This window comes from Symphalangus syndactylus, chromosome 24 (genome assembly GCF_028878055.3).
Source record: "Symphalangus syndactylus isolate Jambi chromosome 24, NHGRI_mSymSyn1-v2.1_pri, whole genome shotgun sequence".
NCBI lineage: Eukaryota > Metazoa > Chordata > Mammalia > Primates > Hylobatidae > Symphalangus > Symphalangus syndactylus.
Window position 1 is genome coordinate 8,948,182 of NC_072446.2, and position 61,790 is coordinate 9,009,971.

General features: G+C 53.7%; 2 protein-coding genes and 1 long non-coding RNA gene across 15 annotated transcripts in view; 2 read left to right on the top strand and 1 right to left on the bottom strand.

The window, feature by feature from the left end:
• STMN3 (stathmin 3) overlaps positions 1–1,002 on the top strand; it is a 13,435-nt gene extending 12,433 nt beyond the window's left edge. The window contains exon 5 of the mRNA XM_055266095.2: positions 1–1,002. This exon is cut by the window's left edge and continues 708 nt beyond it. The gene's annotated coding sequence lies outside the window, so the exon portion shown is untranslated.
• Positions 1,003–3,441: 2,439 nt separating this feature from the next.
• On the bottom strand, positions 3,442–14,167 carry LOC129474618 (uncharacterized). Of its 4 annotated transcripts, none has more exons than XR_010119504.1 (4): positions 13,923–14,167; positions 12,904–13,081; positions 11,092–11,425; positions 3,442–3,848 (listed from the first exon to the last, which is right to left on the bottom strand). It is a non-coding gene; the product is annotated as an uncharacterized lncRNA (long non-coding RNA). The 4 variants fall into 4 exon arrangements; XR_010119503.1 differs by having other exon boundaries at positions 3,442–3,851; XR_008654589.2 differs by lacking the exon at positions 3,442–3,848 and having other exon boundaries at positions 10,652–11,425; positions 12,904–13,028; positions 13,923–14,117.
• A 22-nt stretch (positions 14,168–14,189) lies between these two features.
• GMEB2 (glucocorticoid modulatory element binding protein 2) lies at positions 14,190–57,762 on the top strand. 10 transcript variants are annotated; one of them, XM_063634095.1, is made up of 11 exons: positions 14,217–14,359; positions 20,959–21,008; positions 22,638–22,824; positions 39,651–39,748; positions 41,374–41,501; positions 47,136–47,239; positions 49,216–49,373; positions 52,243–52,314; positions 52,632–52,769; positions 53,045–53,167; positions 54,642–57,762. In XM_063634095.1, exons 3-11 carry the CDS (start codon positions 22,694–22,696, stop codon positions 55,280–55,282), a joined length of 1,593 nt encoding a protein of 530 aa, XP_063490165.1. In that variant the 5' UTR covers positions 14,217–14,359; positions 20,959–21,008; positions 22,638–22,693; the 3' UTR covers positions 55,283–57,762. The 10 variants fall into 10 exon arrangements, with proteins under 10 accessions (XP_055122055.1, XP_063490165.1, XP_063490166.1 ...); XM_063634096.1 differs by having other exon boundaries at positions 14,228–14,359; positions 20,886–21,008; XM_063634092.1 differs by having other exon boundaries at positions 14,243–14,359; positions 52,632–52,826.
• The last annotated feature ends 4,028 nt before the right edge of the window (positions 57,763–61,790 follow it).

Genomic DNA, 61,790 nt, shown 5'->3' on the forward strand with positions numbered 1-61,790 from the left:
TGGGGAGTGAGCATTCTCTGCCAGGGACCCATGAGCAGGCTGCCGTGGTCTAGAGGTTGTGGGCAGCGTGGACAGTCCCCCACTCAGAAGTGCATGAGTTCCAAAGAGCCTCTGGCCCAGGCGCCTCCGTGGGACAGCCCCACCGCCCCTCCCCACCAGGGCTTTGCAGATGTCCTTGAAAGACCCACCCTAGAGCCCTTTGGAGTGCTGGCCCCTCCTGTGCCCTCTGCCCTGGTGGAAGTGGCAGCCACAAGTCTTCCTCAGGGAGCCCCAAGGGGGATTTTGTGGGGCTGCTGCCCACAGATTCAGGTGTTGGAAGGGCAGTGGGTAAGGTTCCCAAGCCAGCCCCCACACCCTTCCCACTTGGCACCCAGAGGGGGCTGTGGGTCGAGGCCTGACTCCAGGCCTCTCCTGCCCACACCCTCTGGGCTGGGTTCCTTCTCTCCCTTGGATGCCCAGTGCTGGCCTTGGAGGACGGCCAACTGGAGGACGGCGGTGGGGGAGGCTGTCTTTGTACCACTGCAGCATCCCCCACTTCTCCACGGAAGCCCCATCCCAAAGCTGCTGCCCGGTCCCTTGCTGTAAAATGTGAAGGGGGCGGCTGAGTTCTCTTAGGACCCAGAGCCAGGGCCCTCAGCTTCCATCCTGCGGGAGGCCTTGGCCGGGCACTGCCAGTGTCTTCCAGAGCCACACCAGGGACCACGGGAGGATCCTGACCCCTGCAGGGCTCAGGGGTCAGCAGGGACCCACTGCCCCATCTCCCTCTCCCCACCAAGACGGCCCCAGAGGGAGCAGCCAGCTGGGATGGGAACCCAAGGCTGCCCACATGTGGCTTTTGTGGGACTCAGAAAGGGAAGCAGAACTGAGGGCTGGGATACTCCTCACGGTGGCAGCTCTCATAGCGAAAGCCTAGTGTAATATGCACCCATCTCATCCACGTAGTAAAGTGAACTTAAAAATTAAATCAAATGAACAATTAAATAAACACCTGTGTGTTTAAGACATGGTTGAACTGTGTGTGTCCTGCACCTGTGGGGTCGGGGACGGCTGTGGGCTCCCTGTCTGGGAGTGAAGATCTGCCCTGTGTGTATCTCCAGACTGAAGCTGGTTATAAATCTTATTTTATCATCATGATTATGAATTACTCTATTGACAATGGTGATTTTAAGATATAAGCATGTGAACTACACACAAGCCCACTTTCCTGTCTGGAATCCAAGGGGTGAGGCGTCAGGGTGGGGGGTGGCAGGGCCCGCTGCTGTGGGTGGGGCTGGTGGGGGCCCCCCTGCCCTCCCTCAGGGCGGAGCCCTCCTCAGGGGCCTCCTGTTGTTCAGGACTCTGCGGCCCGCGGCTCAGGAGGAAAGGGCAGGGCCTACGTATGCATCTGAGGCTGGAGCCTCTAGGCTGTGGGACTTCCTGACATGGGGGTGGGTGCTACGAGACCCCTAGGGCTGCACCCTACTGTTCTGTGGACTCGCCCCACTCACCCCATTCACCCCTGGACAGCCGGTTGTTCACGGTCACAGGTCTGGACCCAGGATGCGGGACGGAGTAATAGAAAGTAAGAAGACATTCTGGACCGGGCGTGGTGGCTCAGGCCCGTAATCCCAGCACTTTGGGAGGCTGAGGGAGGTGGATCACCTGAGGTCAGGAGTTCAAGACCAGCCTGACCAACATGGTGAAATCCTGTCTCTACTAAAAATACAAAATTGGCCGGGTGCGGTGGCTCACACCTGTAATCCCAGCACTTTGGGAGGCCAAGGCGGGCGGATCACGAGGTCAGGAGATCAAGACTATCCTGGCTAACATGGTGAAACCCCATCTCTACTAAAAATACAAAAAATTAGCCGGGCGTGGTGGCAGGCGCCTGTAGTCCCACCTACTCAGGAGGCTGAGGCAGGAGAATGGCGTGAACCCAGGAGGTGGAGCTTGCAGTGAGCGGAGATCACGCCACTGCACTCCAGCCTGGGCGACAGAGCGAGACTCCATCTCAAAAAAAAAAAAAAAAAAATTAGCCGGGCGTGGTGGCTCACGCCTGTAATCCCAGCTACGTGAGAGGCTGAGGCAGGAGAATCACTTGAACCTGGGAGGCGGAGGTTGTAGGGAGCTGAGATGGCGCCATTGCACTCCAGTGAAACTCTCTCAAAAAAACAAAACAAAACAAAAAACAAAAAAAAGATATTCTGACTGGTGGACATGCTTGTCCCACCAGACAGCCACCTGGTGTGCCCAGGGGCCCCCTGTTAGGAGGGAGATGTGTTTGTAGTGGATGTCTAGACTTTCTGTGCTGAGTCCATGTCCTAGAAGGGTGTCTGGTCCCCAAGAGACCCAGCTTCCTCCTCTCCTGGGGCAGCCCTGGTGGCATTCCTGGGCTTGAAGGAGCTCTTGCTATCACCCCTCCTCCAGTCCAGGGAGTGTGGGCAAGTCAGGACCTTGGACTCAGCTGGGGAAGATGTGGAGACACAAGAAATCTGCAAGGGAGAAGATGGCAGGAGAGAGAAAAGAAAGACATTGAAAGAGTTTGTAGGCCAGATGCAGTGGCTCATGCCTGTAATCCCAGCACTTTGGGAGGCCGAGGCGGGTGGATCACGAGGTCAGGAGATTGAGGCCATCCTGGCTAACACTGTGAAACCCCATCTCTACTAAAAACACAAAAAATTAGCCGGGTGTAGTGGTGCGTGCCTATAGTCCCAGCTACTCGGGAGGCTGAGGCAGAATGTTGTGAACCTGGGAGGTGGAGCTTGCAGTGAGCTGAGATCGTGCCACTGCACTCCAGCCTGGGCGACGGAGGGAGACTCCACCTCAAAAGAAAAAAAAAAAAGAGTTTGTAGGCCAGGCACGGTGGCTCACACCTGTAATCCCAGCACTTTGGGAGGCCTAGGCGGGCAGATCACGAGGTCAGGAGATCGAGACCATCCTGGCTAACACCGTGAAACCCCGTCTCTACTAAAAATACAAAAAATTAGCCGGGCGTGGTGGCGGGCACCTGTAGTTCCAGCTACTCGGGAGGCTGAGGCAGAAGAATGGCGTGAACCCAGGAGGCGGAGCTTGCAGTGAGCCGAGATAGTGCCACTGCAGTCCGGCCTGGGCCAAAGAGCAAGACTGTCTCAAAAAAAAAAAAAAAAAAGAGTTTGTATATGGCATCCCTGTATCCTGGGCACACAGACACACACATGCCACATACAACATTGAGAGCATTTGTATATGGCATCTCTGTATCCTGGGCATGCATGGGCACGCAGACACGCACGCCACACACAAACACACGTGGGCCGTGGCCTCCCACAAGACCAGGCTGATCGCAGGCCAGGGGCCTGGCAAGGCACTGAGGGCAGACGGAGTTTGTGACAGTCACCATGTGGAGCCTCTGGCATCAAGTGGGGGCGGAGACTCCTTCACAAACTGATCACATTTTTCCCATGAAGAAAAGGAAAGGCAGGCTCCTCCTGGGAGGCCAGACAGAGCTGTTTAGTGACCTATTGTGTGTGACAAGTCACCCCTTAATTAACAACGAACATTATCTGTCAGTTCCCGTAAGTCAGGAGTACAAAAGCTGGGGGTTTCTGGCTCGGGGTCTGTCATGATGTTGCAGTCAGGACGTTGGACGATGTCCTGGCCATCTGAAGGCTGGGCAGGGGGTGGGGCATCCTCTTCTGAGAAGGCTCCCTCCCGAGGCTGCAGGCAGGAGGCCTTCATTCCTCCCCACATGGACGATCCAGGGGCTGCCTGAGTGTCCTTGAAACATGGTGCCGGGCGCGGTGGCTCACGCTTGTAATCCCAGCACTTTGGGAGGCCGAGGCGGGCGGATCATGAGGTCAGGAGATCGAGACCATGGTGAAACCCCGTCTCTACTAAAAAATAGAAAAAATTAGCCGGGCGTGGTGGCGGGCGCCTGTAGTCCCAGCTACTCGGAGAGGCTGAGTCAGGAGAATGGCGTGAACCCGGGAGGGGGAGCTTGCAGTGAGCCGAGATCGCGCCACTGCACTCCAGCCTGGGCGACAGAGCAAGACTCCGTCTCACAAAAAAAAAAAAAAAAAAAAAGAAACATGGTTCTGGGGGACCCAGAGCCAGCGACCTGGGTGGGGGTCGCTGGGTGGGGGGATATTGGGAAGAACCCAATATCCTCTGGGTGTGGGGAGCCACGTAAGTTCTGCTGTTAGAAGTGAGTCACTGAGAAGACTCATGCTTAGGAGGGAGTTGGGTTCCAGCTTTTGAGGTGAGGAATGTCAAAGGATTTGTGAACATATTTTATTTTCTAATTTTATTTATTTATTTATTTAGAGGTGGAGTCTCGCTCTGTCGCCCAGGCTGGAGAGCAGCGGCGCGATCTTGGCTCACTGCAACCTCTGCCTCCTAGGTTCAAGCGATTCTCCTGTCTCAGCCTCCTGAGTAGCTGGGATTACAGGCACACACCACCATGCCTGGCTAATTTTTGTATTTTTAGTAGAGACGGGGTTTCCCCATGTTGGCCAGGCTGGTAGAGACGGGGTTTCATCACATTGGCCAGGCTGGTCTCGAACTCCTGACCTCGTGATCCGACTGCCTTGGCCTCCCAAAGTGCTGGGATTACAGGTGTGGGCCACCATGCCTGGCCTTATTTTATTTTTTTGAGACGGAGTTTCACTCTTGTTGCCCAAGCTAGAGTGTAGTGGTGTGATCTCAGCTCACTGCAACCTCCACTTCCCAGGTTATAAGCGATTCTCCTGCCTCAGTCTCTCAAGTAGCTGGTATTACAGGCGTGAGCCACCGTGCCTGGCCTTGTGAATGTATTTTATTTTATTTTATTTTTTGAGACAGAGTTTCGCTCTTGTTGCCCAGGCTGGAGTGCAATGGCATGATCTCGACTCACTGCAAACCCCACCTCCTGGGTTCAAGCAATTCTCCAGCCTCGGCCTCCCGAGTAGCTGGGATTACAGGCATGCACCACCACACCTGGCTAATTTTGTATTTTTAGTAGAGATGGGGTTTCACCATGTTGGTGAGGCTGGTCTTGAACTCCTGACCTCAGGTGATCCACCCACCTTGGCCTCCCAAACTGTTGGTATTACAGGCGTGAGCTACAGTGCCCAGCCAGTCTGTGAACGTATTTTAAAACAACATCAGACACTCTGCCTAGAGTGACTGCTATGATCTGAATGTGTCACCTCCGAAGTTCACGTGTTGGAAACTTGATCCGCAGTGCAGCAGTGTTCTGCTCTATTAAAAGGGCTCCTGGGAGCGGGCTCTCTCTGACCATGTGAGGACACGGTGGTCAAGGCGCCATCGTGGAAGCAGAGACCAGGCCCTGACCTGATGGCCCCTTACCCTTGGACTTCCCAGCCTCCAAAACTTTGAGGAAATAAATTTCTGTTCTGTATTAAATTACCCAGTCTGTGGCATTCTGTTACAGCAGCACAAAACAGGCCAAGACAGTGACTGTATGTTTTGGACACAGCTGGTGCTTGCTTGGTGTCTGGGGCAGCAGTGGGTGCCCCCAAAACAGGGGTGTCCAGCAAAGCAGGTGGGGACATGGCACAAGCAGAGGCCTGACTCAACCAGTTGCTCCCCCCCAGCCTGCTGTGCACTCATGTCGGGCAAAGGCGTGGCCGTGCAGAAGTGAGCATAGGAAAAGCTGGTGCCAACCACAAGTGCTTCTCCTTTTGCTGAAGAAAAACAATTTTGATGTTCTGCAGTTGCTTAGTTTCCTGGGACTGCTGTGAGAAGTACCACAAATGAAGTGGCTTAAAACAACAGAAACTCAGCCAGGTGCAGTGGCTCACACTTGTGATCCCACCACTTTGGGAGGCCGAGGCGGGAGCATTGCTTGAGCCCCGGAGTTTGAGACCAGTCTGGGCAACATGGTGAAACCCCATCTCTACGAAAAGTACAAATATTAGCCAGGCGTGGTGGTGCTCGCTTGCAGTCCCAGCTACTCTGGAGGCTGAGGTGGGAGGATCGCTTAAGCCCAGGAGTTCAAGACTGCAGTGAGCCATGATTGTGCCACCCAGCCTGGGAGACAGAGCAGGGCCCTGTCTCAACAAACAACAAACTTGTATTTCTAGTCACCAAAACGTTGTGTGTATAGCATAGTTTATTATTTTCAAAACACTTTCAAATTGTTTTAATCTTCATAAGGTCTACTCTGGGAAAAACAGGATAGGCATTGTTACCCTAACCTTTTTTTCTGGTTACAAATGTCAGACATGTTCATTACATCACTGCAAAACACAAGGACAAGAGGCCAGGTGCAGTGGCTCATGCCTGTAATCCCAGCAAGGCCTCCCACCTTTGGGAGGCCGAGCTGGGTGGGTCACCTGAAGTCACGAGTTTGAGACCAGTCTGGGCAACATGGTGAAACCCCGTCTCTACTAAAAATACAAAAATTATCTGGACGTGGTGGCGCACACCTGTAGTCCAGCGACTCAGGGCGTTGAGGCAGGAGAATTGCTCGAACCTGGGAGGTGGGGGTTGCAGTGAGCTGAGATTGCACCACTGCACTCCAGCCTGGGTGACAGAGCGAGACTCTGTCTCAAAAAAAAAAAAAAAAAAAAATTATTTGTTAATATCACCGTCAAGCTCATCAGAAAGTACTGGGAAGCGTTCGACCTCACAATGGCAAAAAATTTTTTTTTTCTTGGGCCGGGCACAATGGCAAAATTCTTATTCTTACTTCAAAGCTCAAATTTTATCACTGGTAACAAATGCTGTCAGTTGCTTTCCTTAAAGTGTATGGGTTTTTGTTTTTTCTTTCACTCCCCTGACATAAAATATTTGGTATTTTTCTTTTTTCTTTTTTTTTTTTTTTTGAGACGGAGTCTCGCTCTGTCACCCAGACTGGAGTGCAGTGGCGCGATCTCGGCTCACTGCAAGCTCCGCCTCCCGGGTTCACGCCATTCTCCTGCCTCAGCCTCTCCGAGTAGCTGGGACTACAGGCGCCCGCCACCACGCCCGGCTAATTTTTTTTTGTATTTTTAGTAGAGACGGGGTTTCACCGTGGTCTCGATCTCCTGACCTCGTGATCCGCCCGCCTCGGCCTCCCAAAGTGCTGGGATTACAAGCGTGAGCCACCGCGCCCGGCCGGTATTTTTCTATACCAGCAACCAATTCTCCAAAAGCTAACTGGGTGTCCAATATAATTCAGCTAAATTCTGACACTGCCTTCCTGGAGTCTGTGTCAGATCCTGCAAATTACAAGGGCTCAGTCCTAACCAACTGCCCACACTTCAGACCCCAGGAGCCAGTCCAGAGCCACTTATATTTATGACCACTGGGCTTTCTAAATCAGGGGTTCTCACAACCTGCTCTTCAGGTTAGATTTACTAGAATGTCTCACAGAACTCAAGAAAATTTGTATGTTTGTCAGTTTATTATAAAAGAGCAGCCAAGTGGAAGAGACATTCAGCCATCCCCGTTAAAGTGGAAGTAAGCCTGAGTAAACTTTTATCCAGTATTGGACAACATCCTCTAAGGCTTAACGCAATGAAAAGAATCAGACCCATAACAAAGAGTGTATCTTCTTTCGGGATCTAGGAGTGTTACAATTAAATAAAAAACAAGAGTATTTTTAAACAAAGATTAATTTTAATAAGAAAGAAAGCTGGGCCTGGTGGCTTATGCCTGAAATCCCAACACTTTGGGAGGCCGAGGTGGGTGGATCACCTGAGGTCTGGAGTTCAAGACCAGCCTGACCAGCTTGGTGAAACCCTGTCTCTACCAAAAATACAAAAATTAGTCAGGACTGGTGGTGGGCATGTGTAATCCCAGCTACTCAGAAGGCTGAGACAGGAAAATCACTTGAACCCAGGAGGCGGAGGTTGCAGTGAGCCAAGATCTCCCCACTGCACTCCAGCCTGGGTGACGAGAGTGAAACTCTGTCTCAAAGAAAAGCAAAAAAAGAGAAAAGGGTATAATGATCCCTTGCACAAGCCCATGTATTATAATACTGCAATCCTTCCCATAAGGAAACCAAATGGGAGGATCTGGCATTTTGTACAAGACCCCAGAGCTGTCAACAACATTGTGATTCCACAACATGGGTGCTACCAAAGCCTCCCACTCTGGCAGCCACCGTCCCTGCGGAAGCGAGGTATTGACTGTGGCTGATGCTTTCTCCAGTAGACACAGAGTTGGCTCTTGTTTTCTTTTACATGAGAGGACCAGCAGTATACCTCAACCATCACGCCCTAAAGATACACTGAGGGTCCCATCTATGTTTCTGTTTTTGCTTTGAGATGGAGTCTCACTCTGTCACCCTGGCTGGATGGAGTGTGGTGGCGTGATCTCAGCTCATTGCAACCTCCACCTCTCCGGCTGAAGAGATTCTCCTGCCTCAGCTTCCCGAGTAGCCGAGACTACATGTACATGCCCAGCTAATTTTTGTATTTTTAGTAGAGATGGGGTTTCACCACGTTGGCCAGGCTGTTCTTGCACTCCTGACCTCAGGTGATCCGCCCGTCTCGGCCTCCCAAAGTGTTGAGATTACAGGCAAGAGCCACCGTGCCCAGCCTGCAGGCAACACTTTCTCTTATTTAGTTGTTTATTTTTTGAGACAGAGTCTCACTCTGTTGCCCAGGCTAGAGTGACGTGGCACAATTTCAGCTCAGTGCAACCTCCTCCTACCAGGTTCAAGTAATCCTCCCACCTAGGCCTCCCAAGTAGCTGGGATTTCAGGTTGCACCACCATGCCCGGCTAATATTTGTATTTTTACTAGAGATGGGGTTTCACCATGTTGGCCAGGCTGGTCTCTAACTCCTGGCCTCAAATGATCCTTCCACCTTGGCCTCTCAAAAGGCTGAAATTATAGCCACTGTTCCTAGCTCAGCATTTTCCATCTGGTGAATGTCCAAGTTTCTGAAAAATAACTCAAGAACATGTTAAGCTGTTATCTTTTAGTTTCCACAGGGAAACAAAACACCTTGTGACTCTGACTTACTTGTTTTTTTTTTTTTTTTTAAAGACGGAGTCTTGCTCTGTTGCCCAGACTGGAGTGCAGTGGCGCAATCTCGGCTCACTGAAAGCTCTGCCTCCCGGGTTCACACCATTCTCCTGCCTCAGCTTCCTGAGTAGCTGGGACTACAGGCACCCGCCACCACGCCCAGCTAATTTTTTTGTATTTTTTTTTTAGTAGAGATGGGGGTTTCACGGTGTTAGCCAGGATGGTCTTGATCTCCTGACCTCCCAAAGTGCTGGGATTACAGGCGTGAGCCACTGCGCCCGGTCGGGAGACTATTGTTTAAGCCTTTTCTATCTTCTTCCTCATCAGATTGTTCCTTTGCCTGTCAAGGGTGGTGAGGTGCCTGGAATTTCCCTTGGAGGAACTCAGGACTCAAGATTCTTTTGTTTTGAGAAAGTCTTGCTCTGTCGCCCAGGCTGAAGTGCAGCGGCGTGATCTTGGCTTGCTGCAACCTCAGCCTCCTGGGTTTACATGATTCTCCTGCCTCAGTCTCCCAAGTAACTGAGATTACAGGCGCCCGTCACCATGCCCAGCTAATTTTTTTTGTATTTTTAGTAGAGATGGGGTTTCACCATTTAGCCAGGCTGGTTTTGAAGGGATCTGCCCGCCTTGGCCTCCCAAAGTGCTGAGATTACAGGTGTGAGCCACTGTGCCTGGACCTTTTTTTACCTTTGGAGACAGACTCTCGCTGTTGCCCAGGCTGACTGCAGTGGCACAATAACAGCTCGCTGCAACCTTGATCTCCTGGGCTCAAGTGATCCTCCCACCTCAGCCTCCTGAGTAGCTGGGACTACAGGCATGTGCCACCACACCTGGCTAACTTTTTAGCTTTTGCAGAGATGGGGTCTTGCTATGTTTTCCAGGCTGGTCTCAAACTCCTGGACTCAAGCAATCCTCTTGCCTTGGACTTCCAAAGTGCTGGGCTTACAGGCATAAGCCACCATACCCAGCCAACCCAGTTTCTCTACTTTAAAATTACCATCTTTCAGCCGGTTGCAGTGGCTCATGCCTATAATCCCAGCACTTTGGGAGGCCGAGGTGGGCAGATCACGAGGTCAGGAGTTTGAGATCAGCCTCACCAACATGGTGAAACCCCGTTTCTACTAAAAATACAAAAATTAGCCGGGCGTGGTAGGGTGCACCTGTAATCCCAGCTAGTTGGGAGGCTGAGGCAGGAGAATCACTTGAACCTGGGAGGCAGAGGTTGCAGTGAGCCAAGATCAGGCTATTGTACTCCAGCCTGGGTGACAGAGTGAGACTCCATCTCCAAAAAAAAAAAAATTATCATCTTTCCCTTTGTAGTTAATAAATATGGCCAGACACGGTGGCTCACGTCTGTAATCCCAGCACTTTGGGAGGCTGAGGTAGGTGGATTACCTGAGATCAAGAGTTTGAGACCAGTCGCCGGGCGCGGTGGCTCACGCTTGTAATCCCAGCACTTTGGGAGGCCGAGGCGGGCGGATCACGAGGTCAGGAGATCGAGACCACGGTGAAACCCCGTCTCTACCAAAAATACAAAAAATTAGCCGGGCGTGGTGGCGGGCGCCTGTAGTCCCAGCTACTCGGAGAGGCTGAGGCAGGAGAATGGCGTGAACCCGGGAGGCGGAGCTTGCAGTGAGCCGAGATCGCGCCACTGCACTCCAGCCTGGGTGACAGAGCAAGACTCCGTCTCAAAAAAAAAAAAAAAAAAAAAAAAAAAAAAAAAAAAAAAAAAGAGTTTGAGACCAGTCTGACCAACATGGTAAAACCCTGTCTCTACTAAAAATACAAAAAGTAGCTGGGCATGGTGGCGCGTACCTGTAATCTCAGCTACTTGGGAGGCTGAGGCAGGAGAATTGCTTGAACCCAGGAGGCAGATGTTGCAGTGAGCCGAGATCTGCCACTGCACTCCAGCCTGGGTGACAAAGTGAGACTCCATCTCAAAAACAAAACAAAACAAACAAAAACAAAAACAGGCCGGGCGCAGTGGCTCATGTCTGCCCAGAGGCAGAGGTTGCAGTGAGCGGAGATTGCACCATTGCATTCCAACCTGGGCGACAGAGCGAGACTCTGTCTCAAAAAAAACCAAACCAAAAAAATCCCCAAAACAAAAATGATAAACATTTTAGAAGGAAGACTAGCCCCCCCACAGCCCCGCCCAAGATATTCACATCCTAACCCCAGGGATCTGTGAACGTTGGTTCCAAGCAAAGGGGAATTACAGCGGCAGATGGAATGACAGGAGGTGCCCTGGGCGAGCTGGTGGCCCCATGTCATCACAAGGGGCCTTGACAGCAGATGAGGGATGCAGGAGAGTCAGTGTCGGGGCCAGCAGGGTGAGGACTCAACTGGCTTTGGCTGGCTTTCAGGTGTGGGATAGGCCATGAGACAAGGGGCTCAAGTGCTTCTAGAAACTGGAAAGGCAGGAACAGCTTCTCCCCTGGAGCTCCAAAAGCAATCGGCCCTGCAGACACCCTGATTTTGGCTGAGTGAGGCTGGGCTGGGCTTCCGACCTACAGAACAGTTAGAGAACACATTTGCATTTTTATTTATTTGTTTATTTATTTTTTGAGACGGAGTCTCGCTCTGTCACCCAGGCTGGAGTGCAGTGGCGCCATCTTGGCTCACTGCAAGCTCTGCTTCCTGGGTTCCCGCCATTCTCCTGCCTCAGCCTCCCGAGTACCTGGGACTACAGGCGCCCGCCACCACGCCCGGCTAATTTTGTTTTTGTATTTTTAGTAGAGATGGGGTTTCACAGTGTTAGCCAGGATGGTCTCAAGCTCCTGACCTCGTGATCCGCCCACCTTGGCCTCCCAAAGTGCTCTGGGATTATAGGCGTGAGCCACCGCGCCCGGACACATTTGCATTTTTAAAAAATAGAGATGGGTTCTCGCCATGTTGGTCTTGAACTCCTGGCCTCAAGCAATCCTCCTGCCTTGGCCTCCCAAAGTGCTAGGATTACGGACGTGAGCCTCCGAACTCAGCCTAAATTTGCATTTTTTTTTTTTTTTTTTTTTTGAGACGGAGTCTTGCTCTATCACCCAGGCTGGAGTGCAGTGGCCCGATCTCGGCTCACTGCAAGCTCCACCTCCCGGGTTCACGCCATTCTCCTGCCTCAGCCTCTCCGAGTAGCTGGGACTACAGGCGCCCGCCACCACGCCCGGCTAATTTTTTTTTGTATTTTTAGTAGAGACGGGGTTTCACTGTGGTCTCGATCTCCTGACCTCGTGATCCACCCGCCTCGGCCTCCCAAAGTGCTGGGATTACAAGCGTGAGCCACCGCGCCCGGCTAAATTTGCATTTTTAAGTGACTAAGTTTGAGATAATTTGTTCCGGCAGCAGTAGAAAGCTAAGTTATCTTGGAGGTGATTTTTTTTTTTTTTTAGATGGAGTTTCTCTCTTGGAGCCCCAGAGTGAAGGACGCAGAACAGGCCCTAGGGCTCACCCCAGGCAAACCTCGGTGGGCTTGTGCAACACACAGGCATGATGTGGCTGCCCTCCCATCCCCAGGTCCCCCTCAGTACTCCTCTTCGACTTTATTGACATTTATTCCCACAACGTGAGGATAGGCAAACTCAGATAAATGACATACATAGACCACGTGAACCCTCTCATATTTACCAGATAATAAAATAGTAGCACTGACAAAGGCTCAAAATTTTCTTAATTCTTCCCCAGAGACAGGCTCACTCTGTTGCCCAGGCTGGTCTTGAACTCCTGGCCACAGGTGATCCTCCCACCTTGGCCTCCCAAAGTGTTGAGGTAAAAGGCATGAGCCACCGCACTTGGTCAGTCTAATTTTTAAAAATACCTTTTCCTCACTGGCTTGAGCACGTTCTACTTTACTGGGAACTGAATGAAAGTGCAACTCTAATTACACAGCCCCTCCGAAGTGCAGTGGCTTGGGAACCTCCCATTCTGGGAGGCGGCCTGCAGAGTCCTCCTCCTAAAAGTGTGAGCACAGGGTCAGGGCACCATCCCAAACAAGCACCTGTTTCTTATTTTCCGACTAATTTCGGTCCCCTGATAGGGAATCCGGGATCCTGCAGACAGGCAGCGGGTGACAGCAAGCGCAAGGGTGTTCGATTACACCTGGAGAGGTCAGGAGAGCCAGCCCTGCGGTGCAGAGGAAGAAACCCAGCAGAGACCAACAGAGCCAGCTCCAGCCTCTGCCAATAAAACATATAAATGAGCCCTGGCGGCTGGAGGAGCGCCACAGGATCCAAGCTGGCTGCCGGATCCGAGTGGGATCGGGGTGCCGGCTATGGGACTCGGGCGGGATCGGGGTATCATCTATGGGATCGAGGTGCTGGCTATGGGACTGGGGTGGGATTGGGGTGCTGGCTATGGGACTGGGGTGGGATCGCGGTGTCAGCTATGCTATGCGATCGGGGTGAGTGCCGGCTGTGGGATCGGGGTGTCATCTATGGGATCGGGGTGCCGGCTGCGGGACTGGGGTGGGATCGGGGTGTCAGCTATGGGATCGGGCTGCCGGCTGTGGGACAGCGGTGGGACCGGGGTGTTAGCTATGGGATCGGGATGGGTGCCAGCTGTTGGGGTGGGGTGAGATCGGGGTGTCATCTATGGGATCTGGGTGCCAGCTGCGAGACTGGCGTAGGATCGGGGTGTCAGCTATGGGATCGGGGTGCCGGCGGTGGGACAGCGGGGGAACCGGGGTGTTAGCTATGGGATCGGGGTGGGTGCCGGCTGTTGGGCTGGGGTGGGATCGGGGTGTCGCCTGTGGAACTGCGATGGGATCGGGGTGCTGGTTGTGGGACTGGGGTGACAGCTTGAGGGGTGACCGAGCCCTCCCTCCTGGCCGCTCCCAGATGCCCCTCGCCCCCCACGCTGGGAGCGCCGTGGCTGGCTGAGCCTCCGGCATGTCCCGCGCGAGTCCGTGCACCCTACAGCGTCCTCCTCCACAGCCTCGTGTTCAGGCGTCCGCCCCGCAGGGGAGTCCCCTCAGCGCCCGTTCACCCACAGAAGCGTCCGGGCGACGGGTGCCCGTACCTGGAGGCCTGAAGGTGCCGCCCTGCCGCGCGTGGGCACTGCTCCCTGGCGCCGTCCGTCCACTGACCATCGTCCCTCTGCCCGGCCGCCCGCGCGGGGCACGCAACGCCCGACCCGGACCTTGGGGATCACGAGGAAACTGCGGCGTTAGGAGCGGATAGTGTTCGTCCGCGCACGCGCCCCGGGGGCCCATTGGGCCTTATTTCACGGCCCCGCCTTCCTCCTCCGCGAGCGCCAAATAAGTGTCCGGCCCTCCCAGCCCCGTGCGTGCGCGGCCCCGCGGCCTGCGTCACTAGGAAGCGCGCGCCCGCGCCGCCGCCGCCGCCGAATCCCCAACAAGGAGCGAAGCCCGCGGCCGCCGCCGCCGCCCGCCGCCGCCGCAGCTCCCGACGCCACCGCCCCCGCCGGGCGCCCGAGCAGGCCCGGCGCGGCCCCAGGTAAGCGGCGCCGGCGAGCCCGCGGCCCCCCCGCGGCGAGGCCTCTCGCTCCGCTCACGCGCCGCCGTCCAGTCAGGGGTCCCTGCGGAGCGTCAGGACGTTACGGCGGGGGGAGGGGAGGGCCGGGGGAGGGGCGGCCGCGCGGGCGGCGGCGTCAGGCGCGACGGCGGCGTCAGGCGGGCGGCGCGGGCGGTGGCGGGCGCGGGCGCGGGCGCGGGCGGTGGCGGCGCTTCCTGCCTCCATCTTGGCGCCGCGGGCTGGAGCGGGCTCGGCCTCCAGCGGCCTCCTCGGTGGACCCTGCTGGAGGGGACCACGCCGCAGGGGTCCGACCCGCAGGGACGCGACCCACAGGGACCACCCCGCAGGCACCCGACCCGCAGGGACGCGACCCACAGGGACCACCACGCGACTCGCAGGGGCCACCCCACAGGGACGTGACCCACAGGGACGCGACCCCACAGAGGCACCCGACCCGCAGGGACGCGACCCCCAGGGGCCACCCTGCAGGCACCCGACCCGCAGGGACGCGACCCACAGGGACCACCACGCGACTCGCAGGGGCCACCCCACAGGGACGTGACCCACAGGGACGCGACCCCACAGAGGCACCCGACCCGCAGGGACGCGACCCCCAGGGGCCACCCCGCAGGCACCCGACCCGCAGGGACGCGACCCCCAGGGGCCACCCCGCAGGCACCCGACCCGCAGGGACGCGACCCCCAGGGGCCACCCCGCAGGCACCCGACCCGCAGGGGCCACCCCACAGGGACGCGACCCACAGGAACCACCCCACTGGGACCCACCCTGAGGGACCCATCCCACAGGGACGCGACCCACAGGGATCACCCCACTGGGACCCACTCTCAGAGACCTGACCCGCAGGGACCACCCCACAGGGGCCCGAGTCACTGTAGAGCCACAGGCGGGACCTGGGTCTGTGTAGACCCATGGTGGTGTGGACCCTGTTGGTCGGAGCTGATTTGTTGTGGGCCCGTTGTCAGTCATGACATGTTATGTATTTGGTTACTGTATAATTCATGCATGACTGAAAAGTCGTGACTGACTTTTCTGTTGAACCAGAATTCTCTTTCTTTGCTAACACTTCAAATACAACAGTTTCAATTACATCACTGTTGACCGTGCCGGTCAAGAATACTAGTTTAAAAATATTTTCTTGGGCCAGGCGTGATGGCTCACGCCTGTAATCCCACCACTTTGGGAGCCCGACGTGGGCGGATCATGAGGTCAGGAGTTTGAGAGCAGCCTGGCTAACACGGTGAAATCCTGTCTCTACTAAAAATACAAAAGTTAGCCGGGCGTGGTGGTGTGCACATGTAATCCCAGCTACTTGGGAGGCCGAGGGAGGAAAATTGCTTGAACCCAGGAGGCAGAGGTTGCAGTGAGCGGAGATGGTGCCATTGCACTCCAGCCTGGGTGACAGAGCAAGGTTTCGTCTCAAAAAAAGAAAAAAGTAAGTAAAATATTTTCTCATATCTGATTTACCTAATAATTTGGAAACTCACTTCGCACTAGTGGGGAACCCAAGCCTTGGGATCAAAGCTGGGTGGGTCTTGGCTTCAACACAGAAGGGGCTGTGGAGAGGCCGGGTGTGGTGGCTCACACCTGTAATCCTGGCACTATGGGAGGTCAAGGTGGGAGGATCACTGGAGGTCAGTTCGAGACCAGCCTAGCCAACATGGTGAAACCCTGTCTCTACCAAAAATACAAAAATTAGCCAGGCGTGTCGGGCGCCTGTAGTCCCAGCTACTCGGGAGGCTGAGGCAGGAGAATCACTTCAACCCGGGAGGCAGAGCTTGCAGTGAGCCAAGATTTCGCCATTGCACTCCAGCCTGGGCGACAGAGTGAGACTCCATCTCAAAAAACAAGGGGCTGTGGAGAGAGGAGGGGGTGCTCGTCCTTGGGAAGGCAATGGGGTGAGATGCTCTGTAGTGCTGCTTCTGTGTCTAAAGAGCATTGTATCAAGGACTTGCACTATTTTCTGTGAGGTAACTTTTGTGCATACTGCTTTGAACCTTTAATATAGTTGCCATTGGAGGCTGGGTGCGGTGGCTCATGCCTGTAATCCCAGCACTTTGGGAGGCCAAGGCGGGCGGATCATGAGGTCAGGAGATCCAGATCATCCTGCCTAATACAGTGAAACCCCGTCTCTACTAAAAATATAAAAAATTAGCCGGGCGTGGTGGCGGGCGCCTGTAGTCCCAGCTACTCAGGAGGCTGAGGCTGGAGAATGGTGTGAACCCAGGAGGCGGAGCTTGCAGTGAGCCAAGATCATGCCACTGCACTCCAACCTGGGTTACAGAGCGAGACTCCGTCTCAAAAAAAAAAAAAAAAAAAAAAAAAAATATATATATATATATATATATATATATATATAGTTGCCATTGGAGAGGCTGGAATTCAGTTTTCTGCGTGTACATTGCGTAATCCTCTGCAAAGCCCTGAAGCTGTGACGAGGACCCCTGCCTGCAGTGAGGCTGTTGCCTCTTTGCAGCTCTCTGCTTAAATGACTTTAGTTGCCCCTTATGAAAGCAGCGTCTTCTCAGTGAGAGTTAAACCCCGAGAGGTCAGCACGGGAGATCAGTAGTATTTTAAGTGAAATTTTTAATTTTTTTTTTTTTTTTTTTTTGAGACGGAGTCTCGCTCTGTCGCCCAGGCTGGAGTGCAGTGTCGCGATCTCGGCTCACTGCAAGCTCCGCCTCCCGGGTTCGCGCCATTCTCCTGCCTCAGCCTCTCCAAGTAGCTGGGACTACAGGCGCCCGCCACCACGCCCGGCTAATTTTTTGTATTTTTAGTAGAGACGGGGTTTCACCGTGGTCTCGATCTCCTGACCTCATGATCCGCCCGCCTCGGCCTCCCAAAGTGCTGGGATTACAAGCATGAGCCACCGCACCCGGCCGAAATTTTTATTTTTTAATTTTAATTTTTTATTTTTTTGAGACAGAGTCTCGCTCTGTTGTCTAGGCTGGAGTGCAGTGGCGCAATCTCGGCTGGCTGCAACCTCTGCCTCCGGAGTTCAAGAGATTCTCCTGCCTCAGCCTCCCAAGTAGGTGGGATTACAAGTACCCGCAACCACGCCCGGCCAATTTTTTTTTTGTTTTGTATTTTTAGTAGAGACAGGGTTTCATCATGTCGGCCAGGCTGGTCTCGAATTCCTGACCTCAGGTGATCCGCCCGCCTCGGCCTTCCAAAGTGATGGGATTACAGGCGTGAGCCACCATGCCTGGCCAAATATTTGAATTTTTGAATTTTTTTTTTTCTGAGACAGGGTCTTGCTCTGTCACCCAGGCTGAAGTGTAGTGGCGCAATCTCGGCTCACTATAGCCTCTGCCTCCCGGGTTCAAGCAGTTCTCCCACTTCAGCCTCCTGAGTAGCTGGGATTACATGGGCACACCACCACGCCCAGCTAATTTTTGCATCTTTAGTAGAGATGAGGTTTTACCATATTGGCCAGTCTCTAACTCCTGGCCTCAGGTGATCTGCTCACGTTGGCCTCCCAAAGTGCTAGGATTATGGGCGTGAGTCACCACGCCTGGCCTAAGTAAAATTTTAAAGTGGCTTTTTTTTTTTTTTTTTTTTTAAGACAGTCTCACTCTTGAGTGCAGTGGCATGATCTTGGCTCACTGCAACCTCTGCTGCCCAGGTTCAGGTGATTCTCCTGCCTCAGCCTCCCAAGTAGCTGAGATTACAGGCACCTGCCACGGTGCCTGGCTAATTTTTGTATTTTTAGTGCAGACGGGGTTTCACCATATTGATCAGGCTGGTCTTGAACTCCTGACCTCATGATCCACCTGCCTTGGCCTCCCAAAGTGCTGGGATTACAGGTGTGAGCCACCGCACCCGGCCTAAAGTGGCTTTTTATTCATGTTTGTTTAAAGTTCTTTATTTTGAATCCTAAGTCTACAACAACAAAGTTATGGTAGTGAAAAAAAATTATATTTTAGAAATATGAAGTAAGTCTGTCAATGTAAACGAATTCATCATTGTAACTTTTCTGGCTAAAAGCATCTGAAGACAGTCTTCAGAGACCCTGATGCCCTAATGGGAAATGTGCCCACCAGCAGCTGGAGGGGTTCGCCTGTGAGCCCCCTTTCCCCTTAGGCGCTCTGTCCTAGATGGCTGCCATTTAAATTGAGTGACAGTAAACGGCTCATCATGTTCCAGGATGTTCTTAATTTGTAAAATTTTTTTTCCTCGTTTAAACAATACATTTTCCTTCCATCACTCATTTTCGATACCCTCCTGAAACAGGAAACGGGAAATATTTTCTTGTCTCTTGCACTTAGTCCTTAGTGCTTGTGTTTAGATGTGTTCCGTGAATACTTTGAGTAGCGTTCATGTGGAGCCCTAACTGGTGTTCTCTGGGCTCTGGGCACTGCCTCTTCTTACCCCAAACCTACCGCAGCCCTCCCCACCACTCACCGTCCGCCACACTCACTGCTCTCCCAGGCCAGGATGGCGTCAGTAACACGTGGGGTCTTTGCTGCGGGTGGTACCCAGCTCCCCACGGTTTCTTTTTGCTTCCTTTTCTTTGAGAATGGGTCTTTCCTTCATGATGTTTAACCACCATCCCCTCTGTTCAGATCACCTACATTTCTTGGTTCCTTGGATCTTTGGTCTAGGGTTACTCCAGAGACTGGCTGCCATTTGCGATTGGTGGCCCAGGAAGTCGTAGCTTTCTTTTCTCCCCTTTATCTTGGCTGTGTGGCCCTTTACCTTGGAGTTGTGTGGAGACCCATGCCCAGTTAGGAAGAAGTAGAGCCCCCCTGGTCCAGTGCATACCGAGACAAAAGGCAGCCTGTGGAATGGAGGAAAAGAAGCTAGGGTGGCTTGAGGACCTTTTGTTCTCCTGAAGACTTCCTTTCCCTAAGACATTCAGAAAAATGTTCACATGCTAGAAAATGTAGGTTGAGTAAGATTTAGCAATAACCTTGAGACCTGAAGGTACATTTTGTGATCGATTGTTCAGTTTAGGGGAGTTAGTTCTGGCATTGAAGGCATAATTGCAGAGGCCTGGCTGGGCTGTGAATGCCTCCCCTTAGTGAGTGCAGGGCCAGACTCTCTGCAGGGGACCACTGCGTGCCAGGTTGGGGTGGACCCACTCCTGTCCTTAGACACACTTGTTTGTTACAGTCCTAGGGGCAGGTGATATTATTTTTATATTAACGATGATTTTAAAAGTTCTGGAAAATTTTATTTTCTTTCTTTCTTTTTTTTCTTTTTCTTCTTTTTCTTTTTTTGTGACAGGGTCTTGGTCTGTTGCCCAGGCTGGAGCGCAGTGGCACAACCATGGCTCACTGCAGCCTTGACGTCCTGGGCTTAAGCGATCCTCCTGCCTCAGCCTCCAGAGTAGCTGCAACTACAGGCATGCACACCACCATGCCTGGCTATTTTTTATTATTTGTTTAGCAGAGATGGGGTGTTGCTGTGTTGCTCAGGCTGGTCTCAAACCCCTGAGCTCAAGCAGTCCTCTTGCCTTGGCCTCCCAAAGTCCTGGGATTACAGGTGTGAGACACCATGCCTGGCCATGAAAATTTTTCTTTCTTTTTTTTTTTTTTTTTTTTTTTTTTTTTTTTTTTTTTGAGACGGAGTCTCACTCTGTTGCCCAGGCTGGAGTGCAGTGGCACGATCTCGACTCACTGCAAGCTCCGGCTCCCGGGTTCACGCCATTCTCCTGCCTCAGCCTCCCGAGTAGCTGGGACTACAGGCGCCCGCCAACACACCCGGCTAATTTTTTGTATTTTTAGTAGAGACGGGGTTTCACCGTGTTAGCCAGGATGGTCTCGATCTCCTGACCTCGTGATCTGCCCGCCTCGGCCTCCCAAAGTGCTGGGATTACAGGCTTGAGCCACCGCGCCCGGCGAAAATTTTTCTTTCTTTAAAAAGTTTTTATATTCTGTACTTTCTAGTCTATATCTAATCCCAATGAGTCATTCTATTATAGTAGCATTACAACTTTTTTTATTACGGTAAAATATACATAACATAAAATTTACCATTTTAAGCTTTTTTTTTTTTTTTTTTTGAGACGGAGTTTCGCTCTTGTTGCCCAGTGGTGCAGTGGCGCGATCTCGGCTCACTGCAACCTCTGCCTCCTGGGTTCAAGCAGTTCTCCTGCCCCAGCCTCCCGAGTAGCTGGGACTACAAGTGCCTGCCACCACGCCTGGCTAATTTTTAGGATTTTTAGTCGAGACGGGGTTTCACCGTGTTGGCCAGGATGGTCTCAAACTCCTGACCTCAGGCCATCCCCTCCCCCCTCAGCCTCCCAAAGTGCTGGGATTACAGGCGTGAGCCACCGCGCCTGGCCCATTTTAACTGTTTTTAAATGTGTGGTTCAGCACCATTCAGAACAGCCACAGGGATTGTGCAGCCATCACCGCTGTCCATTTCCAGAGCTTTTCATCATCCCAAACAGAAATTCTGTACTCATTAAAGAACAACTCCCTGTACCCCCTCCCCCAGCCCCTGGTCACTTCTATTTTACTTTCTTTCTTTTTCGTTTTTTGAGAGAGTTCTCACTCTGCTGCCCAGACTGGAGTGCAGTGGTGTGATCATGGCTCACTGCAGCCTCAATCTCCTAGGCTCAAACGATCCTCCAGCCCCGCCTCCCGAGTAGCTGAGACTATCCCAGGTTTGTATATTTTCTTTTGGTTGTTGTAGTTTTTAATTTTCACATTTCCATTTGGTTGTAACTCCTGTTTCTATACCAAGATTTTCGTTCCACTTGGTTGAGAATTTTGCTTTGCTCTTGGAGCTGGTCCGACAGCACCTGAGAGTTTCTGGATTCTGTGTTCAGGAGCCAGCTTCTCTTGTGTGTTTGTTCCTTTGAGAATCAGACTACCCTTTGCCAGGTAGTTTGATCGTGTTCTGGATGCTTTGACTACTATGCTATGGACTCTGGGTCTTGTTTAAGTTTCACAGAGAATGTAGACTTTTTTTTTTTATAGCAAGAAATCGACCTGGTTAGGTTCAGGCTGCAAATTTTGCACCCCGTTCCTGTGTCTGTGTTGTTAGGCCAGTTTAGTTTAGAGACTTTCCAGTGCACTGTGGATCTGCCTCATGCGCCATTGGGGCCCATCTGAGACCTGGGCAGTGGTCTATCCTGTAGGTCAGTTTTCTTCCCTTTGCCCTTTAGGGTCAGGACCACGTAGAGACTGTCTTGGGATGACCCAGGCGCTCACACACAGCTGTGTGCCATCCTCTCTCCTCCCCTCTCCTCTCGTGGCCTCCCCCACACTCTGACTCCAGGCACCTTGCCCTCTGGCTGGAAACCAGGGGCTTTCGTGTTCCCTGTGCTAGGTAGGGGATGGAGAGTGAGAGGGTAACAGGGAGCCCCCACGCTCTTGGGCCACCATTCCTTTAGTCAGGAGGGAGATTCCCTTCTCTCCAAGCTTTTTGGGCCAGGACAGCCATTATCACGGGGTTTTTAGCAGGGGTTGGACTTGCTGAAGGCAAAGCCAGGAAAGACAAAATAATAATAATTTTAAAACCCAGGACAGGCCAGGCACGGTGGCTCACACCTGCAATCACAGCACTTTGGGAGGCCGAGGTGAGTGGATCACCTGAGGTCAGGAGTTTGAGACCAGCCTGGGCAACATGGTGAAACCTGTAATCCCAGCTATTGGAGAGGCTGAGGCAGGAGAATCGCTTGAACCCAGGAGGTGGAGCTTGCAGTCAGCCGAGATCACGCCATTGCATTCCAGCCTGGGCGACAGAGCGAGACTTTGTCTGAAAAAAACCCCCAAAAAACAAAAAGACCCCAAAAAACAAAAAAACCCAGGGCATTTCCCTCCTCTCTTTCTGTCTTGAATGAGTTTCCCTTCCCGTTCCGCAGACTAGAGAGGACTTCTTGGAGTGCTTTCTGCATCTGCAACTCAGTTCAGGGATTGGGGCTGGCTTTGAGTTCAGGCCAGGAGAGACGGAAGAACTGGCAAGCTGGGAGCCTGCGTCCAGGGAAGTTGCTTGGCATTCCAGGCCCCTCTTGTCCTGCTGCTCTGAGCCCCACGTGGAGGGAGTGGTTCTGTGCCTTCTGCCCAAGGGTTTCGGCTTATCCAGTGGGAAAAACGGGTGGAGTGCACTTACACCGCCCTCGGAACCAGAGCCTGGAATAGCCCTTCTGTTGCCGCTCGTTTTTGTCAGGAGGTAGCAGTCTGGGACTCAAGGGTGGGTCTTTGGAGCTGATTAGAGATGCCTTTGTGAGTGCTATGTTGTGTGGATGTGGAGATGACTCCATCCCTGTGCCCTGTCTTGCTTCCTCCAGGACTTGGGACCCTGGAGGACTGACGCTGCTGGCCTGGGCGTCCCCTTCCGCGAGCCATGGCGACTCCCGACGTGAGTGTGCACATGGAGGAGGTGGTGGTTGTGACAACTCCGGACACTGCGGTGGACGGCAGTGGTGTAGAGGGGGTGAAGACCGTGTTGGTGACGACCAACTTGGCCCCTCACGGGTAAGCTCAGGCCTCAGTGCCATTGGGGCTGATGGGAGCTTGGGTTGGGCTGTCCTTGGCACAGCTGGCATTAACGTAGTAAGGGACAAGTGTCAGGATTTTTCTAGTTCCAGTTCTTCTGAGACTGGACTCAAATGTGTGTGTAAGTAGAGAGCGAAGAAAAGCAGAAATGGCATGGGGACCAGAAGACCCAGCTGCAGCTGCGGGGAGGCCCCCCGTACCTGCACAGCCACGTGGCTCCACGTCCTGAAAGGCCGTGATTTCTCATGTAAGAGGGAGCGGTAGGGATGTCAGAGAGCTGGCCTTTCATAAATGAAGTGAAGAGCCAGCGATTTTCTTGACAATCTTCATGAAACTGTGAGTGTTTTCTCCTCCTCTCTGTACCAGATGTCCGATTCAAATGTTAGTTGGCGAAAACGCTAACATTTGCCCAAACTGCCAGCTTTGTTTTGCTGCCCGTAGGTGGAACTGCTAGGAGGTGGCAGAGCTGCTCCTGCTGTGAGCCAGTGTCACTCCTGCCTTTGCTGGGGGTGAAATAAAGGCAGAGTCAGCCCCGGGCAGTCCCGGGCTGCGATCCTCATTCTTCCTCCCCAGAGGGCTCTGGGGCTCTGGGCTGGGGCAGTCTTCCCGTTGGTCTCATCCTTGCTGTGTCTCATGTGTGGCATCTTCATGCTGACCTAGCATATCACTGAGCATGAGCTTTTGACTTTCTCACCGTTTGACAGAGGACGACTCTAGACTGCCAACCCCTGCGCGGTGCAGGTCAGACCTCCCATGGTGGACGGGTGTGCAGGCAGCTGCTGCCTGGGAGGACCTGGCCCTGAGTTCCTTCCCGCCTTTCTTCTCTTGCTATGGAGGCTGTTGTTGGACCTGAGGCTTTAACCTGCCTCTTGCATATCAGGGTGGTGGAGGCTGTTCTGCGATCACAGAGCAAGACATGGACCTGTGTGGGTTCCTGGTGTGAGGTACCCTGTCCTCTCCTGTCTCATCCACAGAGCTGGCGGCCATGTCTGGAAATGCAGGAGTCTCTGAGTTGGACCTCCCGCTGGATGTTCACACCTCCATTCTCCTTTTTCCTTTGTCAGCACCTTGGTGCACATCTTCCGTGTTTTCCGGGCATGTGTCCATGATGTTTCCAGACATCTCCCACCCCACACCTCCCCACTCTTGCCCAGAGGGGCAGTGCCCAAGTCCCTCCCTTGGGGCACCGTGGCCGCGGCTGCTGGGGTGGTGTCCACGTCTCCTCAGCCAAGCCCTGACATGGCCTGCAATGAGTAGTGTGGCAGCAGTGACCCTTGGTCAGAGAAGTCCATGTAGCTTTCTCATGGCGCCTAGGGCTACTGCGGGGAGCCCAGGGTCATTTCTGACCTGGGGAGAGGCCGCTCTGATCCCAACTGAGCCCAGCTTTCGTGTCACCTACCCAGGCGTCTGGGTGGAAGTGGCCTCGGGGTAGGCCCAGTCCCATATCCAACTCTCCTCACCTGAGCCCTGACACCGTGGCGGCGGCTGCCGGGGTGGTGTCCAAGTCACCTCACCTGAGCCCTGAGACCGTGGCGGCAGCTGCCGGGGTGGTGTCCAGGTCACCTCACCTGAGCCCTGACACCGTGGCGGCGGCTGCCGGGGTGGTGTCCAGGTCACCTCACCTGAGCCCTGACACCATGGTTGTGGCTGCTGGGGTGGTGTGGTCCAGCGCTGGGTTGGGACCTTCACTGTCCTCAGCTCTAGGCCTTTCTTCCTGATCTGGTCTGACTCCCCAGACGACATGTGTCTTAGTCTGCTCGGGCTGCCATAACAAAACGCCGTAGACTGGGTGGCCTGAACAGCAGAGAGTTATTTTCTTACAGTTCTGAAGGCCAAAGTCCAAGATCAGGGTCTGCCAGGTTCCACTTTTGGGAGGACTCCCTTTCTCACTTGCAGATGGCCAACTTCTTGCTGTGTCCTCATGATGGAGAGGGAGGGAGAGAGAAAGATCTTTCTCTTTCACTTCTTAGAAGGTCACAGTCGGCCAGGCGCGGTGGCTCATGCCTGTAATTCCAGCACTGTGGGAGGCCGAGGGAGACAGATCACTTGAGCCCAGTTCAGGACCAGCCTGGGCAACATGGCAAAACCCCATCTCTACAAAACACAACGCACCACCAGCTGGGCATGCTGGGAAGCACCTGTAGTCCCAGCTACTCAGGAGGCTGAGGTAGGAGGATCACCTGAGCCCGGGAGTTGGAGACAGCAGTGAGCCGTGACCGTGCCACTGCACTCCAACTTGAGTGATAAGAGACCCTGTCTCCAAAAAAACCCACCAGAAGGTCAAAGTCTTACTGGATGAGGGCCAATCTATATGACCTCATTTAAATTATCTCCTGAAGATCCCATCTTTAAATACAGTCACCCTGGGGGTGAGGCCTTCAACATAGGAATTTTACGGGGGACACAGTTCAGGACAGCGCCTTCCCCTAGCTCTCAGGGTCCTGTAGGCAGGGGCCTGCCTCTACCTCTCAGGGTCTTCTGCCAGGTGGGGCTGAGGATGGCATGTAGTGGGTGGGTGGGTGTGGGACATCTTTTGGTTGCCCTCCTTTCCCTCATTCCTGCTGGCAGAGGTAGTTGATGTGCTAGGCCTCTAGATGTAGGGATTTGGAGTATAAACTGAGCATCGGTAGTCTCCCCACGGCCAGCTCCGCCTCTCATCTGCGCCTTGCTGCTCTCTGCGTCTGCGCGCACCTCCTGCCCCTCGCTTCTGGGTTTACCCTTTGGAAGCTCTTCCCTCTGCATTGTTGTGATGACTTCCATGAGGAGCCCATTCACGTGTGTGTTATTTTTATTTTTTTGGGGATGGAGTCTCACTCTTGTTGCCTAGGCTGGAGTGCAGTGGCATGATCTCGGCTCACTACACCCTCCGCCTCCCGAGTTGAAGTAATTTTCCTGCCTCAGCTTCCCAAGTAGCTGGGACTACAGGCATGCGCCACCACGTCCAGCTCATTTTTGTATTTTTAGTAGAGACGGAGTTTCACCATGTTGGCCAGGCTGGTCTCAAACTCCTGACCTTAAGTGATCTGCCTGCCTCAGCCTCCGAAAGTGCTGGGATTACAGGCATGAGCCACTGTTCCTGGCCCACATGTGTGTGTCTAAGTTGCCATTTTATCAGGAAGTTTGTACAGCCTTTAAAAAATTAAATATAACCATTTTTATTACAAAATATATATGGTAGAAAATTATTTCATAGCTAGAATTATTTAGAAAGAAAAAGAAAATTAGAAAATACTGATAAGCAAAAATTACAGAAGGCCATATCACTACTACCTAGAGGTTCTTTTTTTTTTTTTTTTTTTTTTTTGACGGAGTCTCGCTCTGTCGCCCAGGCTGGAGTGCAGTGGCGTGATCTCGGCTCACTGCAAGCTCTACCTCCCGGGTTCACGCCATTCTCCTGCCTCAGCCTCCGGAGTAGCTGGGACTACAGGTGCCCGCCACTACGCCTGGCTAATTTTTTGTATTTTTAGTAGAGAGGAGGTTTCACCGTGTTAGCCAGGATGGTCTCGATCTCCTGACCTCGTGATCTGCCCACCTCGGCCTCCCAAAGTGCTGGGATTACAGGCGTGAGCCACCGCGCCCAGCCCTACCTAGAGATTACTACTGTCAACACCTTAGAATAGATCTTTCCAGATGTTCTGTTTATATCAAAACATATGAATTTTTCTTTCCTTAAACCTTTTTATTGTTAAACTCATGTACATGTTGGAAAGCACCCCAGGTGCTCATGTTCCGCTGAATGAACCCCCGCATAAGGAGCATGGGGCGTCGCCGCGCCATGGAGCCCTGCACACGCCCCTCGTGTTCCCACCGTGAGACCCCACTGTGCACACGGCTTTCATTCTGGTTTGGCTTTAGTTAATGATCTTTGTCTTTCCATGTTGATGAATTTTCATCTCTTCTAATATTCAATTCAAATTTAAATTTCTTCCTATGTTGGCCAGGCCTGGTGGCTCCTGCCTGTAATCCGAGCACTTTGGGAGGCGGAGGTGGGAGGGTTGCTTGAGCCCAGGAGTTGAGACCAGCCCCAGCAACAAAGTGAAACCTCGTCTCTACAAAAAATACAAAAATTATTTGGGTGTGGTGGCATGCACCTACGGTCCCAGCTGCATGGGAGGTTGAGGCGTGAGGATTGCTTGAGCCCGAGAGAGGTGGAGGCTGCAGTGAGCCAAGGTCATGCCACTGCACTCCAGCCTGGGTGACAGGGTGAGATCCTGTCTCAGAAAAAAGGAAAAGTTTCTTTCCCCCCAAAGTGGATTTTACTGTCGGTTTGTCCAAGCCGGAGACCATCCCATTTAGTCCTCGTATTGCCCATTAGCATGTCACTCAGAAAAGTCTCTTTTTCATGAACTGGCTCAATGAAGAGACTGGGCCAGATGTCCTGCAGGTGCCTTGCTGGGTTCAGGGGATCACAATTCGCTACAGCAGCTGAGTCGTGCCCAGGCTCCAGTCTACAAAGCCAGGGTGTAGGGACCAGCCCCACAGGGTTGGTGGGTTTTCTCCTCGTGTGTGGAGATGAGAGAGTGTAGAAATAAAGACACAAGACAAAGATAAAAGACAGCTGGGCCTGGGGGACCACTACCACCAAGACACGGAGACCGGTAGTGGTCCCAAATGCCAGGCTGCGCTGATATTTATTGGATACAAGACAAAGGGGCAGGGTAAGGAGTGTGAGCCATGTCCAATGATAGGTAAGGTCACGTAGGTGACGTGTCCACTGGACAGGGGACCCTTCCCTGCCTGGCAGCCGAGGCAGAGAGAGAGAGGGAGAGAGACAGCTTATGCCATTATTTTTGCTTATCAGAGACTTTCAGTACTTTCACTAATTTTGCTACTGTTATCTAAAAGGCAGAGCCAGGTGTATAGGATGGAACATGAAAGCGAACTAGGAGCGTGACCACTGAAGCACAGCATCACAGGGAGACGGTTAGGCCTCCAGATAACTGCGGGTGGGCCTGACTGATGTCAGACCCTCCACAAGAGGTGGAGGAGTAGAGTCTTCTCTAAACTCCCCCAGGGAAAGGGAGACTCCCTTTCCCAGTTTGCTAAGTAGCGGGTGTTTTTCCTTGACACTGACGCTTCTGCTAGACCACCGTCCGCTTGGCAATGGGTGTCTTCCCAGATGCTGGCGTTACCGCTAGACCAAGGAGCCCTCTGGTGGCCCTGTCAGGGCATAACAGAAGGCTCACACTCTTGTCTTCTGGTCACTTCTCACTGTATCCCTTCAGCTCCTATCTCTGTATGGCCTGGTTTTTTCCTAGGTTATGATTGTAGAGCAAGGATTATAATATTGGAATAAAGAGTAATTGCTACAAACTAATGATGAATGATACTCATATATAATCATATCTATGATCTATATCTAGTATAACTATTCTTATTTTATGTATTTTATTACACTGGAACAGCTCGTGCCCTCGGTCTCTTGCCTCGGCACCTGGGTGGCTTGCCGCCCACACCAGGGTCCATCTGATGGAGTGGGTGTTTCCCAGTCTGACACATGCAGGGCGGCCTTCACATCCTAGGGGCTCCCTTTACCCTGCCCTGCTCTGCACTCTTCCCTCCCCCTCCTGTCCAGACCACCCACATTCTAGACTCTCACACCCAAAAGAAGTCATGAACATGTCACAGGAGCATCAAGGACACTGGAGTTACCCATTTGAAATGTGGAGAGTTCAACATTAAGTAAATTTTTATTGATAAACAAAAACGGGCCAGGCGTAGTGGCTCACACCTGTAATCCCAGCACTTTGGGAGGCCAGGGTGGGTGGATCACTTGTCAGGAATTTGAGACCAGTCTGGCCAACATGGTGAAACCCCGTCTCTACTAAAAGTACAAAAATTAGCCAGGCGTGGTGGCGGGCGCCTGTAATCCAGCTACTTGGGAGGCTGCAGCAGGAGAATTGCTTGAACCGGGAAGATAGAGGTTACAGTGAGCCGACATTGTGCCACTGCACTCCAGCCTGGGTGACAGAGCGAGACTCAGTCTCAAAAAAAAAAAAAAAAGGAAAAATGTTGTAGTAATAAAATCCTGCACAGCTGTCTTCGTACACAGTTGTGGCTTAGAGCTGTTCTCTGTGGGTGTCTTGCCAGCTGGTGGCAGTGACGGACCAGGGCAGTCGCAGACACAGGCGCACGGCTGGCACAGTGCCCTGGAGGCTGGTGTCCCACTTGCTGCCTTGGTTTCCTGTGGTCACTGTGGAAGGCGGCTCCTGTGGGTTAGCTTTGCTTTATGAACACTGAGTAGCAGCTTTTTTTCTAGGGTGTTAAAAGAATTTGCTCACATCTTATGCTTAAGTTAACTCTTTTAAGAACAGTGAGAAGTAGACAGGAAATAATTGCCAAGTTCTCTTGCTTGCTCTGTTTATGATTGTGTCAGTTTTCTTTTGCTATTTAAGAAAACACCCAATGGCAGACACCTGTAGTCCCAGCTACTTGGGAGGCTGAGGCAGGGGAGTGCTGTGAACCCAGGGGGCAGAGCTTGCAGTGAGCCAAGATTGCGCCACTGCACTCCAGCCTGGGCAACAGAGTGAGACTCTGTCTCCAAAAAAAAAAAAAAGAAAGAAACCACTCAAAACTTAGTGGCTTAAGACAAGACATAGTTATTATTTCTTTTAATTCTGTTGGTTGGTTCGTGGTTCTGCTGGTCTCGGCCGGCCTCACCAACCCCTGTTGTCAGCTGACAGCTCGGCAAGGACCTGCTGGTCTGGGTGGCCTTGGCCACAGGGGTCTCTGGAGGCAGGCAGTCTGAGGCACAGATAGGCTCGGCTGGGTGTCTGTAATCTTCCACCTGGAGGCCTGGACTTCTTTGCCCGGTAAGTCCACAGTTGCAGAAGAAAGTGGGCCTCCTGCTCGCTCCTGTTGCCTTGATTGATGCAAGTGACATCGCCAAGCGCTGGTGCAAGGGCGGAGCTAAGACTGCCTCTTGGTAGGAAGTTACAAAACGTTGTGATCATTTCTGTGGCCACAGAATGACATTTTCATTCATCCGCCTCCCGCCTTTTCCTGGGCCTTCCCAGCTCACCCCTTACGGCCACATCGGGTCTGGGTGCGGCCGGGGCTTCCTAGTTATGGCACATCTTGATCCAGAGACAGGTGAACTAAAACCTCGTGACTTCCCTCCCCTACTGAGCATGCTGTGGTGGACAAGACAGGACCGGCTCCAGGGCACGTGGCCTGTTCGAAGGCACCTCACTGATCCAAGATGGGGCAGGGCGGCCCTTTGGCCAGATGCAGCCAGAAAGCTTTCTAAGATGTGAGGGAAGAATGACAACCGTAGCCCAGGTTGGTCTTTATTCTGAGACCATCTCTTTTTAAAATTTTCTATTTTTTATATTTTTTCCTTTCTTAGATTTCTGTGGGTCAGAACCATTTTTTACCTTGACAGAGTCTTTTGCCAGTGGAGAAACTGGAGACATGAAATGATTTTTTGTTTTTCGAAACAGAGTCTTGTTCTGTTTCACAGACTGGAGTGCAGTGGCACAGTCACGGCTCGTGGCAGCCGTGACCTACTGGGCTCAAGGAATCCTCCTGCCTCAGCCTCCTGAGTAGCTGGGGCTACAGGCATGTGCCACCATGCCCGGCCCCATGTAGATTTTTAGTACAGTGCTGGGGCTACAGGCATGTGCCACCACGCCCGGCCCCGTGTAGATTTTTAGTACAGTGCTGGGACTACAGGCATGTGCCACCACGCCTGGCTAATGGGGTCTCGCTATGTTGCCCAAGCTAGTCTTGAACTCCTGAACTCAAGCAGTCCTCCCACCTCAGCCTCCCAAAGCACTGGGGTTACAGGCTTGAGCCACCACGTCTGGCCGATGCAAAACAATTTGATCCCCTGGAGACTGCTTGTTTGGAGTAGAACCGTCCAGCTCTGCTGTGTCCAGAGTGTTCCTTGCAAGATCACACCAGTCAGATGTGTTTCCTTTTTTTTTTTGAGACCAAGTCTCACTCTGTCACACAGGCTGGAGTGCAGTGGCATGATCTCAGCTCACTGCAGCAGCCTCCACTTCCCTGGTTCAAGTAAATCTCTTGCCTCAGCCTCCTGAATAGCAGGGATTACAGGCACCCGCCACCACGCCTGGCTAAATTTTGTATTTTTCGTAGAGACAGGGTTTCACCATATTGGCCAGGCTGGTCTCGAACTCCTGACCTCAAGTGACCCACCACCTCGGCCTCCCAAAGTGCTGGGATTATCGGCATGAGCCACCACACCCAGACTGTTTCCTCTCTTTTAAATCGCTGTGGCGTAAGGTCCTGCCAAGGTTTCCTCTGCCTCATGGCACAGTGGCCCCTTCCACACACAAGAGCCGGGTCTGGGATGGCATTTGTGCCCTTAGCCTGTGCCCTCTCCCCATGCAGAGGCAGCGCCATGTGTCCTAGGCTGGGGACAGCAGTGCTTGTTTCTGGCACTTTCTGAATTAGCCACGCTTGCAGCCTAACAAACCACCACAGAGCTTGGTGGCTTAAAGCAGCAGACACTGGTCATTTCTTAAGGTTTTCGGGCCTGGGCTGGTGCTGCTGGGCCTTGCCAGGGGGTCCAGGCTGGGCTTACTTGCATATGCGGGCTTTGGTGGGCTGGCCGAGGCTCTGCATGTGGTCCTCATCTGCCAGGACACCTGCCTGAGTGTGCTTAGCAGGAGGAGAGCCAGAGTCCTTGTAGGGCCTCGTCATGGCCTCTTGGTCAAAGCTTGTCAAAGGTTGGCCCAAAGTCAAGTGGAGGGAGTAGGAAATAGCCCCCCGTCTTGATGGAGGGAGCCATGAAGGACCAGAGGGCATTTTTCAGTCTGCGGTTGCTTTGCCAGGACGCCAAGGCTCTGCCCTTGTGGGGCAGTCCCTTATGGGGCAGTGGAGAGGCTGCATGCGCCTTCTCCTCCGAGAAGGAAACCCCACATGGCAGCTGAGGCAGGGCTGTCTTGAAGGACTTAAAGATCCTCTTCTTTTCTGTGGGGAATTATATCTGTTATTCTACCAGCTGGAAATTGAGACTTCCTCTTGCTACATGTTTTTTTTGTTTTTTTTTGAGACGGAGTCTCGCTCTGTCGCCCGGACTGGAGTGCAGTGGCGCAATCTGAGCTCACTGCAAGCTCCACCTCCTGGGTTCACGCCATTCTCCTGCCTCAGCCTCCCGAGTAGCTGGGACTATAGGCGTCCGCCACCACGCCTGGCTAATTTTTTGTATTTTTAGCAGAGATGGGTTTTCATCGTGTTAGCCAGGATGGTCTCGATCTCCTAACCTCGTGATCCGCCTGCCTCGGCCTCCCAAAGTGCTGGGATTACAAGCGTGAACTACCACGCCCGACCACTACGTTTTTTTAAAAGATGGGGGAGTAGAAGCTAGTTAACAACTTCATGGGTGCTGATTCCTTTCCCGGTTGGTATTTTGGTGGGAGCTTGGGAGTGCTGCTCACTTATGAAGCCTGGTGGGGCTGCCTCTCACCCCCGGCCGTGCCATGGCAGTGGCCATGTGTTGGAGGGGACGGGCCCCTGGTATGTAGCCAGCAGCTTGCACAAACATTTACTTTAAGTAAAGTGGACACTTTTCAGATGAAATTTGAACTGCAAATGCCAGTTCATCCACGTCCCACCTGAGTGCTGTGGAGGGCTCTGTTGTTCTGCAGGGATAGGGTCCCTCCTGCGGTCTGTGCTCAGTGCAGTAGGTGCATCTGCAGGTGCAACAGGGGCGCCTCTGAAGCTTGGGGTGGGGGCCTCATGGTGCCGCATCTGCACAGCCCTTTGGCCCCAGAGGCCATCTCTGTGGAGAGTTCCTGGCTGCGTTTGCACGTGGCCTGGGTTGGGTTTGCTGTGTGCCTGTGACCCCAGCTTGTCAGGGGCTCCCCAGCCTCTCTCCTCCCAGTCTTGGGGCTGGGTCCTGGCCAGCTGTCGTGTGAAGGGCACGTGATCCTGTTCTGTCGTTCTCTCCACCGTCCAGAGTTCTGACTCGAGAGGCCGGCTTCCTCCTCGGAGTTCGGAGTTCAGGCACCCTCCCGGGAGCTGCACTATTCCCACTTTGTCTTATTCTTCACATAGGAGTCATTCTCAGTATGTCCCAAAGACCAGACTCCATCTTCGTAGTTTTAATCAACTCCCATTTCTCACATGGTTTGAGGTGAGATACAACTTTGAGAACTGGAGAGTGGTGAATTCTCTGGGCAGGAGGATTTATTTATTCATCAGGAGCTCCAGAGCAGAGATCACGGACGAGCAGGAGCAACAGACCAGCGGTCCCGCTCCCCTCCCTGGGCTCTGCGTGTGCCTGCGCTTGGGGACTCGCTCTGAGCTGCATCAGTCAGACCTTCCAGGAAGTTAGATGCCAGGGCTAACTGGGGGAAGGCTGGGTGGAGACTGTGCTCCAGCTCTGAGCACAAGAGGGGCCAGGTAGGCAGGACCTCAGGCGCAGTGCAGGCCACCAGGAAAGGGGCTGCCAGGGCAGGCATGGCTCAGCAAGGTGCTGCCGTGTTCAAGGCCAGGCCCACGGCCCTGCAGCCCCTTCTCCCTGCCATCTTGCAAAGCCCATTCTCCTTTCAACCCTCCAAGCTGAGCCTTTGCGTTCGTAGCCTCCTCTTCCCTCATCCCCAGCCCCTTCTCAGTGCCCCCCGTCCCATCTTCTCCAGGGGTCTCTGGCAGATCTGTGGGTGTTTTCCAGCCACAAGTGGATGTCCATGCCACATTCTGCACTGCGAGCCAGCCCTTGCTGGTTCCCGAGGCCTCTCCCAGGACCTTGCCTTCTCTGCTGCTGCTTGGACAGTCAGGCCGTCCCTTCTAATCCCCTGCTCAACCAAGGCTTGGCTAACAATTTCGACATCTGGGCTAGAGCCCCCACTGCCTCTTTGCTGAGCTGCAGACCCTCTCTGAAAGATACATACTCTGGGGCATTCACAGAGCACAACACTGCGGACTGCAGGAAGGAAGCAGCATGGCCCTTCACAGCAGCAGTGGCCGTCAAGGCCTGTAGAGCAGAGGAATCGGGGGCACGGTGCCTCACACCTGGAGTCCCAGCACTTCGGGAGGCTGAGGCGGGTGGCTCACTCGAGGCCAGGAGTTCAAGACCAGCCTGGGCAACAAAATGAGACCTACAAAAAAAAAAAAAAAAATTTGCTGGGTGTGGTGGTGTGTGCCTGTGGTCCCAGCTATCCAGGAGGCCGAGGTGGGTGGATTGCTTGGAGCCCAGGAGGTCAAGGCTGTCCCAAGCTGTGATTGAGCAACTGCACAGGGGAGACCCTGTCTCAAAAAAAAAAAAAAAAAAAAAGCCAGACTCAAAAAAGGGCATGGCCTATACTTTAATTTATGTAACATTCAGAAGCAGCAAACCTAGTTGGCCAGTGGCTGCCCTTGGAGGGAGAGCCCAGAGGGGACAACAGAGGAGGGACAGCTGTGGGCTGCTGCGTAGGTGCTCAGCGCCCTTCCCCCAGGGTCTTCTGGCACCCCAGCACTTCCGTGTGCAGGTTACACCTGGGCCAAGATGACCCTGCCAGACACCAACGGGGTATCCCACAGTCGCCCCAAATTCTTCCTGTCCTGTGCAGCTCTGCTCACCGTCTTCTAGGCCAGTGGCTTGGCCACAGTCCCCAGCCCAGAACCAGCAGGTCTCCAGGTGCCTCCCTGTCCAGGGTCTCTGTCTCCTTGGCCCTTGGTCCCCTCTCCGTGGGTGTCCACACTCAGGCTCCTCACCCAAGTGCTTTTTTTTTAATTTTTTTTTGATATGGAGTCTCACTCTGTCTCCAGGCTGGAGTGCAGTGGCGCGATCTCGGCTCACTGCAACCTCCGACTCCCTGGTTCAAGCGATTCTCCTGCCTCAGCCTCCCGAGTAGCTGGGATTACAGGCACACACCACCACACCCAGCGAATTTTTGTATTTTTAGTAGAGACGGGGTTTCACTGTGTTGGCCAGGATGGTCTCGAACTCCTGACCTCAGGTGATCCGCCCACCTTGGCCTCCCAAAGTGCTGGGATTACAGGTGTGAGCCAGCACTCCCAGCCCTGAGTGTGTGTTTTTTTTTTTTTTTTTTTTTTGCTTTTTTTGAGATAGTGTCTCACTCTGTTGCCCAGGCCGGAGTGCAATCGCATGATCTTGGCTCACTGCAACCTCCACCTCCCGGGTTCAAGTGATTCTCCTGTTTCAGCCTCCCGAGTAGCTGGGACTACAGGTGTCTACCACCACGCCCGGCTAGTTTTTGTATTTTTAATAGAGACAGGGTTTCGCCATGTTGGCCAGGCTGGTCTCAAACTCCTGACCTCAGGTGATCCACCCACCTCAGCCTCCTAAAGTGCTGGGATTACAGATGTGAGCTTCCACACCTGCTGTGCATGTGCATGTATTTTGTTTTGTTTTGTTTGAGACAGAGTCTCGCTCTGTCACCCAGGCCGGAGTGCAGTGGCGCGATCTCAGCTCACTGCAACCTCCACCTCCCGGGTTCGCGCCATTCTCCTGCCTCAGCCTCCCGAGTAGCTGGGACTACAGGTGCCCGCCACCACTCCTGGCTAATTTTTTTTTTTGTATTTTTAGTAGAGACGGGGTTTCACCGTGTTAGCCAAGATGGTCTCGAACTCCTGACCTCGTGATCCACCCGCCTCAGCCTCCCAAAGTGCCGGGATTACAGGTGTGAGCCACCGCGCCTGGCCGGTGTGCGTGTGTTTTTAAGCAAACTTCTGGAAGTTTAGAAGTGCACACATCATACAGTTGGCTGTTAGGAGGTGCACAGCTGGGAGCCCCACCCAGACCTCTCCCAGCTTGTCCACATCATCTCTCCAGAGGCAGCTGCCCACACAGGTTCCAGAAACTGGAGACTGGTTCCCTGTTTCAGACAACCCTCATGCAAGTGCGGCAACACCCAGTCTGCAGGATTAATTTCTAGAAATGGAGGTGGAGTCAGAGGGGCATGTTTCTAGAAATGGAGGTGGGGTCAGAAGGGCATGTTTCTAGAAATGGAGGTGGGGTTAGAGGGGCATGTTTCTAGAAATGGAGGTGGGGTTAGAGGGGCATGTTTCTAGAAATGGAGGTGGGGTCAGAGGGACGTTTCTAGAAATGGAGGTGGGGTCAGAAGGGCATGTTTCTAGAAATGGAGGTGGGGTTCGAGGGGTATGTTTCTAGAAATGGAGGTGGGGTTAGAGGGGCATGTTTCTAGAAATGGAGGTGGGGTCAGAGGGGCATGTTTCTAGAAATGGAGGTGTGGGTCAGAAGGGCATGTTTCTAGAAATGGAGGTGGGGTTAGAGAGGCATGTTTCTAGAAATGGAGGTGTGGGTCAGAAGGGCATGTTTCTAGAAATGGAGGTGGGTCAGAGGGGCATGTTTCTAGAAATAGAGGTGGGGTCAGAGGGGCATGTTTCTAGAAATGGAGGTGGGGTCAGAGAGGCATGTTTCTAGAAATGGAGGTGGGGTTAGAGGGGCATGTTTCTAGAAATGGAGGTGGGGTTAGAGGGGCATGTTTCTAGAAATGGAGGTGGGGTCAGAAGGGCATGTTTCTAGAAATGGAGGTGGGGTCAGAGGGGCATGTTTCTAGAAATGGAGGTGGGGTTAGAGGGGTATGTTTCTAGAAATGGAGGTGGGGTTAGAGGGGCATGTTTCTAGGAATGGAGGTGGGTTAGAGGGGCATGTTTCTAGAAATGGAGGTGTGGGTCAGAGGGGCATGTTTCTAGAAATGGAGGTGGGGTCAGAGGGGCATGTTTCTAGGAATGGAGGTGGGTTAGAGGGGCATGTTTCTAGAAATGGAGGTGTGGGTCAGAAGGGCATGTTTCTAGAAATGGAGGTGGGGTCAGAAGGGCATGTTTCTAGAAATGGAGGTGGGGTTAGAGGGGTATGTTTCTAGAAATGGAGGTGGGGTCAAAAGGGCATGTTTCTAGAAATGGAGGTGGGGTTAGAGGGGCATGTTTCTAGAAATGGAGGTGGGGTCAGAGGGACATGTTTCTAGAAATGGAGGTGGGGTCAGAAGGGCATGTTTCTAGAAATGGAGGTGGGGTTCGAGGGGCATGTTTCTAGAAATGGAGGTGGGGTTAGAGGGGCATGTTTCTAGAAATGGAGGTGTGGGTCAGAGGGGCATGTTTCTAGAAATGGAGGTGGGGTCAGAGGGGCATGTTTCTAGGAATGGAGGTGGGTTAGAGGGGCATGTTTCTAGAAATGGAGGTGTGGGTCAGAAGGGCATGTTTCTAGAAATGGAGGTGGGGTCAGAAGGGCATGTTTCTAGAAATGGAGGTGTGGGTCAGAAGGGCATGTTTCTAGAAATGGAGGTGGGTCAGAGGGGCATGTTTCTAGAAATGGAGGTGGGGTCAGAGAGGCATGTTTCTAGAAATGGAGGTGGGGTTAGAGGGGCATGTTTCTAGAAATGGAGGTGGGGTCAGAAGGGCATGTTTCTAGAAATGGAGGTGGGGTCAGAAGGGCATGTTTCTAGAAATGGAGGTGTGGGTCAGAAGGGCATGTTTCTAGAAATGGAGGTGGGGTCAGAGAGGCATGTTTCTAGAAATGGAGGTGGGGTTAGAGGGGCATGTTTCTAGAAATGGAGGTGTGGATTAGAGGGATATGTTTCTAGAAATGGAGGTGGGGTCAGAGGGGCATGTTTCTAGAAATGGAGGTGGGGTCAGAGGCGCATGTTTCTAGAAATGGAGGTGGGGTTAGAGGGGCATGTTTCTAGAAATGGAGGTGTGGATTAGAGGGATATGTTTCTAGAAATGGAGGTGGGGTCAGAGGGGCATGTTTCTAGAAATGGAGGTGGGGTCAGAGGGGCATGTTTCTAGAAATGGAGGTGGGGTTAGAGGGGCATGTTTCTAGAAATGGAGATGGGGTCAGAAGGACATGTTTCTAGAAATGGAGGTGTGGGTCAGAAGGGCATGTTTCTAGAAATGGAGGTGGGGTCAGAAGGGCATGTTTCTAGAAATGGAGGTGGGTCAGAGGGGCATGTTTCTAGGCTGCAGGTGGAGTACCCTCCTCATAGCTCTCACCAACGATGCCATTGGAGTCCTGCGTCCTGGGCCGGCACCACCACCCCAAGACTCTCCCATACGCGTGGTGATGCTGGTTCCTTTCTGTGAGTTCTCTAGGGGAAAGTGGCCTCCTGTGCTGGTTTCTGTTTGCATTTCTCATGAGTGTGTTCCCAGGGTTTCTTCAGGGCCCCTGCTTGTGGCCTTTGCGTTTCCCTGTTGTGCTGTGACATTGGTCTGGAGTGCAATGGTGGGACCTCTTTATGTCATATCAGGAAATTAGTGGTTTGTTGTCCTTATGTTTTAATCATTTTACCACCAAGTTCTTCCTTTTCTTAAAAAATTGTTGTGGTGGCTGGGCGCGGTGGCTCATGCCTGTAATCCCAGCACTTTGGGAGGCCGAGGCGGGAGGATCATGAAGTCAGGAGATCGAGACCATCCTGGTTAACACAGTGAAACCCTGTCTCTACTAAAAATACAAAAAATTAGCCAGGCATGGTGGTGGGCGCCTGTAGTCCCAGCTACTCTGGAGGCTGAGGCAGGAGAATGGTATGAACCTGGGAGGCGGAGCTTGCAGTGAGCCGAGAGCCACTGCACTCCAGCCTGAGCGACAGAGCGAGACTCCGTCTCAAAAAAAAAAAAAAAAAAAAAAAAAAAAAAAAATTTGTTTGTGGTGTTTTTTTTTCCTGGCATTGAAAGTTTTTATTTTTATATTTTAAGGCAAAGTTATCTTTGTTTTTATTTCTTGGTTTTGTATTGTATGAGAAAACCCTTTGTCACTTTGAAACAAGCCAAAAAAAACTATTTTTTTCCTTCTAATACTTTTATGGTTTCGTCTTTTACCCTTTTGTCTACAATTTAGTTTGTTATGAGGTTGGGCCATAGTGACTTTTCTTATAAAAGTTTGTATTTTCTGATAGTTTCTATAGCCATATGAAGTAATTATCGTGGAAATAAAACACTTTATATTAAAGACAGAAATGGAAGCATAGAATCCTTGCTGGGGCACTCGCTGCCTCCATGAATCCTGCTGGTTTCAGCTGCTGGGTTTTTTTTTTTTCCCCGAGACAGAGTCTCGCTCTGTCGCCCAGGCTGGAATGCAGTGGTACGATCTCGGCTCACTGCAACCTCCGTTTCCAGGGTTCAGGCGATTCTCCTGTCTCGGCCTCCCAAGTAGCTGGGATTACAGGTGTGTACCACCACGCCCGGCTAATTTTTGTATTTTGGGTAGAGATGAGGTTTCACCATGTTGGCCAGGCTGGTCTTGAACTCCTGACCTCAAGTGATCTGCCCGCCTCAGCCTCCCAAAGTACTGGGATTACAGGCGTGAGCCACTGCACCCAGCCTCACCTGCTGGCTTTACCTGCTGGGTGCTGTTCTGGGTGCTCGCCACCATGAGCCACACACAAAATGTGTGATCTCGAGACCAGCTTGTCCCTCCCCATCAGTGCTCGGACCTGCGCAGTCTCTGCCATTTCTTTTTTTTTTTTTTTTTTTTAATTTTGACGGCATCTCGCTCTGTCACCCAGGCTGGAGTGCAGTGGTGTGATCTTGGCTCACTGCAACCTCTGCCTCCAAGGTTCAAGTGGTTCTCCTACCCCAACTTCTACAGGCATATACCACCATGTCTAGCTAAGTTTTGTATTTTTTTTTAGTAGAGATGGGGTTTCACCGTGTTGGCCGGGCTGGTCTCGAACTCCTGACCTCAAGTGACCCTCCCACCTCAGCCTCCCAAAGTGCTGGGATTACAGGCATGAGCCACCGCACCCGGCCCCTCTGCCATTTCTGAATTAAATTAGAAAAGTGTAACAGGTCAGCAAAGCGCTGTCAGGAAAATAGTGCCCTGCAGGTTGTGCCCTCCGGGATCCTGATTCTATTCTCTCCTCCCTTCACTTCACCAGGGGCGACCTGACAGAAGATAACATGGAGACAGAAAATGCAGCGGCGGCAGCTGCCGCGGCCTTCACAGCCTCCTCCCAGCTCAAGGAAGCCGTGTTAGGTAGGAAGCCGTCTTAGGTGGGAAGTTTGCCTTCTTGCCGCAGTAGGGACAGGACAGTCCTGCAGTCAAAATGACGAACAGCCAGAGATATACAAGGTCTTCGTTCGGGCTGATTCCCAAGCTGTGTGCCCTTAGGAGTGAGAGGCCAGGCCCCAGGGCCCCCAGGTGGGGCCTGCCATGTGTCTGTAATGACAGCCCTTTCTCTGCCCATGGCTAATGGGAGAGCAAAGTCACTTGGCCCCAAGTTTGCAGCTCTCTCCTCTTTGGGATTTTGTTTTCTTCTCACTGTTTCAGTACTCTTGTTTTGCCTGTGTCTGTTTATTATAATGATGAGTGAATGGTAGTAAAAAAGGTTTTGTTTTTTGAGACAGGGTCTTGTTCTGTTGCCCAGGCTAGAGTGCAGTGGCACGATCACCGTTCACCATAGCCTTGACCTCCCAGGCTCAGATGATTCTCCTACCTCAGCCTCCTGAGTAGCTGGGACTACAGGCATGTGCCACCACACCCAGCTAATTAAAAAACTTTTTTTTTTTTCAAGAAATAGGGTCCCACTGTTGCCCAGGCTGGTCTCGAACTCCTGGCCTCATGTGATCCTCCAGCCTCAGCCTCCCAAAGTGTTGGGATTACAGGTGTGAGCCACTGAGCCTGGCCAGTAAAAATTGTTTTTTTTTTTTTTTTGAGACGGAGTCTCACTCTGTCGCCTAGGCTAGAGTGTGATGGCATGATCTCAGCTCACTGCAACCTCTGTCCCGCAGGTTCAAGCAGTTCTCCTGCCTCAGCCTCCCAAGTAGCTGAGATTACAAGCGCATGCCACCATGCCCAGCTAATTTTTGTATTTTTAGTAGAGATGGGGTTTTGCCATGTTGGCCAGGCTGGTGTCAAACTCCTGACCTCAGGTGATTCACCCACCTGGGCCTCCCAAAGTGCTGGGATTACAGGTGGGAGCCACCTCACCTGGCCCAGTAAAAATTCTTTTTTTTTCTTTTTTTGAGATGGAGTCTTGCTCTGTCACCCAGTCTGGAGTGCGGTGGTGCGATCTCGACTCACTGCAATCTCCACCTCCCAGGTTCACGCCATTCTCCTGCCTCAGCCTGCCAAGTAGCTGGGACTACAGGTGCCCACCACCACGCCCGGCTAATTTTTGTATTTTTAGTAGAGACGGGGTTTCACCATGTTGGCCAGGATGGTCTCGATCTCTTGACCTCGTGATCCGCCCGCCTCGGCCTCCCAAAGTGCTGGGATTACAAAAATTCTTTATAACACTCTTAATATTTTTCTTTTGCCTGAGATTAAAGGCCCTAGAACCTTTAAAACCTTAGGTTTCCCTAGAATTGTTTCAATTAAAATTTAATTTTATTTTCCTAAGTGGCTCTTCAGTTGAACCATAGTTTAATGGAATTCTGTTAATGTAACGATATTTAAATCTGTTTAGTGAGTTTAACCCTGAAACTCTAACGGTACTGATGGGCATGCCCTGCCCACCTTGGCTCTATCTCAGGCCTTCCTGGATTTTAATTTTTGGTTTCCATGTTGGTAGCTATTTTCTGCATTTTCAGGAAATGCTTTGAAGAGGTTGTAACTGATTTTCTGCTTTTACCCTTCCCTGTCAATGTGCCTGTGAGAAGTGAAGATGGCTGAAGAGGGGGAGAACCTGGAGGCTGAGATTGTGTACCCCATCACCTGTGGGGACAGCAGAGCCAACCTCATCTGGAGGAAGTTTGTGTGTCCCGGCATCAATGTGAAATGTGTTCAGGTGAGCACAGGCTGCGTTCAGGGCCCAGGAGAGAGGCCTCATGGCGTCTGTGACTGCTTCGGTGGTGCAGCTGTGCCAAGTGCATCCTGAGGCAGGGTCTCCAGGGCTGGGGAGAGTGAAGGAGGCGCGGGAAGAACCTTCAGGAAAAGGAATTTGCTGTGGCCACAGTGCACTGTGGCAGGGAGGCTGGGAGGCCCTCCCACCGTGTGGAAGAGGCTGCCCCTGGACAAGGAGCTTTACCCAGCAGATCCAGTGAGAGCTGCTCCAAAAAGACTGCCTCCTTGGTAAGGATTAGGATGAGTGGGAAAGGTCTTCTCTTTCTGACAACACTGATAGGTCAGGTGCCCAGGCTCACCTGTGCTGGAACAGTCGAAAAGTGCCAGTGAAGACATTTCCATAAAGCATCTTACAGATGCTGCCTCACACGGGCTAAGAAAGAGGAAGTGCTGAGGGCTGGGGACCTAATAGTGACAGAATTGAGAGGCAGATGGGGTGCCGTGCCCAGCTTTTGCCCTGAGAGCCTTGGCCTGAGCTTGGTTTTCCTAGCCTTGCAGGGCTGGAAATCAGAAGACAAAGCCCAAGGCCTCCTCAAGGTGTGTGTGCTGGGTGGGGGGTGGGGACTGTCCCTTCCAAAGCTGGCACCTCCAAGGGTGAATCCACCGCGTACTCCCATACCTCCTGTCCCCAGCACAGGGAAGGAGACACCCCCTTGAGGATTCATAGGTGGCCTGGATGGTCTGAAAGCCTCAAGCTGAGAGTGTAGTTATCAGTGGCTTCCAGCTGGCAGTTCCCCCAGGAATCTGACAGAAACAAACAAAAAATACTTTTTGGAAGAATTCACCTTTATCTCGGGTTTCGAGTAATTTCCGCAGAACCCTGGACACACAAGAAGCAGTGCTCCTGGAGCAGAAGCCACAGAAGCCACAGGCCACACAGAAGCCACAGGGAGGCTGGGAGGCCCTCCCACCGTGTGGAAGAGGCTGCCCCTCCTGGACAGAAGCCACAGGCCACACAGAAGCCACAGGCTGCAGAATCGGCCCTGCAGCAGCCTCAGCTGTTGGAGTTTTAAGGCTTAGAAGATAAAATCGTTATATTTAATAATTTATTTTAAGAAATAAAAGAGGCCAGGCACCATGGCTTAACACCTGCAATCCTGACACTTTGGGAGGCCGAGGCAGGAGGATTGCTTGAGCCCAGGAGTTCAAGAGCAGCCTGGGTAACATACTGAGACTCCAGTTTCCTCTTAAAAAAAAAAAAAAAGAGCATGAGTAAAGCATAAGTAGATTCTGCAGAAACACGACTAGAGATAGGATTGAAATTCAACACTTAGTGGATAGGTCTTTAGCAGATTAGCCATAGCTGAAGAGAGAATTAGGACTGGTAAATAGAAATAAAGCGATTTATTCAGGAAGCACGAGAGTCGAACACATCTATTTGAGTTCTGGAAGGAGGAGAGAGAGACTGAGAACTTTCATAAGTGAGGAAGAGTGGTCCACAGTGCGAGGGCCCTGACTGACTCCAGCCTGGATGAAGACCCCACTGCCAGATCTAGGGTGGCTTTTAGCATCCAAATAAATAGTGATAGTCATGGGTCATCACTCAAGTAAAATAAAATCTATGAGTCTATATACCTATCTCCATATATTTCATGTTATTTATTTATGTTAAATAAATGCATAGAGAGAAGTAAAGCGTGGGAGGAATGGTGGGGTCAGAGTCATGAGCAGGTGCTCAGACTAGTTTCAGAGCATCCCTGTAAACCACGCAGCCATTGCAGACGTCAGTCGTAGCTGTGGTGGGAAAGCTGGCAGGTGCCTCCTTAACCCAGCCATCCATCTTCACATCATCAGGCTCAGACAGACCTCCGCCTTGAGCCTCCTGCTGTAGTGAGCAGGAGTTCTGTGGCGTTCTTCCAACAGTTCATAGTCTGACTCTACTCATGAGAAAACAGCAGACACACATGGAGAGACAGCCTACGTAACACCTGACCCACAAGCTCCAAAAATGTCAAGGCGAAGAAAAACACAGACAGGCTGAGAAGCTGCTCCATCTTTTTTTTTTTTTTTTTTGAGACGGAGTCTTCCTCTGTCGCCCAGACTGGAGTGCAATGGCGCGATCTCGGCTCACCGCAACCTCCGCTTCTTGGGTTCAAGTGATTCTCTTGCCTCAGCCTCCTGAGTAGCTGGGACTACAAGCACCCACCACCATGCCCGGCTAATTTTTGTATTTTTAGTAGAGACGGGGTTTCGCCACGTTGGCCAGTCTGAGCCCGAACTCCTGACCTCAGGTGACCCGTCCGCCTCGGCCTCCCACAGTGCTGGGATTACAGGTGTGAGCCACTGCGCCTGGCCTGCTGCAGTCTTAATGGGGACGAAAGCTGAAGAGCAAGGCAGCTGCATGCTCCACAGTCTTGGGCTGGATCCTGCATCAGAAAAAAATGCAGGCTGGGCGTGGTGACTCACGCCTGTAATCCCAGCACTTTGGGAGGCCGAGGTGGGTGAATCACCTGAGGTCAGGTGTTTGAGACCAGACTAGCCAACATGGTGAAACCCCATCTCTACGAAAAATGCAAAAAAATTGGCCAGGCATGGTGGCATGTGCCTGTACTCCCAGCTACTCGGGAGGCTGAGGCAAGAGACTCTCTTGAACCTGGGAGGTGGAGGTTGCAGTGAGCCCAAGATTGCACCACTGCACTCCAGCCTGGGTGACAGTGAGACTCTGTCTCAAAAAAAAATTTTTTTTTGCAAAAAGGCTATCATTGGGACAATTCATGAATTTGAATATGGACAGTGGGTTAGAGAATAATGTATGAATGACAGTTCCCTAATGTGAGGCATTCTGTGGCTGCATAAGAGAACCTTGTTCTTAGGAAATATACGCAAGTGTTGAGGGCTCAGGGTCCCGACGTCTCTGCTTCACTCACAGCAGCTGCACATGCACAGGTCTAGGTGGGGGCAAGGGAGCAGGCAGTGAGTCTGGAACGCGCATGTGAGAGCTCCCTGGACTATCCTGGCAATTACCCTGTGAGTTTGAAATTGTATCAGAATTAGAAGTTGGAAACACTAAAGAAATGTACCATAGGTGACATCATAATGAAATTCCAGAATGACGGACAGAGAAGATCCTCAGTCTAGCCAGGAGGAGAGACGGATCGCTCAGGAGCAAGAATCCTGCTGGCTGTGAGCTCCTGAAAGCAGTGCAGGAGCAGAGGTGGCAGTGCCAAAGCCTCACTGTGTGGCAAGTGATGACACCGTGAGGTCGTCTTTAAAATTATGCTGGAAGAAAGACATTTTCAGAAAAAGACACAAGTTTGCCACCAGCAAATCATGACTGAAGGATGTTCTGAATGTGCGTTGCAGGCGGAGATAAGAGGCCTCTAGATGGAAGTGTTGTGGTGTGAGAAGGTGTGAAGAGTCAGGGGGAAACGTGGGTAATCCGACCAGTCCTCTCTCTTCAGCATCGATAGAGACGCCCTAGGAGGACCTCAGAGATGAGAGCAGGGCCACGTGGCTGTGGTCTGGAGGATCAGGAGCGGGCTGCATTGGCTCTGGAGGGTCAGGAGCGGGCCGCGTTAGCTCTGGAGGGTCAGGAGCGGGCCGCATTGGCTCTGGAGGGTCAGGAGTGGGCCGCGTTAGCTCTGGAGGGTCAGGAGCGGGCCGTGTTAGCTCTGGAGGGTCAGGAGCGGGCCGCGTTAGCTCTGGAGGGTCAGGAGCAGGCCGCGTTAGCTCTGGAGGGTCAGGAGCGGGCCGCATTGGCTCTGGAGGGTCAGGAGTGGGCCACATGGGCTCTGGAGGGTCAGGAGCGGGCCGTGTTAGCTCTGGAGGGTCAGGAGCGGGCCGCATTAGCTCTGGAGGGTCAGGAGCGGGCTGTGTTAGCTCTGGAGGGTCAGGAGCGGGCCGCATGGGCTCTGGAGGGTCAGGAGCGGGCCGCATTGGCTCTGGAGGGTCAGGAGTGGGCCGCATGGGCTCTGGAGGGTCAGGAGCGGGCCGTGTTACCTCTGGAGGGTCAGGAGCGGACCGTGTTAGCTCTGGAGGGTCAGGAGCGGGCCGTGTTAGCTCTGGAGGGTCAGGAGCAGGCCGCGTTAGCTCTGGAGGGTCAGGAGCGGGCCGCATTGGCTCTGGAGGGTCAGGAGTGGGCCGCATGGGCTCTGGAGGGTCAGGAGCGGGCCGTGTTAGCTCTGGAGGGTCAGGAGCGGGCCGTGTTAGCTCTGGAGGGTCAGGAGCGGGCCGCATGGGCTCTGGAGGGTCAGGAGCGGGCCGCGTTAGTTCTGGAGGGTCAGGAGCAGACCGTGTTAGCTCTGGAGGGTCAGGAGCGGGCCGTGTTAGCTCTGGAGGGTCAGGGGCGGGCTGTGTTAGCTCTGGGCTCTGGCAGCTCTGGTAAGCGTGACATGCTCAAGCACCTGGAGCCACTCAGGAGAGTACAGCATGTGGCTTCCTAGCTGGGAGAGGAAAACCTGGGGTGAGAAGAGTAACAAAGGTGAAAGCAAGAAAGGAAAGAGGCAGGCCTAGGAGGGGTGGGGAGGTGAGGCTGGCTGAGCCCAGAGCTCTAGGTAGGATCAGGCCCTTTGGGTACAGTTGAGTTTTCTAGGTGTGAGCCATGTTGGGTAGAGGTGATGGCCAGAAGCAGCCTCAGTCACAGCCAGTTCAGGCTTCCTGCCAGGCTCCGACAGTGGCCAGAGAATCTTCTGGATTCCACCTGCTGGACTTCTGTCGGATCTCCCTGATCAGCTGTGTGAGGGAGAGCCAGAGACTGGCTGGGCTCAGTGTTCCCATCTGTGGCACAGGGGTCATGAGAGAGTGGGCTCGGATTGGGAGCATCGCTTCCTTCAGCGAGCTAGACCTGGGCACGGCCCGGGGGTGGAGGTGGCCCCCGTACTCAGGCCTCCTGGGTCCAGCTGCTGAGACCTTGTGACTCCTCCATCCCCAGCCTGCTTGTTTTCTAAGTAAATGCAGTTTTATTTCCCCTTTTTGGTTTCAATAATTGCTTGTGTAACAAGATTGAACAGGATATTTTACCTTCTCAGGTTCTCTGAGCTCCCACATGGGTGAAATTAGCAAGCAGGAGGGTTCCCCTGGCTTAGAAACAGACTGTGTGTGTGTGTGTGTGTGTGTGTGTGTGTGTGTGTGTGCGTGCGTGTGCTGTGTGTGTGTCAGAGTGAGAGCAGGTGCTGGCATTTGCTGCACGGGGAAGGTGGTGTCAGGAGGGACCTGAGGAAGGCGGCGTTCCCAGCTCCACCCATATGCTGGCATCTGTTGCTATCTGCAATGTAACATATGCAATTATGTGTATTTATAAAATAACATTGCACAAAAGCAGTTTGCTTAGTCTACCTGGAGGAAGAGAAGGCCACACACCTTCTACCTGGTGTGGTCAGCCCAGCCCTGTCTAGCCCCAGGCACGCAGCAGCTCAGCCCCCTCAGGGCTGGAGGAGACAGCCGCTCCCCACTGCAGCCACCGTGCCTGTGGGTCATGTCCTTGTTTTACCTGAATGCTCTGTAGGAGACCTGCACTAGTCAGAGCCGTGCCGTGGCGCTCTTCCTGCCTTGCGCCCCTTACTCAGGGTCGGATAGGAGATGGGGGCACCCTATGTGGTGTCCCAGCCAAGCCTAACCCACATGACTGTGTCCCCCACAGTATGACGAGCATGTAATCAGCCCGAAGGAGTTTGTGCACCTGGCCGGGAAGTCCACCCTGAAGGACTGGAAGAGAGCCATCCGCATGAACGGCATCATGCTCAGGTGGGCGCTGGCGCAGGGTTAGCCTCCCTGCTGGAAGGGGCCCTGGCAGCTCTTGCTTTCTTGTGGGGTTTTGGGATTTTGAAGATGAGGCGTATTTTAGATGTGGTAAGTGCTGACAACCTCCCGGGTGGCTGCACCTGCTCACACCCAAAACAGTAAACCCGACTCCCACACCCCTGCCAACAGGGACGCTATCAGATTTTTAGAATTGTTTTGTCAGTCATTTTAATTTCCACCAATTCTTTACCTGAAGGTGCCTGTGGCTATTTCACCATTGTAAAATAAAGGGTTGGCTGGGCACGTGGCTCACACCTGTAATCCCAACACTTTAGGAGGCTGAGGCAGGAGGCTCACTTGACGCCAAGAGTTTGAGACCAGCCTGGGCAAAATAATGAGCCCTCATCTCTACTAAAAATAAAAAAAATTATCTGGATTTGGTGGCATATGCCTGTGGTCCCAGCTACTCGAGAGGCTAAGGTGGAAGGATCACTGGAGCCTGGAAGTCAAGGCTGCAGTGAGCTGTGATTGTGCCACTACAATCCAGTTTGGGTTACAGAGGGAGACTCTGTCTCAAAAAAAAAAAAAAACAAGAATAAAAGGGAAAAGAAAAGGGTCTGTTCCAATTATGCATTCTGAAAATAAATAAAAAGAAAGGTATAATCTGGTATTTGTGCATCAGATTTTGGCCTTTTATGTTATTCTTTATTTCTGTCATTTCTTTCACTTTTTTTTTGAGACGGAGTCTTGCTCTGTTGCCCAGGCTGGAGTGCAGTGGCATGATCTTGGCTCACTGCAAACTCTGCCTCCTGGGTTCAAGCAGTTCTCTTCCTCAGCCTCCCCAGTAGCTGGGTTTACAGGTGCTCGCCACCACACCCGGCTAATTTTTGTATTTTTAGTAGAGACGGGATTTCGCCATATTGGCCAGGCTAGGCTCCAACATTTGACTTCAGGTGATCCACCTGCCTCAGCCTCCCAAAGTGCTGGGATTCCAGGCATGAGCCACCGTGCCCGGCCTTCACTTTATCTGTGAATCATGAGCCTCAGTTTCGGTCTTTGTGGGCCTGGCCTCTACCTTGCTTCCCAAGGAGGGCCCCTGCTTTGTGCTGGAGTCAGAGTTTGAGGCCTCATGAGTGACTAGCCCTGGGTCCTTTCCCATGGCTCAGGCCCTGTCCAGCTGAACTGGCCTCTGATTTTCTGGAACGTGGCTGGTGGCACAGCTGTGGGGACCACCGGCCAGGTAGGCGAGTCCTGAGCTGACCACAGAAGCATCAGCCTGTGTGTGCCTGAGGTCAGCGCTGCCCAAAGATTGAATGAGGCTGGAGCCTCTGACCCTCGTTTCATGGGTCAAGGCAGGCTCGTTGAGACACACAGGACTGAGACCCTGGACCTCCAGAGAGGCAGAAGAGAGGGCCCTGGGAGGGTGGGTCTCAGCAGGTTGGGCCGTGCAAAACCTTCCTGGTAAAGATGAGGATGAGCGGCAGCCATGGCCGTTGGTGCTGTCCTGCGCCCTCATCACTCCCCTTTGCTGTCTCTGTGCCTTTAGAAGGAGGAAGGCTTCTGCTGGAAGTGATTTCCAACCTTCCTCTGCTTCAGAATGAGTGACGCATGATGCAGGTGGGCTGGGCCCACCTTTGTTAGCTGTGGGTCACTCCCTTGGGGCTGGGGTAGTGGGACGTCCCAGAAAGGCCCAGCCCCACAGATTCTGACGGGCACCTCCAGGATACCTGCTGGCCAGTGCTCACCCCTTCCTGGGGACAGTGCCATAGTGTGGGGCTGGGCCAGCTGCTTCTTCAGCAGCAGGTCCTGCACGCCGAGCTTGCGCTAAGAGGGAAGCGGAGCCCACCCTGCCCTGTGGAGCTGCCAGCGCCTCTGCTAGGACTGCCCCACACAGGTGGACGGCCCAGGTCAGGGAGGGCGGGCCAGGTGCCTTCGGCTGTGGGGCCAACCTGGACGCTCCGTGCCACCGTCTGTCACAGGAAGATCATGGACTCCGGGGAACTGGACTTCTACCAGCACGACAAGGTCTGCTCCAACACCTGCCGCAGCACAAAGATTGACCTCTCAGGAGCCCGTGTGTCCCTGAGCAGCCCCACGTCGGCCGAGTACATTCCCCTCACGCCTGCCGCAGCCGACGGTAGGTGCACAGGGCTGCTCGTCCTGACCCAGCCCCACCCTGGCCATGGCCACAGAGGGTGACATGCCCCTGGGGGGCCTCCCTGGCTCCAGGTGTTTGCTCACGCCAGGGCCACTGGTCTCCTGCCTGGGGCCCTAAGTTGTCTGGGATCATCCTCCTCCTTCCTCACAGAGGAGATCTGGCAGAATTGCTGCTTTCATTGACAAGGAAGATTGAAGCACTTTTCTTTTTTTTTTTTTTTTTTTTTTTTTTTTTGAGACGGAGTCTCGCTCTGTCGCCCAGGCTGGAGTGCAGTGGCGCGATCTCGGCTCACTGCAAGCTCTGCCTCCCGGGTTCACGCCATTCTCCTGCCTCAGCCTCTCCGAGTAGCTGGGACTACAGGCGCCCGCCACCACGCCCGGCTAATTTTTTTTGTATTTTTAGTAGAGACGGGGTTTCACAGTGGTCTCGATCTCCTGACCTCGTGATCCGCCCGCCTCGGCCTCCCAAAGTACTGGGATTACAAGCGTGAGCCACCGCGCCCGGCCGCACTTTTCTTTTTAAGCCATTTTTGTTGTAATACAATAACTCACGTGTGGGGAAGGGTATAGCGAGTAACAGAGAGTGCCTGGGCACCCACCCGGCCCCCTCCCTCCCACCCCCACGGCCCAGCCCCAGATCTGGACCCGCTTCCCTCCTGACCTGGCGGTTTATGGAACTGCGCGCCTACACTCCAGCCTTCCGTGCTGGGTGCCTTGCTGCAGGTATTCCTGCCACTTGGGTTTTTGGGTGACGGTTTAGATACTCTTCCATGTTGGTGTCTATAGCTCTAAATTGTGGAAAGGTTATTCCCTAGAATTCTTTCTAGCTTTATGAATAGAGAAATTTTTCTTAAAACTAAAGTTAGGCTGGGCGCGGTGGCTCACACCTGTAACCCCAGCACATTGGGAGGCTGAGGCGGGCGGATCACTTGAGGCCAGGAGTTCCAGACCAGCCTGGCCAACAGGGTGAAACCCTGTCTCTATTAAAAGTACAGAAATTAGCCGGATGTGGTGGTGCATGCCTGTAATCCCAGCTACTCAGGAGGCTGAGGCAGGAGAATCGCTTGAACCCAGGAGGTGGAGGTTGCAGTGAGCCGAGATCGCTCCAGTGCCCTCCAGCCTGGGGGACAGTGTGAGATTCCATCTCAAAACAAACAAACAAACTGAAGTTGAAGTGAAGTTAGGTCCTGGGCTCCCTGGTCACATCTCTGGGTGGTCTTTGGTGACGTGTTTCCAGCAATGCCACGTGCATTGTCCCTAAGCTGCTACTCCTCATTGCTGGCTGGATTGTGTTCCTGTGTGCCCAGGGACGTCCTTGTTGTTGGCCCCAGGTGGCACCCAGTTGAGTCCTGTCCTGTCCCGCTGGGTAGGAGAGTGAGGCCAGGGCAGTAGGGAGGCCTCACCCTTCTCCTGGGCCCCCTTCCATGTCCTGCCGGGGCAGCCTGGCAGGTTCAGTGCTGAGTCCTGAAAAGCCCAGGACACTTGGGCCGCTGTGGTCAGAGGGGCCAGGTAGAGCCCAGCCTCCTGTCTGTCTTCCCCAGGGCCTCCCCAGCGGCTCCACCGTGTTAGTGTGGGCCCTGCCTGATCACCTGCCAGGGAAAGAACTGGGCCTTCCACGCCCTGTAGTCAGTGCCTCACAGCTAGGCTGAGGCTCAGCTCTTCTGAAGATGATTTGGGTTCTTTAACCTGAAATCTCTGAGAACCATTGACTTGGCTACTGTGCAGTTAGTAAAAGATGGTGTATCAGCCCAAACTAGGAAAAACTACTCATTCATGCCCCACATAATTCCAGATGTATGAGTAATATTCACCACTGCCATGTCTTTGATGAATGTGGAAAAGGCCAGCATGACCAAAACATTAAACTGCTTCCAGGTTGTTGGTTTTTTTTTTTTTTTTTTTTTTTTTTGAGATGGAGTCTCGCTCTGTTACCCAGGCTGGAGTGCAGTGGCCTGATCTTGGCTCGCTGCAACCTCTGCCTTCCGGGTTCTAGTGATTCTCCTGTCTCAGCCTCCCGAGTAGCTGGGATTACAGGCGCACGCCGCCACACCTGGCTGACTTTTTGTATTTTAGTAGAGACAGGGTTTCGCCATGTTGCCCAGGCTGTTCTCGAACTCCTGACCTCAGGTGATCCACCCGCCTCAGCCTCCCAAAGTGCCTGGATTACAGGCGTGAGCCACCACATCCGGCCCCGGGTTTGTTTTTTAAGCCAGATCTGTGTATAAAGTCTCTATCAGCAACGCCCAAAAATGGCCAAATATGAATGACATGCCCAGTCATGTTCTGCAGGCGCAGGAGAGGGACCCACAGGAAGAGCCAGGACGGTTTCTGTCTCTCAAAGCCCCACTTGTTCTGGTGTAGAAAAATGGAAACATGATAGATACTGAGATTTACAATGACTTCGATGAAGCATCACTTGAAGAGGCGAGGTGAGGGCGAGCCCCATGGGTGACAGACGCAGCTGCAGAGCTCTCGGTGGGAAAACAAGTCAAGCAGAAGGATCACCTTGTCTCGCTCCTGATGGTCTGGTAGAAAGTGCTTGTTGAGTCCAATCATACATGGACAAGAAGAGTAAAGTGTTGAGGATTTGCCGAAACTGGGTGATGGGGTCAAGGGATTTCTTTTCGTGTCGTTTCTCCTTTGATGTGTGACAATGTCTGTGATTAAAAATAGCCGTGAAATACGAGGCAGGTAAACGCTTTGGTTGTACTAGTGTGTATCCTGTGTTTGTCAGTTTTGTGAAAACAGATGGAGAGGTTCAGAAGGTGGTGTGAGGAGGGCAGACAGGGTATGTGGGGTGTGGGACTGTGGTCAAACAGCACTCACCTGAGGTTCCCTTTCGGCTGCAGTGAATGGGTCTCCTGCGACCATCACCATAGAGACCTGTGAAGACCCTGGCGACTGGACCGCGGCCATTGGAGGTACGAGGTTCCTCCTGCTGGGTGGTGGGGTCTCTGCCCACCTCGGGCCACACAGGGGCTCCAGGAATCCAGGTGGGGCCAGTGGGGTCTTTGTGGAGAAAGGTCTGGCTCCAGCAGCATTGTCTTGGGCGCTCTGAGGCAGACTGCTAGGTTTCGGCACTGTGGGTGCGTCTGGGCAGTGCAAGCCCAGCTCGGTGCCAGGCGCTGCCGGCTCTGGCATGGTGTCCTCATGACTGTGGTGATGTCCTCGTGGCTGTGGTGGCTGCCCTGTGTAGCAGCGCTTTCCCTGCCCACTGAACCCACTCCTTCCCTCACAGATGACACATTTACCTTCTGGCGGGGGCTGAAGGACGCCGGCCTGCTGGACGAGGTCATCCAGGAGTTCCACCAGGAGCTGGTGGAGACCATGAGAGGCCTGCAGCAGCGGGTCCAGGACCCTCCCCTGCAGCTTCGAGGTGAGGAGCTGCATCTTCCCTCTTGCCGGCTCCTCAGCCCAGGAGTGTCTGCAGGAGGTGAGGCCACTGGCCCTCCTGCCCCTAGGCCCTTCTGTGCTGCTGGGTTGGAGGCTGAATCTAGGCTTGGGAGGATCGCCTTGATGTATCTCAGTCTTCTCCCTCTGAACCGGGCTCCTGGCTGGCTGGGTTCCTGAGGAGCAGCCCCGGTGGTGGTGGTGGTCTGACTCTCTAAGAAGGGCCTGGGCTCTCACTGAGTGTCCGCGTTACCCTTTAAGATGCTGTACTCCTCAACAACATCGTGCAGAACTTCGGCATGCTGGACCTGGTGAAGAAGGTGCTGGCCAGCCACAAGTGCCAGATGGACCGCTCGCGGGAGCAGTACGCCCGGGACCTGGCAGGTACGCCAAGACCACCCCCGCCCCCTCCCCTGGGCGGTAGGCTGAGGACCTGGGAGCCCACGGGTTTACCGCCTGGCTGTGCGTCCACATGCACTTCCTGGAGTCACAGCCACCACGGCGAGCTTCTCTCCACAGCTGTTGTGCAAGGAAAACAACCTGAACTTCAATGATGTAGTCAGACCTCTCCATCGCACTAAGCTTACATTTACTGACATTTCTGTGATGAACCAAGTAGTTATTAAGAGAAAATGACAGAGGCCAGGCGCGGTGGCTCACGTCTGTTATCCCAGCGCTTTGGGAGGCCGAGGCGGGTGGATCACTTCAGGCTAGGAGTTTGAGACCAGCCTGGCCAACATGGTTTTTTCTACTGAAAAAACTTATCTGGGCATGGTGGGTGCACGCCTGTAATCCCAGCTACTCGGGAGGCTGGCAGGCAATCGCTTGAGCCCGGGAGGTGGAAGTTGCAGTGAGCCGAGATCGCACCACTGCACTCCAGTCTGGGTGACAGAGCGAGACCCTGTCTCAAAAAAAAAACAGTGACAGAGAATGGGAAGGGCTGGTCCTGACCCTGCTCGGAGCTGAAGCCCCTGACATTGGTGCGTTTCCTCCACGCTCCTCTTGGGGTCTGTGCTTACTGTGTGTTCACTGTGTGTGTGTTCACTGCGTGTTCACTGTGTGTTCACTGCGTGTTCACTATGTGTTCACTGTGTTTGTGTTCACTGTGTTCACTCTGTGTGTATGTTCATATGTGTTCACTGTGTGTGTGTTCACTGCATTCACTGTGTGTGTGTTCACTGCGTGTTCACTGTGTGTGTTCATTGTGTGTGTTCACTCTGTGTGTGTGTGTGCATGTTTATGTTTAAACACATGTGCCATATGTGCTGCTTTTCCTCCTCTCAATTTTAATATGTCACAAGAGCAACTTTCCACGTTGGGTGTGTGAAAGCTCATGCAGGGGTCTGAGACGGCATTTCCACGCTTGCACGCAGGCCCTGGGTCAGTGCAGGAGGGTCTGAGACAGGCCCTGGGTCAGTGCAGGAGGGTCTGAGACGGCATTTCCACGCTTACATACAGGCCCTGGGTCAGTGCGGGGGCGTCTGGGACAGGCCCTGGGTCAGTGCGGGAGGGTCTGGGACAGGCCCTGGGTCAGTACAGGAGGGTCTGAGACAGGCCCTGGGTCAGTGCAGGAGGGTCTGAGACGGCATTGCCACATTTGCACACAGGCCCCGGGTCAGTGCAGACCCTGGGTCAGCACAGGCTGGTATCTACCCCGAGGGCCATCTTGGGCCCCGTCTCCCACAGACCTCACCTTTGGTGGCCATGTGGTCATCTGGGTTTGTGGCATCAGGTGAGCAGACCTGGGTTGCGACTGACCCAGGGGCCACCCAGATGGTGTGGCATGTCTGCCCCTGTCCCCTGCATGCTGCTGTCCATGTCCCCGACCCTATGTGATGCCATCTGTCCCTCCCTGCAGCCCTGGAGCAGCAGTGTGATGAGCATCGTCGCCGAGCCAAGGAGCTGAAGCACAAGTCCCAGCACCTCAGCAACGTGCTCATGACGCTGACGCCGGTCTCCCTGCCACCGCCTGTGAAGCGGCCCCGGCTTGCACGTGCCACATCAGGACCGGCCGCCATGGCCTCTCAGGTGCTCACCCAGTCTGCCCAGCTGGCGCTCGGCCCGGGTGTGCCCGTCCCCCAGCTGACCAGCGTGCCCCTTGGTAAAGTGGTGTCCACCCTGCCCTCCACCGTCCTGGGCAAGGGTTCCCTTCAGGCCCCCCCTGCCAGCTCCCCAGCCTCCCCGCTGCTCGGGGGATACACAGTCTTGGCCTCCTCCGGCTCCACCTACCCCAGCACAGTGGAGATCCACCCGGACGCGTCCAGCCTCACGGTCCTGAGCACGGCCGCCGTGCAGGACGGTAGCACGGTGTTCAAGGTGGTCAGCCCGCTGCAGCTGCTCACATTGCCTGGCCTGGGCCCCACCCTGCAGAACGTGGCCCAGGCCTCTCCTGGCTCTAGCACAATTGTGACAGTGCCCGCAGGGGCTGCCCCTGGGCCCGAGGAGCACACGGCCACCATTGAGGTGGCTGCTGTGGCAGAGGACCACGAGCGGAAGTAGCCGACGGGAGGGCGAGGCCCCTCGGACGGACAGGGCCAGCTGCCTCTCAGCCGCGGCAGCAGGGAGCGGGCAGAGGCCGCAGGGCTGGCTCGGGCAGGTGGCTCATGTGGGCTGCAGAACCAAAGAGAGGAGTCGCCAAAACAAATCACGAGGAGAGAGAAGGGGGCAGAACAGCGAGAGCAACCTGGAAAATCGGTCTTCAGGTCCCACGTTTCCTCCCCCTTTTTTCTTGGGAAATATATTTTTCCATCTGTTGCTTATTAATACTGTTTACACATTGGGCCTTGATCAGGAGCCAGGTGGGCGGGGGCGAGGGGGAGCCTGGGTGCAGCTGAGGCAGAGGAAGCAGAGCCAGGTGCCAAGCGTGACCCTGCAGGTGCTGGACGCGGTGCAGCAGGTTACGAGGCCCCGGTATCTGCACCCAGCCAGGTCCCTGGGGACATTACTAACTCATGACTTGGGAGCTGAGCCCAAGTGTGAAACCTATGGATCCTATGGATTTGGTTTCTTCCCACAGTTTTCTGTAGGTTTAGTGTGGCTGGCGCCCCGTTCTCCTCCTGTGTGGGAACACGCACCCGGAGCTTGGGGTGCAGATCCCAGTGGGTGCCCGCCTCCCCCGCCCCCAGCCGGTGCTCAGGTGGCCCAGGGGCCGCACAGACGAGGCGTGGTCCAGGCGTTGTTGCACATGTACTGAGGGTGTTTTTAAGTGAATTGCTTAGTAGGCTTCTAGGAAGAGTCAGATTTATAGCATTTTCAACCAAAATAATGCTGAGTGCCTAGGCTTCCCGAGTTAGCTCTTTGGGTGGCCCCTGAGCCCCTGTGAGTGCACCTGACCGGGTGTGGAGGTCCTGGGCAGCCTCTCCCTGAGCCGGCCCCTCCCAGGGGTCTGAGATCTGTGAGGCGTGTCCCTAGGGCTTCAGTCCTGGGGCAGGGGCATAAACAACCAGTCACTATGGAGGTCGAGGACTCACGTCGGGGCCCTTCGGCTTGGGCTGCTTCGCCACAGAATAGCTCTCGGCTCCCTGGCCCCCAGCGCCCATGCAGCCCCTGGGCTGGCCCTTGGTGGCCTCTGTCCAAGGGAGAGCCCCTGGGTGTTCAGGAGGCTGCCCAGGGTGGGCTGGTCAGGGCAGCTGCCGAAGGTGGAGCCCAGAGCCTGTCTGGAAGGGCTGTCCATGGCTGTCCTGAGACCTGGCCTTGGACTCACAAGGAAGACCAGGCTGAGGCCCCTCCAGGCCAGGGCCCTGGGGCAGGCATCTCAGGGAGCAGCCAGCCCAGACCTCCTGCCGTCCCCAGCAGGGCATGTCCCGGGAGGACCCTGAGGGCCAGATGCCCCTGGACGCTCCTGCTGATTCTGTCGGCAGCTGAAGGCCCGTCTGAGGCCCCGCAATGCGAGGGTCCCGTGTCCCACTTGACTGCTCTGAAGGGAACCGGCCGGCTGTCCGTCCAGCGAGCGGCCCAGACCCCACCTCTGCGCCATTGTCACCAGGGCCCTGTCCTGGCCGCCCTCACCCATGTCAAGCTACTGAGGCTGTGTCTTGTTTGTTTTCTCTGTTACATTTTTGTTTGCTGTTGTCCCAGTCAGCTGGTTTCGGCGTGATGTTGACCTTTTGATGTACATACTCCGTTTTAAACTCATCTCCACTCTAGTTGAGTTCTGCAGCATGCAGCGGTATGACTTTATGGGGGTCAGGGGGGCCCTGCAGCCCCCACCCACCAGCTCAGAACCTGTCACTAATACAGCTGCCTGTGACCCTGGGACCCGCAACCTTCCAGCTGCTTCCCTTTGTCAAAGTCACGAGCGCGTCTGCCTTGACAGCCCTCGTCAACAGAACTTCAGTGGGTTGTGGGTTCATTTCCTTTCTTTTTAAGAACAAGGTTGGGACCTTTTCTGCCCCTGCCCCTTAGTTATTGAGGCATTGGGAGAGGAAGTTAATTTCAGAGCCATACAAAAATAAGCCACAACCAGCTTCAGAATTAATTCCCAATCCCCCGTTCCACCAGGGCTGGGAGCCCATTCCCAGTGCTTCCCAAGGCCCTCGGGGACGTCTACCGCCAACCCAGCTGCTTCCGGCAGGGGCTGCAAGCCCCAGCGTGGGGAAGGGCCCTGGGGAAGCCCCCATCCTCATGGGAACCACACTGCAGTGGGTGGGGAAGGTTGTGGTCAGCACCGCCCCCGGCTCCTCCAGGTCCTGCTGGCTCCTCGGGCAGGGTTCCCTGGACCTCCCAGTTCTGCGCCTCGGGGCCAGCCAGTACGCAGAGAGGAGGACCTTCTCAACCACATACAGAACACGGGTTTTCATGGCTGCCTTTGGTTTGGTTTTCTGAGAAGAGAGGATTGGATTGGATTTTGCAGAGGGTGAGAACTTCTCTGTGCCTGCTCAGAGGCGCCCTAGGGAAGGGCCATGTTTGAGTTTTGCTTTGTATGTTGTTTTGCAAGTATCTGCCTGGTACTTTGGTTTAAAATAAAAACAATTTTCCTAGTTTGAGTGTCTATCTCTTGGAATGACGTGTGGAGAGAAATCAAGTCTATAGGCTGGGCGTGGTGGCTCACACTTGTAATCCCAGCACTTTGGGAGGCCGAGGCGGGCGGATCACGAGGTCAGGAGATCGAGACCACGGTGAAACCCCGTCTCTACTAAAAATACAAAAAAAATTAGCTGGGCGTGCTGGTGGGCGCCTGTAGTCCCAGCTACTTGGAGAGGCTGAGGCAGGAGAATGGCGTGAACCCGGGAGGCGGAGCTTGCAGTGAGCTGAGATTGCGCCACTGCACTCCAGCCTGGGCGACAGAGCAAGACTCCATCTCAAAAAAAAAAAAAAAAAATCAAGTCTATAAATACGCCCAACGCAAACAGCGCTGGCCACCACCCCTGCCCCAGCCAGCTAACACCCACATGCTTTGTTCTTCCAAGTGTGGCCTGGGGGCTTCAGGACCCTTCCAGGGTGTCCCGAGTTCAAAGCCGTTTTCATCACAGCAGGTGCCCTGTGCCCTTCTCCTTCTCTCTCCAGCACGCATCGGAGTTTTCAGGAGGCCTGGTGGGAGGACCATGGCTGTTGTAGTCGTTAGTGCTACGGTAACAAAATACCACAGGCTGGGGGGCCTGCAAGCAACAGAGGTTCATTTATGCCGTTCCGCACACTGGCAAGTCGGAGATCAAGAGCATCAGCCGATTCCATACCTGATGAGGGTTTTGAATCAGCTGATTCGGTGCCTGGTGAGGGTTTCAAAGGTGTCCTGCAAATCACTGGAGGACAACAGTAAGAACGGCCTGGGCCCCACCTTGACCCGAGGCTGGCGTCGGAGGCACCCCCGCCCACAGGCAAGGAGAGCTCACGGTGGCACGGGCCTGCGCCCGCCAGTCAGGAGCTCAACAGACTCACACCCAGGGGGCCCCTTCCTCCCCTCTCCTAGGGTTCAGTCTCAGAGCCTTGTCGTCACCAATGCTGTTCCCTTCCCTGCTGCCATTGTCCACCCAAGGCCATAGGAACCTGCACACCAGCCACAGGCCGGCCTTCCAGACTCACGGCCAAGCAAGAGGCAGACATAGAAGTCCACGCTGCGTGGTCACCGGGTGCAGTAGCTCACGCCTGTAATCCCAGCACTTTGGGAGGCTGAGGCGGATGGATCACCTGAGGTCAGGAGCTCGAGACCAGCCTGGCCAACATGGTGAAACCCCATCTCTACTAAAAACACAAAATTAGCTGGGCATGGTGGCAGGTGCCTGTAATCCCAGCTACTCGGGAGACTGAGGCAGGAGAATCGCTTGAACCTGGGAGGCGGAGGTTGCAGTGAGCCGAGATTGCGCAATTGCGCTCCAGCCTGGGCAACCAGAGCGAAATTCTGTCTCAAAAAAAAAAAAAAAAAAGGTCTATCCTGCGTGGTTCCACTTAGGAAAGTTGGGCACTTCCCTCAAGGCAGAATGGCGTCGAAAGCCAGGCCATTGGGAGCCCTCCAGGACAGTGGCCGGAGGGGCAAAGGGCGCTGGTTCCAAGAGTCCACTCTGAAGCCTGCCCTTCTGCCATGGCTGATCTTCCATGCCTGTGCCCTGCTGCAGCCCAGAGCTGACAAACACACATGCATGTCCTTCCAGCACACATTGGCAGGGGACCACCCTCCCCACAGGTCATCTGCCAGCTCCTCAGATTCCATGTGTACGAGACAGAGCTCCTGCTTCATACTCCCTCCCATGCTCTGTCCCCATCCCACCCCGTCGGGGAGGGGAGCACCAACACCTGCCCACAGGCTCACCTTCCTGCAACCTCACATCCACGATAACATTCCCTTCTTGTGAGGCCGGGCCCCCTCCATCCCTCTCAGGTCGATACAACTACCCGATTCCCACCTCTGGCCCTTCCTACCCTCCTGCTACCCATTTTCTCCACTGTGACCCTTCCCATTTGCTGACACGGCCTGAGCACCTGAGCACCCCCATCATTCCCTCTGCCCCTGGAGGGGGCTATACCCCTCCATATCCCACCATGATACCTCCTCCTCCTCCTGATACTTCATAGGGTTTCAGAGGCCACAAGATACAAACTTACAAGGGGGGTCATGTCTTGTACCCACTGAATGTCCCCAGGGGCCGGCTGCAGCACTGGCCACTCCTCAGCTGAGGTCACAGGAGTGCGGAGTGGGCTGTGGCCTGTCCAGCCCTGTCCAGCCCAGGGCACTCCAGAAGGCAGAGTCCCCACAGAGGGCGGAGTGCTTTGTGACATGCCACTGTTTGGATGGGCCACAGTGTACCATTTAGCGACTGAGGGACATCTTGGTTGCTTCCAAGTTTTGGCAATTGTGAGTAAAGCTGCTGTTAAAAACCCTCATGCAAGTTTTTGTGTGGACCTAAGCTTTCAACTCATTAGGGTAAATACCAAGGGCGAAACTGCTAGATTGTGTGGTAAGAATGGATTGTTTTGTAAGAAACTACTAAAGTGTCTTCCTCCAGTGGTGGCACCATCTCACATTCCCACTAGCAATGACTGAGTTTCCTGTTGCTCCACGTCCTCACCAGCAATGACTGAGACATTGTTGCCAACCTGGAGACATTGTTGTCAACCTGGAGACACTGTCTATTCATAGACATTGTTGTTTACCTGGAGACATTGTTGTTAACCTGGAGACACCGTCTGTCCTTAGACATCCTCGTCTACCTGGAGACGCCCACACAAGGCTGCTGCCCACTCCCAATGCCAATCGCAAGCCCCAGGTGCTTCTGACCAACTGGCTGTAAATTGGGGTTCCTAACCCCCATATTTGGGTTGGATTAATTTGCTAGAGCAGCTCACAGAACTCAGGGAAACACCTTTACCCATTTATTATAAAGGACGTTACAAAGGACGCAGATGAAGAGATGCATAAGGGGAGGGGCGCAGAGCTTTCACCCCACGAGGGCACCCCACCCAGGAACCTCCACAGCTCTCTGAGCCCTGTCCTTTTGCGACTTCATGGAGGCTTCATTACACAGGCATGATTGATTACGTCACTGGCCACTGGTGAGGACCGCCTTCAGCCCCCTCTCCCCTCCCCTGCCTGGAGGTTGGGACAAGGCTGAAAGTGCCACCCTCTACTCCTGCCGAGGCCTTTCTAAGGACCAGCCCCATCCTGAGGCTGCCTCCAGGCTGCCAGCCTTCGATCAATATCAGCACAAAAAGGCACTTATCGCTTTGGCTATTCCAGGGATTTTAGGGGTTTGTGCCAGGAAACGGGATGAGACCAAATGTATAAATGTATATTTCACAATGTCACATACACGGTGGTTTGTGCAGAGGCCAGGCAGGGATAGAGGAGAGAGCAGCTGGGAGGCCCCGGGGGGCGTAGACCCGTCCTGGGACTAAACCCCCATCAGATCCTTCTGGCGCCCCTGCAAGGAGGTGTGGTCCCCCTGACTTTCTCCCCAGGGGCTCATCTCGAAGGAGGCCTCCCAGCCGCAAGAGGAGGAGATCCGGAATCGGCTCCACCCCCTCCCACTGCAGACCCTATCACCTCCTCCACTAGGGGTGTGAGCTTTCGGATGGTGGGGGGGCGCCCGGGAGGGTCTCTGGGAAGATGGGAACCGGGTGTTAAAGACCTGCTTAAGTGAATTATACCCAGAGGCAGCCAGGTCCTGCCTGAGGGCACATGGCCCACAGTCACAGGTAAACTGAGGCCTGGCCCTAAACCCTGGGGACCTCCACCTGCACTGTGACACTGGGGACGGTGTGTACGTTTTCCTGCAGGGTTCAGGTGATGGCAGACGGCAGAGGGCAACAGACGGCAGGCTGGCACTGGGGGGCCATGGAACCCACTGGCAGGGACGCTCAGTGAGGAGGACCTGGGGACCGGGATGAGACAACCTGAGGGTGTGTTGGGCAGATATTTCTTACTTTGTAATTTGATATAGTAATTTAAACAAACGTACACAAATGTTGCAAAAATAGAACAAAGGACTCCCTGTGCTCTACCCAGACTCACCAGTCACTTTGTTCTGGCCCACTTTGCCGGTTCTGTAGAAGACTGTAGTTCTGGGCGACTGAG

Bases quoted from the DNA above. Each gene is read 5' to 3' on its own strand.
- GMEB2 (XM_055266077.2), top strand. From the start codon at position 22,694: ATGGCGACTCCCGACGTGAGTGTGCACATGGAGGAGGTGGTGGTTGTG. The intron at 47,240-49,215 runs GTGGGCGCTGGC...CGTCTGTCACAG, and splicing joins ATGAACGGCATCATGCTCAG to GAAGATCATGGACTCCGGGG. The intron at 52,315-52,631 runs GTACGAGGTTCC...CTTCCCTCACAG, and splicing joins CTGGACCGCGGCCATTGGAG to ATGACACATTTACCTTCTGG.